The sequence below is a fragment of the Nannobrachium achirus genome (genome assembly GCF_963921795.1).
Source record: "Nannobrachium achirus genome assembly, chromosome: 1".
NCBI lineage: Eukaryota > Metazoa > Chordata > Actinopteri > Myctophiformes > Myctophidae > Nannobrachium > Nannobrachium achirus.
Window position 1 is genome coordinate 20,891,068 of NC_137810.1, and position 70,677 is coordinate 20,961,744.

General features: G+C 41.6%; 5 protein-coding genes across 9 annotated transcripts in view; 4 read left to right on the forward strand and 1 right to left on the reverse strand.

Moving 5' to 3' along the window:
- Positions 1 to 8,315: 8,315 nt before the first annotated feature.
- On the forward strand, positions 8,316 to 14,050 carry LOC308285351 (aldo-keto reductase family 1 member A1-B-like). Of its 3 annotated transcripts, none has more exons than XM_080726078.1 (9): positions 8,316 to 8,469; positions 9,684 to 9,779; positions 10,293 to 10,412; positions 10,765 to 10,916; positions 11,200 to 11,395; positions 11,854 to 12,053; positions 12,743 to 12,815; positions 12,944 to 13,030; positions 13,744 to 14,050. In XM_080726078.1, exons 2-9 carry the CDS (start codon positions 9,699 to 9,701, stop codon positions 13,807 to 13,809), a joined length of 975 nt encoding a protein of 324 aa, XP_080582204.1. In that variant the 5' UTR covers positions 8,316 to 8,469; positions 9,684 to 9,698; the 3' UTR covers positions 13,810 to 14,050. The 3 variants fall into 3 exon arrangements, with proteins under 3 accessions (XP_080582204.1, XP_080582203.1, XP_080582205.1); XM_080726077.1 differs by having other exon boundaries at positions 8,316 to 8,465; XM_080726079.1 differs by lacking the exon at positions 8,316 to 8,469 and adding an exon at positions 9,562 to 9,591.
- A 627-nt stretch (positions 14,051 to 14,677) lies between these two features.
- On the reverse strand, positions 14,678 to 23,740 carry cUnh19orf44 (chromosome Un C19orf44 homolog). The gene is made up of 10 exons (XM_080737156.1): positions 23,371 to 23,740; positions 22,918 to 23,091; positions 21,553 to 21,677; positions 21,329 to 21,395; positions 20,665 to 21,025; positions 19,760 to 19,833; positions 18,586 to 19,072; positions 17,821 to 17,910; positions 15,155 to 15,321; positions 14,678 to 15,059 (listed from the first exon to the last, which is right to left on the reverse strand). The coding sequence occupies exons 1-10, from the start codon at positions 23,488 to 23,490 to the stop codon at positions 14,970 to 14,972; spliced, it is 1,755 nt and encodes a 584-aa protein (XP_080593282.1). The 5' UTR covers positions 23,491 to 23,740; the 3' UTR covers positions 14,678 to 14,969.
- A 5,591-nt stretch (positions 23,741 to 29,331) lies between these two features.
- Positions 29,332 to 36,541, forward strand: LOC308283120 (calreticulin-like). The gene is made up of 9 exons (XM_080723501.1): positions 29,332 to 29,542; positions 30,042 to 30,143; positions 31,159 to 31,362; positions 31,535 to 31,629; positions 31,911 to 32,120; positions 34,222 to 34,335; positions 34,696 to 34,839; positions 35,025 to 35,117; positions 35,225 to 36,541. Exons 1-9 carry the CDS (start codon positions 29,449 to 29,451, stop codon positions 35,432 to 35,434), a joined length of 1,266 nt encoding a protein of 421 aa, XP_080579627.1. The 5' UTR covers positions 29,332 to 29,448; the 3' UTR covers positions 35,435 to 36,541.
- A 523-nt stretch (positions 36,542 to 37,064) lies between these two features.
- LOC308292574 (UV excision repair protein RAD23 homolog B-like) lies at positions 37,065 to 49,327 on the forward strand. Of its 2 annotated transcripts, none has more exons than XM_080734952.1 (10): positions 37,065 to 37,250; positions 38,045 to 38,126; positions 38,570 to 38,649; positions 38,775 to 39,250; positions 40,594 to 40,640; positions 40,933 to 41,060; positions 41,570 to 41,732; positions 43,424 to 43,632; positions 44,970 to 45,128; positions 47,676 to 49,327. In XM_080734952.1, the coding sequence occupies exons 1-10, from the start codon at positions 37,182 to 37,184 to the stop codon at positions 47,787 to 47,789; spliced, it is 1,527 nt and encodes a 508-aa protein (XP_080591078.1). In that variant the 5' UTR covers positions 37,065 to 37,181; the 3' UTR covers positions 47,790 to 49,327. The 2 variants fall into 2 exon arrangements, with proteins under 2 accessions (XP_080591078.1, XP_080591079.1); XM_080734953.1 differs by having other exon boundaries at positions 43,427 to 43,632.
- A 1,877-nt stretch (positions 49,328 to 51,204) lies between these two features.
- LOC308293165 (epidermal growth factor receptor substrate 15-like 1) overlaps positions 51,205 to 70,677 on the forward strand; it is a 55,833-nt gene continuing 36,360 nt past the window's right edge. For both annotated transcript variants that reach the window (XM_080735599.1, XM_080735600.1), the window contains exons 1-16: positions 51,205 to 51,252; positions 53,049 to 53,093; positions 53,704 to 53,793; positions 55,930 to 55,977; positions 57,609 to 57,704; positions 58,099 to 58,167; positions 59,457 to 59,582; positions 59,789 to 59,848; positions 60,270 to 60,521; positions 61,384 to 61,541; positions 62,466 to 62,622; positions 62,787 to 62,849; positions 65,894 to 65,979; positions 68,006 to 68,078; positions 68,491 to 68,652; positions 70,280 to 70,477. In XM_080735599.1, coding sequence (XP_080591725.1) covers positions 51,226 to 51,252; positions 53,049 to 53,093; positions 53,704 to 53,793; positions 55,930 to 55,977; positions 57,609 to 57,704; positions 58,099 to 58,167; positions 59,457 to 59,582; positions 59,789 to 59,848; positions 60,270 to 60,521; positions 61,384 to 61,541; positions 62,466 to 62,622; positions 62,787 to 62,849; positions 65,894 to 65,979; positions 68,006 to 68,078; positions 68,491 to 68,652; positions 70,280 to 70,477 — 1,710 coding nt within the window. In that variant the 5' untranslated portion in view covers positions 51,205 to 51,225. The remainder of the gene's footprint in view (positions 51,253 to 53,048; positions 53,094 to 53,703; positions 53,794 to 55,929; positions 55,978 to 57,608; positions 57,705 to 58,098; positions 58,168 to 59,456; positions 59,583 to 59,788; positions 59,849 to 60,269; positions 60,522 to 61,383; positions 61,542 to 62,465; positions 62,623 to 62,786; positions 62,850 to 65,893; positions 65,980 to 68,005; positions 68,079 to 68,490; positions 68,653 to 70,279; positions 70,478 to 70,677) is intronic.

A 70,677-nucleotide genomic window follows, 5' to 3' on the forward strand; every position in this document is an offset into this window, starting at 1 on the left:
GTCTATGATTGACTTCATGGTGGTTGTATTCCATTGGATGTCCCTTTCCTGTGAATCCTGTCACAATAGTTCATAAATCTTAAGGCTGTGTTTTCACATTGCTGTGCTTCAGCAAGCAGGTAAGGGAGTTTTTGTTATTAATCAAGTTTCCAAGCTCTCTTTGGGTGTTTGTAATCTGTGGGAAGTACGTGTACAGTGTCTCTGATGTCTTGGTACACTTGGCAGGTGGTTAGAAAGTGCAGCTCAGTTTCCACATCATCTTGTGTGCAGCGAGCGCACTCTGTCTTTTCCTGGGAGGTCAGCATTTCTCAGTGGTGTTCAATGAGTCTGATACACAGTCAGGGATGCCCATCGTTTTGGATTTGCCACTGTGTATTCTCTGTTTTAGAGCCAAAGCAGTATTTTTATTTTCTCTGGTTTGGGGTTGATTCTTTCCAATACTCTGTAAACATCCTTATTCTGCTCAAGTACATGACAGGATTGTCAATTGTGGTACTGGAGTGGAAGACAGATACAATTTAAGAGTCAAGACATGGAATTAATAAGCCTACATAGTACAGTACCTATTCATACATATATAGTTGTTCTGTTGCATAATACACTCCATCTGTGTCAACTAGAAAATAAAGATGCTGTTCTCCCCTCAGGCCTTCCTAAGGAAACAAGGAAAAGAGAAGTAGGGCAGCAGTAATTCCCATTTCATTTGGAAGATTTAAGATAAATTACTGTTGCTGATGGTTTCCTAGAGGCTCAGCAGGGTCAGGCATAAATGTCCTGTCAACTCTCAGTTTCTGATTTAGGTTTTACCAAGTTTCAAATAGAATAAAACACTTTCAACTGTGTGTGTGTGTGTGTGTGTGTGTGTGTGTGTGTGTGTGTGTGTGTGTGTGTGTGTGTGTGTGTGTGTGTGTGTGTGTGTGTGTGTGTGTGTGCGTGCGTGCGTGCGTGTGTGTGTTTTACTTTAAACTTGGTAAAAACTAATTCAGAAGTTGAGAGTTGACACAATATGTGTGTAGTGTGGACCTACTGATGTGTTACCACTTATTTGCACATTGTGTTTAACCCCCAGTGCCGTCCAGAGGACCTGGCAGAGCCCACACCATCAGCTGTGGCCTGTGCCCGATACTGGTAGAACGACATCTGAGATTGCTACGGACTCGAAGAAGAAGACCTCATGTTCAACCTGATGTTTTTTTTATGTTTTAATAGGCCTACATATCTTAGATGTTGCTATTTTTTTATGTTTCTTTACCGTTTTAATTTTCTCCTTGCTGAGCTCCCTCTCTCTGTCCCCCCTCCCCCTTTTAAAAACTACAAAATGATGGAGTAGGTAAATACTCCTGCCATTGCACTATTGTATAATTAGGAGTCTGTATAATTAGGAGTTGGGTAAAATTGTGTGGACTGGACACATTTCCCCAAGGGACCTCCTTAACACACACACACACACACACACACACACACACACACACACACACACACACACACACACACACACACACACACACACACACACACACAATATACTGTATACACACTCATTAAAGTGGTTGCAGTAATATTAATAAAATATGTGACAGATTTGACAGGAATATGCATTAAAATTAAGATACTGTAGACTCAATGGAAGAGGGTCCTATATTGCTCATGATATTGAAATGACACAGGCTGATGGGAATGACCAACGGTGAACTATTACATTATGTCTCATCTCTTTTCTCTGGAAAGGTCAGCATTCCAGAGAAATACCATGTGGTGTTCAGTGTTCACCTATAAGGTCAGTGTGTCAGATGCAGTCTTTAACACACACTCATGGATGGACCCCCTGTCACCCCCATACACTCAGCGCCGTCCGGGTTACGCTCCGATAGGGACAGAATCTTAAATCCTCGACCCCTCTACTTGTGCGCGATCCAACTGAACACAGCAGAGCGCTCCCAACCTAGCCTCGGATAGTCAGACGAGTCTGCCGTTGCAAAGAAAAACTACCCACGTAGTGATATTGTCTGGCTATATGCAAGGCTACTCCCATCCCCCTGAGGCCTGTCTCAGCCAGTCACTCCATCTATCCACATTCACAACTTTATTCTTATTTTTGACATGGTGCTGTAAAATCACTTGACAGTTCAGTTTTTCAAAACTGCACATTTGTTTGAAATCCTTGGGGAAATGAAATGCACCCACCAACATCTTATTAATAAATAGAGCTTGACATCATCATCATCATAAGTTATGCAGGAACGCCTACTGAGTGGCAAAAAGCTACTTTCTGGCCTTGCCAGCCCATACATCCAAACAGAAAAGTCCTATCTGATTTAAATGACGTTAAACTCACTTTGCCACTCGATTTGCCATTCACTTTATGCATGCGCATACCCATAAATAAACAAACATTATTTTTGATGGGTGGACCAGAGTTAAGTTGAGGCAGCACACAATATTTACCTACACCTGGATAATGTTAATATTGGATTTTCTTAGCAGGTTATCAAATGAGTCACTTTGTTGCTTGGCAGCCTGAGGACTAGGGTATTTGTATTCAGTCAGTTTCCCCTAGAGAGTGTGTGTGTGTAGTTCCAAGGGCCCAAACATGTGTTCCTCTCTACAACTACTTAACATTCTCACACAGTCAACCAAACACTTAAGTCTTAATGGGCTTGTGAAACTGTCAACACAAATCGCAACCTCTGTTCTTTTCTGTTGTAGTGTTCTTGAATCACACACAACACAACAAAGCTATCTGTTGGGGATCTAATAAAGTAAGCAAGACAGTAGAGATAAGTGTGTGCATTGTGTGCACGCGCACGCACGCACGCACGCACGCACGCACGCACGCACGCACGCACACACACACACACACACACACACAATATACCCACACACACCCACACTCACATACACACGCGCGCACGCACACACACACACACACACACACACACACACACACACACACACACACACACACACACACGCGCACGCGCGCGCACACACGCGCACGCGCGCGCACACACACAGACACACACACACACACACACACACACACACACACACAAACAAACGCACACGCGCACACACACACACACACACACACACAGTAGCTGAGTGTGTTTTTGTGTTGTGTTGTCATGTGTCAGGGCCTTTAGCCAATGAGGGAGCACCATTCTTGGTGACATCACCACCAACAAGTGTGACCTGATATTATAAATAACCAGTAAGATGCCTAAGGGAGAAAAACGACCACGCCCTTGCGCAAGGCGAGGTCGCGCAGGACGGAATTCGCACAGGACGGTATTCATTATTAATATAACGCAGATCGCCCCCCGCTACCCCCTCCTCCCCGTTTCTCGCTCCCAGACCACGTCCACCGACGCGTCTCATTGGATAGACACAAACACGCGCACGCACACACACACACACACACACACACACCAACCGCACACACACACATACAAGTGTGCACACAGGACAGGAGACAACATTCGCTGTCAGGAGGAGAACAATTTGGCCTGTAGAGAGCCTGCCTATAACCTTAAAAAATCTAGCAAAATAGACATCATGCGCAATCAAAATAGCAAAATTGCAAAATCTGATCTATTTATAATTAGTGTGGTTGCCTGACAGGGCAACACATTATAGTTCTAGGGAAACTTTATAGACTTCTAGGGTAACCGTAACCGTTTATAGACTTCTTTTCCGCTGCCATTGGGTAGCCCCTCAAAAATGACGTAACTTTCATCATCAATGACGTAACTTTATTGATTACTAGGGTAGCTTTTCCGCTGCCATTGGAAATTGATGGAATCAATGGGAATGGGAATCAATAGGGAATCAATGGGAAAGGGAATCAATAGGGAATCAATGGGAGTGGGAATCAGTAGGGAATCAATGGGAGTGGGAATCAATAATCAATAGGGAATCAATTGGTCGAGCTTCACATGACAGTTAGCTTATTGCAGAATATAGTCACGTCAGCAACCAGACTTGCAACTTCCAATTGCATCTTTCTAGTTGTTTTCACAGAGGCAAGAAGCGCCCCTGTGAGCGTTGCCTTCATGTGTGCGACGGGTTTGACGTCCACCACAGTCTTGGTTCTGGCTCACAGAGAATGTGGTGTTGACTGGTTCCGGCCTTAACTGGACTTTAAAGTGCCAACTGGGGCAAAAAGGCAAGTTATTGCCCTGTCATCTGACAGCGCCTTCTGTAGGGGCATCCAGACTGAGACGGCACACTGGAAAGACTATGTCTGGTTTCAGGCCCCTACAGCCATCAAGGGCTTCAGCTCATAATGGCTTATATTAATTGTAATACTTATGCACTGTATATATAAGATTGTGAATCCTTTTCTACCTTTTTATAATATGTATATAAGCATAAAACTAAATGCTGAAATTAGTTTGGATTATTTCTAGGGCTGGGATGCGATTAAAAATCTTAATCTAATTAATGACAGGCTCTGTGATTAATTAATCGCAATTAATCGCATTTTAATCGCACATCGATATTTGACCTGAGAAGCTTTTTTTTTTTACAAGTAAAACACATTTTGTTGTACGAGTGAATTTTTAAATCTAAATTTCGCATCCACTGGGCCAAGCAAAGCACTCTGATCGGTTACTTCTCCCTTTGCGTTTGTTGTCTCTTCTTGGTTGGTGCATCGCTATGATCGGTATGCCCGAAACTGAAGGTTCTGTGGTGCAAAAACTAAGTGCGATTAAAATGCGTTAATTTTTTTAATCGCCTTAATTTTCTGTAATTAATTAATCGCAATTAATCAGTTAAAGTCCCAGCCTTAATTATTTCTCTATAACGATGCTTCCCAGTCTAAAATGTATCAACGGATAAATACAAGATTGAACATGAGTCTAGACATCAAACATGGCACACTCTAATTCAAAGGATATTCAGTGACCGCAGTATATTCAAAACAGATGACCAAATACTTAAATAAGCTAACGGTGATAACGTAACCTATAAAACAACAAATAACCATAGTTAAAATACTTTCCAAATGTGTTCCTTCTCTGCATACATCTAGAGAGAACGCTAACAGGTGCAAAGGGGAAAGGTGTAATTTTACAGTGGAACTAATTAGTGAAATCAAGTGGTGGAAGACAGATTTAAGTAGTAGTAATACTATAATGTAATACTATAATAACTGTTACAAGTAAAAGCTGCATTGGACTGAGTTACTAGGGCCCAAGGTGGAGTGGCCTTAATTATTTTACATACTTTAGCTATTGAAAAATAGCAGATATACAAGCTCACAGCGTTGCACCGAGTGCTCCGCTGCAAATTTTGCTTCTGGGGGGGTCCCTGGAAATATATATTTTGAGATGGGGGTCCGTGGCCAAATACATATCATTATGGGGGTCCTTCACATGAAAAGGTTTGAGCACCACTGACATAGAAAAAAAAGTTTTTTCAAAAAACGTAGAAGGATTTGAAACATTCAAAGACTAAACATTCAAATGTTTACGATTTTTCAAAAATAGCAGATCTACAAGCTCGTAGCGCGTCTGCTATTTTTCAAAAGTTAAAGCATAAAATAATGCGTTCCCAGTCTATAGTAAATGGGTTATACCCCCTCCCCCTATGAAGAACATTCATTGGGGGCCCGCAGTGAATCTTTGTACCCAGGGCCCAGAATTTGGTGTGACACCCCTGGTTGCAAAGCGTTAATGGTGTGAGGTGAAACTTTCATGTAAAGTAAGGATTTAGACTTTAGAATTTGTAATAACATCTTGATAGGCAGCACAGTCTGCAAACAAAAACATCACATCAAATAATACCAATAATCCAAATAATCTAATCTGTGTGACTGACAGGTGATGTGATCAGAGGAGCAGAGTTTACCTGAGTTTTGTTTTCCCAAGACAGATACATGGTGAGAATCTGTTCTGTCTTCTTTTACCCCCCCCTAATAACAATGTGGAAAATAATCTTCTCTTTTTCTGTGTTGTTTGGGAGATTCTTATTTATGCCTCCATCATTGATTGATTGATTGAAGACTTTATTAGAAGTTTGCATAGGAAAAGGTACAGTTTCATGACGGTACAGTTCACTGGTACAAGGTCTACTAAAAGGAGATCCATGAAAAGACTAAGCTTATTTCCACAGGAAACCATTTAAGTATCTCATATAACATTGAATGACAGACGAATAGAACACAGTACTATGCAGTAGATATGTAAAGAAAAGAAAAAATGAGAGAACAAAAAAAGAGTCTAAACAGTAAGTAAGTAAGTATATACAAAGAAGGGGCAGGGGAGGGTAGGGTTGGGCTAGGTTCGTTTTTTTACCAGTTGCGAACGGCTGCTGCCTGTAAGTGGTTTTTCAGGGCAATTTTAAAGGATGCTAGTGATCCACACTCCTTTATGACCTTCGGTAAGGCTTTCCACATTTTGGTGGTATAGCAGAAAAAAGAGTTTGACCCTTTGTTGGTTTTGACTCTGGGTTGAAAGTGATCTGTGGCGCTGCCTCTGGTGTTGTAATTATGGACATCCTTAATGTTTATAAAGTATTTTGACAGGTACTTGAGTATCATAGTGGTGTATTGTATCTTGTACACCAGGCCCATTGCAAGTTGCTGTACTCTGTCATCTACTCTGAGCCACCCCACTCTTAACTGGTGAGTAGGTGAGGTGAGTCTGATAGGGAAGGTTAAGCAGGACCCTAATTAGTTTATTTTGGGCTGTTTGGAGTTTAGTTTTCAGGGCTTGTGGGGCGTCACGATACCATACGTGGACTCCGTAGTCAAAGAGGGGCTGGATTATTGCACCAGCTATGGTCTTCAGTGTGTTGAAATTGACCATTGGGGCGATCCTCTGTAGGAAACGAGTTCGTTGGTTGATTTTATTTATTACTTTAGAAGTCATCTTTTCACTGGAAAGATTAGCTTCAAGGATACATCCTAAGTAAGAGATTTCGTTTTTTCGTGTTATGACCTTGTCACCCACTTTGATTGTGAAGTTATCGACTTTTTTGAGGTTATGATTTGATCCAAAGAGGATGGACTCAGTTTTTTCCAGGTGAATTGATAATTTGTTGTCATTAAGCCATGTGCAGATCTTACTTAGTTCAGAGTTAAGTGTCTTTTCAACCTGCAAGTGGTCCTTGCCCGAGACTAGGAGAGCTGAGTCATCCGTGAACAGGAACAGGTTGCAGTCACAAGCAGATGCCATGTCGTTCACGTATATTAGGAACAACAGAGGTCCCAGTATGCTACCTTGAGGAACACCACAGCTTACTGGGAGGGGGGGGGGACGGGACGGACAGGGTACCGTTAATCTCCACCACATGTTCCCTCCCCACCAGGTAAGATTGCATCCATCATCATCAGTCAATTGTTTTCCATCCTCAGACAGGATGAGATCAGATGTGCTCTGGACCTTCAGCTCAGCATCACACAGCTTCTTCATCTCTTGACTTCCTATCTTCTCAAGCTTTGATTTGATTTGATTTGATTTGATTTATTTATTTGCACAATAAGAAAACAAACAATACATGTTAACATTATTAAAAAAAGCATGAAAATATGTGCAGGCGAAAGGAAGCCCATAAAGGGCTTATACAAGGTTCTCACCTGAAGAAATAAACAAGTAAAGTTGAAACACAAGATTCAAACTAGAAAACTAAAAAACAATTGTCCCTCGAAAGTGTGTGTGTGTGTGTGTGTGTGCGTGCGTGCGTGCGCGTGTGCGCGCGTGTGTGCGCGTATGCAGAAGCATGGCCACTTTAAGTGGTAGAATTAAATGTAGAGGCTTGATCTATCAGGCTGGCCTTCAATCTATGTTTAAAATTATTAATTGAAGATGAGGATTTGGCAATAAGTAGCCTATGTGTGTATTCCAGAATGAAGAACCTCTGTCTTTAATGGAGAACTGGCTATGTGTGATGCTCTGATGCGACTAAAGGGAGGATGGAGATTGTCCGATTGTCTAGTATTATAATCATGAAATTGTGAATTGGTCTTAAAATATCCTTTGAAAGGTCTAGGAAGCATATTTGAAAGGTATGTACATTTATAAATGAAAGAACAGGATTGGACTATGTTAATGTCATAGATAGATAATACATTTAATTTTCCAAACAGAGGGGCAGATGGGGCCAAATAGGAAGAAGTAGCTATTCTTACAAATTTCTTTTGTGCAAAGCTGCTGAGCTACTGCTGTCCTCACGTCCCCCTTGTATGAGGAATGATTATGAGCCATCCTTGATCCAAATTACAGCTATTTCCCAGCAGATGGCGCTGAACACCACCTATACTCATCTCACAGAAACCGGAAATGGGTAAAACTACATGGCGGAAAGGGAAAGGAGGAGGTCTGTAAAAAAATGAATTGTTATTTTTGAACATCTGGCTCTGGCTGACAGTCAGAGGAGAAAAAACCTGACAGTGTATTTTCACCTCGCAGGAGCACAGGCACAAGAGGACACTTGGCTTTCCAGATATAAGAACTTAAACTGTACGTGAGTAGACCTACTTTAAACAGCAGCCATGCAGTCATTTAGATTCTCACACATGATGTTTCATCATTTATATGGTCAGAGTGCTTTTAAGCTGGTGAGTACCGTACGTCCATGGCATGTTTCTGAGTTGGTAGATTTTAGGGAGCATGCTATGGTTTTGCCATGGGTGTTGCGAATGAAAAGCACTGCCTACTTACGTACAATTTTGAGGTATTTGTACTTTGAGTATTTCCAATACTTCTTTTCCACTACATCTCGGACAAATATTGTACTTTTACTCCACTACATTTATTTGAAAACGTACTTACTTCTAGACTTTGCAGATATAAATTATAATATAAAACATACAACGTACTGTGTAAGTATATTTTGATGCCAATACTTTGGTACTTTTACTCAAGTAACAATTTGAACACGTACAGGCCTTTTACTTGTATTTTTATATTGTGTTATTGCTACTTTTACGTAAGTAAAACATCTGAGTACTTTTTCCAACACTGCATTTTAGTTGGGTTTGTGAGCTGTTATGCAGCAACTTGAACTTGAAGACCACTTGCCACACGTACAGTCAGTATAGGCCTACTACCATTCCTGACAAAGAACCCTTTGTGTAATTCACTACGGTTATCCAGTCGGGACTGGAGAATGTGGTTTATTGGAGAAACTTGTTGCAAAAAGACGCATAAACATAAACATCAGGTGTGATGGTCAGGTCAGGTCACCATTTGTGGTCACTGAGTGCGCGTGATTCTTTTTGTCAGGAAATCAGCTGACTGCGCGTCACTGACTGGACAAACAACTTTTCCCTCGTCCATCTGTGTTTCCTGCTCAGCTTCACTAACTTTGCACGTCTCACCACTTCTTATTTGGCAACGCATTTGATCTGTTATGTATCAGTTTTACACTTTATAACAACAAGAGAATATGTGCGTGAGGGAATAATGGGTACCATGTAGCTTTACCTTCACATACAGTACCTCTGCACACACTCAATTTCTCAGGGAGGACATTCTATCTTGACAGGATTGATAATTAAGAGGAATTCAAAAAGGCAAAATAACTAAACTAAACTAGAGTGTCTCTGTCATCTAAATGGAATTGTGTTAAAAAGTTGATAATTGTGTAAGGAAGGATATATCAAATCTCTATTTGCATGCAATGCAACCCTGTCTTCAAGTATCAGGTTGACATGTTTTCTCCTTTTCTTTATTAAGGTGGTTCTAAGAGCCATGAATGACTTTGCAGTTCTCAACACGGGGCGGAAAATGCCCCTAATTGGACTTGGAACATGGAAGAGTGAGACAGGAAAGGTAGAGCCTCCTTCACTTTTATGCTCATTATTTGTTAGATTTTTACAGCATCACTCTGCACTGCAGGAGTCTAGTCGTGTGTGTCTGGAGCAAATCTCTCAAACCGCTGCACTGGGCAGTGCCAAATTTCTGTGTTTATCCTTTTAGCTTTAAAGACTTACTGTACCACATGCTGTTTTGTATTTCGGACTAATTAAGTATTCAATCAATCAATCCACATTTGAGCCACCCTGTTCCTGTGTTGATCCTGAGATCCACATATTTCTTTTTTTGTTGTTTCTGCGTGTGCATGTGCACTAACGATACAGACAAGATACATAAGTAAGAATTGATGACTATTAACCATTTAGGCCTGACCTAAGTTTTCTGAAAAACGTCAATTATTCAAAAATTACAAAAACAAATATGTTGCTACATACTGTACATGTACTGTACTACACAAAAATGTGTTCCCGGATGGCATTTTAGAGTAACCCAGAACATTATCTTACACTCCACATTCTTGCATTTCAGGTGAAGCAAGCAGTTACCTGGGCATTGCAAACTGGTTATCGTCATATTGATTGTGCAGCCATCTACGGCAATGAGGTTGAGATTGGAGAAGCGCTAGAGGACATGCTTGGCCCTGGCAAGGTAAACTAACGTGAAACTCAGCAAACAGCATTTCCTTATACATTTATTCATTAACCAAACTGGATCCAAGAGGTGTTTGGTATAGTTTGGTGGTTATATATTGTTTAAACTACATTTCTCGCTTTAGTTAAAATAGAGCTGCTAGCTTACATTGATTTTTACCCTATTGTTTCTTCAGTTTAGCCAACAAATCTGTGTCAAAGCGTTTTGTTCCTTCAGTTCTTCACTGGCAGTCATTGCATTAACCTGTTGTCGTGTTGGTCCACCTCTGTGGAATTAATAAAGGACAAACATAATGTAATATAATATGTTTATTGTGAACCTGGATTGGTGTTCTGTCCATGTGCGTCAGGCCCTGAGACGAGAGGATGTGTTCATCACGTCCAAGCTGTGGAACACCCGACACCATGCAGAAGATGTGGAGCCAGCACTTCTGAAGACCCTGAAGGACCTGAAGCTGGAGTACCTGGACCTGTACCTCATCCACTGGCCCCACGCCTTCCAGTGAGCAAACCGTCCATCACATCCAGGCCCACAACAAAACACATTGTGCTAACTAATGTCTTAACAGTGTCTTCTCTTGTGAGCACAGGTTTGCTTGCTACAGCCGCCCATGCGTACAAATAAACAAGCCTTGGCTTGCTCACACCTAAGGAATTGAGTTAGAAAGTTATTTGGTACCACCCTACTAAGCTGATGTCTATGTTTTTATTCATTGATAGGTATTCTATGTCCAGTATTTTCTTGGTTGTTTTCAATCTATCAACTTTCTCCTTCGTAAACATAGACGTGGAGAGGTCCCTTTCCCCAAAACAGAAGATGGCACAATTCTGTATGATGAAATCGACTACAAGGTGACCTGGGCGGCCATGGAGAAACTGGTGGAGAAGGGTCTTGTCCGAGCCATTGGCCTGTCAAACTTCAACAGTCGGCAGATAGATGATGTTCTCTCTGTTGCCAGCATCAAACCCACTGTCCTACAGGTGGGTGGGTCAAGAAAATGTCACACTATGGTACAAAAGTGGAAGAACTGTATAAGGCAAACAGACAATTATTGTTCTCGTTAAAAAAAAGCGGATAGTGTCCTCATATTTTGCTCTGCTGATATATTTATAAACAGACATACTGTAACCCTACTGTCTGGTTTCATTCAGCAGCATAGGTCACTTTGTTAACCCCAGTCCTTCAAGGAATGTGTGACATTTATATAATATTTCTCTCAAATTTGTGCTTATACGGTACTCACTACAATTATGTCTCCCATCCAGTTGTTTGCCAATTAGGGGAACAAAAACCCCTAGGGGTACTTGAATTGTTTATTTCCTAAATGATAACTTGTTTCTAAAGTGTATGAGACATGCCTTCCGTAAGGCTGTGCTTAGTCTGACTGTGTTTGGTTGTCTCTATCTGTGTACATGGGTGTGCATGTTGTCATCGGCAGGTAGAGTGCCATCCATACTTGGCCCAGGTAGAGCTGCAGGCTCATTGCCGGGACAGGGGCTTGGTAATGACGGCATACAGCCCACTGGGCTCTCCGGATAGAGCATGGAAACATCCAGATGAGCCCGTCCTGCTTGATGAGCCAGTTATAGCCACCTTGGCAAAGAAATACAGCAAGTCACCTGCTCAGATTATCCTGAGGTGACTATAACATATTCTTTCTTCCAGAGCAATTGAATTATTAATAAATGCAACACTAGAATGATGTTAGGCCGATAATGTTATGAAATTAGTTGAAATGAGACACTGACACTGCAAAGATGAAGTAAACTATTGATTGATACCTAAAACAGTTGTGTATCATTATCTTAAAGCAATGTTGAATATATTATGATGTATAGCTACATGGGGAATGGGGATGATACACAAAGATTGTCTATCACTGTTATTTTTTTTTATCGGGGATCCGGAAGAAGCAATTAAAGGGAAAGGATTATTGGAATCACACTTTTAGCACATAAACTAGCACAAACAAATTGGATTCTTCCAATACATAAAATAACACATACAATTTTGTTTTGTGAGAGAACGTCTGTTATACAGCCATTTCACTTTCCACAAATTACTTACCAGGGCTGATTTCTTATATATTGACAGAATATGATGGCAAAAGTGTGATTCTGAGACCCGATTTCTTTGCTCATTGCACACAGAAGCAATGGATAAACATCATTGACAATATTTGGACATGTATATCATTCCAAAGTTCTACCAAAGTTCAACATCGCTTTAATAACGAAGCTGTGAAGAGACATTTTTATTAAAAAAAGAAATTATAACACTTTTGATTTATTTTTTGCCCATGCTAATTGTTTGTCTTCCATTTCTAGGTGGCAGACACAGCGAGGAGTAGTGACAATCCCCAAAAGTGTAACCGAGTCCCGTATCAAAGAGAATATACAGGTAGCTTGTATATCTGTTGATATATTAATGCCGACAGTAAATATTTAAAATAAAGAATTTACAATATTGATCACTTGGATTTCTAAATCACAAGGAAGGCTGAGATGTTGGTATTTGTTTGTTATCAGGTGTTTGACTTCACCCTTGATGTTGAGGAGATGAAAAGTGTAACAGAATTGAATAAAGGCTGGCGTTACATTGTACCAATGATCCAAGTAAGTGATCTCTTAGCGCATGCCACCATACCTTTTTGTTCAGTGTACTGTAGCAATGATTATTCAATATGTTGCATTTAAAAATACAGTACATAACTATATTAACACTTTGCAAGCCACGGGGAGCCCCTTAATATTAAAGCCGGAATATACCGGACATCTGAGCAAGGAGTCTTATACTGTAGATCATGGGTCTTCAAACAGGGAGTCTGGGACCCCTAGGGGGTCCTCAAAGTTACTACAGGGGATCCTCCAAATCTTTGAGTGGTAGAAAGTTTATTTTTCTCCTTTTTATTAACCACTTGAACCCTAGTGACTATATTCTGAGAACCTTAGCCAGAAAATAGCACATCTACAAGCTCAACGCCTCACAGCGTGAGGCGTTGAGCTTGTAGATCGGCTATTTTTAGCAAAGAGCTTTGGTGTAGAGGGGAAAAAGAGCAGACTATGTACAGAGAAAGGTCAAGTTTATTAAGTCTTGATGGTTCAAGTGGTTAAATATCTGAAAACACAAATTGACATGAAACCAAAATACACATGATTGTGCTGTCAAACGATGAAACTATATGGAATCTCTGATAAGGTTGTGGGGGTCCCTGCTTCATCTCTCAACTAAGGGGTCCTTGGCCTGAAAACTTTGAAGACCCGTGCTGTAGATGCATTTCCCAACTATGGAAATATTTACAGCCTTGCATTTGATTTAATCATTTTAGGTGGAAGGAAAGCAGGTACCCAGAGATGCTGGACATCCACACTACCCCTTCAATGACCCTTACTGATGAGTCCCGCTGCGGTCTGCTTCTGTGCCTTGGAACGCCTCCATCGTCACCTTGATCACATCTCCTTATTGTTCACAATGGCCCTGGGCCCAATCGTTTGAAATCGTCTTAATTGGGTTATGTCAAATCCTGCACTTATCGTAAGACATTTCAGTTTACCAATTGTTATGAAACATTGAAAATATGGTATGATTGTACACATACTGTTATTTTTTAATAAACGTTTTTTTGTTATTTCCCATGCAAGTGCTTTATTATTTGACCACTGGACCAATTTGTGAACACCTATAGCACTGTGAATAAAAATGTTAACAATTGTGCAAAAACTGGTTTTCATGCTGTTCAATGAGTAGATCAGTAGAAATCAATGATTTTGTTTCTGATTTCAGAAGATAAGACAAAAAGGGTTGGCACTATAAGCTATGGCTTCAGCCCTTTTCGGTTAAACTACTTTATTTTAAATTGTTTTTTTTTTTAAATGTTTTTAACTTTGTACCGAAATAAACCATCCATTCATTCAAGTGAAATGCCATGGTTTAATCCCCTTGCCTGTCAATATGTTGGAGGACAGGAACACCACCAGCGACAGCTAATTAGGAGCCAAAAAGCTTTCAGAATGGACCAATTTAGAGCAAGTAACTTGATAGCATAAAGAATAATCCATAGTGAATATTTTTCACAATAATATCTTCTGAGGACCTGTATCACATTTTCAAAAATATTTTATTTATAAAATAACATTCTGATATTTTTGAAAAGCAGTGCATGATATAAAACACTATTAGTTCCATTTTAACTTTATAAAGTAGGTAAAGGTGTCAATGAGCTGCAAAAGATTTGTGCTCTTCATATCGATAATAAAACAAAGTCAGGCAGCACAGTGGCCCACACTGGCTCCATAGAAAATGTGTGAAATGATTCTGTGTATGAAAGGATAGATTTTTAGCACCACTTTTACACTTTTGGCCACATTCAATGCTTAATAAAACATGATCACTGTATTCTCATTCATACAAAAATAGTCTCTGATGTATTAAAATTAAAATAAAAAGTCACAACTGGTTGGCACAACATTCCGTAAGGGACTTTTTCCAAATTTGATCCCACGTCATGAACGTCAGTGGTGGTGGTGACTGGCATGGTAAGGTAGAAGGTTATAGTCAGATATAATGGTAATCCCTCATTTCCTGCAATACCTCCTCCAGGGCTTGATCCACTGTTAGTGTGGGAGGTTTGTTTTTGCGGATGAACTGCAAACAGAAATGTAGAATTATCACAAATGATATATTCTTATTCACACATTTGTGTGTAATTTTGACAAAATCCTGTGTGTCAGAAGGCTCACCTCTTTGGTATCCTCCAGTGTAGTGTATGAGAAGTCTGCTGGTCCCAGGCTCTGCACTAAACAGGCGTGCAGATGGCTGCTCGTGTGGATGAACTGTCGGGTCATGGTCAGCTGCTGTCTCAGCATGTCATTCAGGGCAAACACAGCTGGACTGTAGGCACTAAGGGCTGTACGTAGACACACAGAGTGAGTGTGTTATAGAACAACAAAGGTCTCACTTACTGATATGATCATCTATTGGTGGGTGGGTGTGCTGCTGTTGCTTTATATGTCTTTGTGGATACAGGCATATACACTACATAGAAACTTGGCATATACTGTACTGTACAGTACATGTACTTTTTGTGCATGCAAGCACCAAAACATGCTGGAATGTACTGTAAAACAGACCACTGAGACCATAACATTCCACTTAAACACATTGGCCCTCATTTATCAATGGAGTGTAAAAAACGGTCTATTTTTTTCACCAAATTTTGCGTAAGGCAACGTTTGCGTGGCATTTACGAACACGTCCTAAACAGACACACCTGGCGTACATTTGATCCCAGCGTTGATAAATGCGCAGGCTGAAATTTAAATAACACGCCTTTAATTATTCTTGAAACGCCCCGATTTTACGACTAGAACAACCTGAATACGACCTAACAACGAAAGAAAAGCCAATACTCTGCACGCTTCAAGTTCACTCCCATGTCCTCGTCCCACACAGACCACGCACACATGTACGCACGCACGCACACACCCACACACGCAACTAGGCTACTTGGAACAGCAGAATTTTGGTTTACACATCAGTCTTTGACAGTGGGAATGTGGGATTAACCAACGGTACAATCTTTGACGAGGCTATAGCACTGCAGCCGACATGAATGACACAAGTCACTGCCATGAATACTTTTGAATATTAATTTAAACCATAGCCTATACGTGCCGTGCACAGACAGAGCACGTTCATTTGGTTACAAGCATCATTCATTAACTCCAGCATAGTGTACAGTAGCTACTGTATAAATTCTCCCCTTTGCAAATCCCGCCCCATTCTGCCCTGTTACTATGGTGGTACAGATGACCCTGGGCAGATTGTTTTTATAGTGGCAATGAATGGGGGGAGAGGGTATTTTCTTTGCCTCATTATTGCAATTTAAAGTACCAAAGGAAAAACATCTAGGTGATATTAATAAAAAGGGAAGACAAAGGTACAGTAGCTACATTGCAAAACAGGGGGTTTCCCCGAAAATATATGTTTTAATTTGTTTAATCCCAGTGGGACAGAATCACCATTGCAGATTCTTTTATAGTGGAAGTGGATGGGATTTTTCTTTTTTTCATAGCCTCATTACAGCTATATAAAGTACCCAAAAAAACACATCTACATGATATTAATAAAAAGGGAAGAAAAAGGTACAGTAATTACATAGCGAAACAGTAGTTTTTCCCCCGAAAATATATGTTTTAATTAGTTTAATCCTCTGGATCAGAGAGAGAATAGAAATAGAAAGAGAAAGCGCAGTGCATCTTGGGTAGGAAGATGACAGCCAGATTATAGTTCTCCTCACATAATAGGCTGGCTTTCGTAATTCTGCCCATTTAAAATATATGTACCCAATCGTAACTCTTAGTTACATTGATAAGGTCCATGTGAACTAGTTTGTTGAAGCTTATTCATTATATTGAGCGAAATCGCGATCACCTCGCGCGGCCGTACTAGACGCACGCCGTGTCGCGCAGTGCGGACCGTTCTTGAAAGCCTGAAGCAACATTCTCCACTGCACAAACTCCACCCCCGATAGCAAAAAGTGAATGGTTTTTTCTGGTTGGCCAGTCAGGGAGTCTCAGGGACCAATCAGAAGGCTGACAAACGGTGGATTGAGAGACCCCACGGTTACGTTTTGGATATTAATTTAACCCAATTTCGGCGACGAGCGCAATGCGTGTTTGAGTGCTTAAACTAGCAATCATGTACCGTTCCCGCACGGGCTGGTCTTCTCCCCGGTGGGCCGTGGACCCCCAAATATCGGCGCTGGGCTGGGCACAGCCAGGTTTGGACCTTCGGGATTTATCCATATTTAAAAGGACTCACGTCACTGTATAAATTGGAGGCTCACGGCCACGGTCCACGAAAATGTATAAGATCACTGCTCTGGCATGCGTTCGTATATGTGCTTGTTCTGAGCCAGATCTGCAATCTTAAGATTTAGACTGTTAAAGCACTTAACAGTAGATTGCTTCCATATCCCTAGATTTTAATTGCTTGTCATTTTAACTTGGAAATAAAATCGGCATGCATGTCTATGATAGTGAGAGCCGGCTATAAGCTTTTATATAATGTTATGTTTTCACAGGGATTATTTATTAGTGTGTTGAATATACATTTTGGAGTGGATACATGAGTCAACTAGTTAGACATATTGCTGCCCCGCATGTCTACAATGGAATAAGAGGTGTAAGATCAATCCTACACCACCTCAGAACCTGACGTGAGATTTCATCCTACCCTGCACCAACGTCAAAGTCACGTTGAAATGATAAATGTCGAGACTTCCCTAAATTTCGGTGTACGCCCAAATTTTGATCTGCACCACGTTGATAAATGAGGGCCATTGATTTAAAATAAAAGGAAACTGTGTAGGTGATGAGGATGGGGATTGTTGAGGTGGTCTCACCTTCCACAGCCTCTGCACTGACAGTGTGACTGGCCACAGGGGTTGGGTCCACATAGGCCATGCCCACTGCAGGGCCAATTGCAGCCATACCTAAAGAATGACAAAGAGGATGATTAATACAAAATAAACCAAGTAGTCCAACATCTTTCTTTCCTGTAATCTTCCAAGTGTATGAAAATATCTCTGCATGCAGAAGTACAGGCAGTACACCGGCTTAAGGGCTACAGGAAGTTCTGGTAGGCTGGACGTATATCCATCCATGTAATTCCTAAACTTCAGTTTAGACACCTTCTTCTGTATTCTTTTCCAGGTTTTGTCTCCTCGTGAGATGGAGATAAAACTTGGAATCAGTTTCTCTGCATGCTGCATAAATACTGACTAGTTTGCATTTGGCTCAGTGCGCATTGTAAATGCTTTGCATTTAGTACCCTTTCTTTTGTCTGACACAAAGCCAAAAGATTCCAGCGATCAAAACGGAAAACCTGTCGATCTGAACTGTTGGCTTTTGTAATGCTATAAATTGTCAGAATCTGCTTTGTTTGTGTTTGTTTGTATTCTAAAATAGTGACATCAAAACCTGTTTCATTGTGCATATATATATACTTTTTTTAAATAAACTGAGTATCTATTGAAGAAACCTCACCCAATATTTGAAGTTGCCAATGTAACTAACTACACAACCCAAACGTCCACCAAAGTGTAATTGTGCTTTATGCAGAGTTACACTCCCCTTTATATATCATCCCAATGAAATGCAGAGCTCACCTGCCGACCAGGTGTAAGCCAGAACATCAGGCTGGGTCTGTACTGCGGCCTCTCTCACAGCCCTGTGAGGTGGTGACGTCACTGTGTCAGATGAGGACCAGTCAGAATGTGATCTGGTGCATGAATCTCTGCTTCGCGTAAGCGATTTCGACGCTCTGCTGCGACCCGAGGTAGGAGTGACACTGGACCGACTTGTGTCGGAGAAACTGCTAGAATAATCATCTTCTCTCCTCCCGGGGGATCTGTCTGATTCAGACATCTCCTCTCTCACCTCCGACACTTCCTCCTCCTCTCCGTCTCCTCCCAGGCGCTCTGTCTCAGTCCCGCTGTCACTCTCAAAGTCACTCTGATAGTCCAGACCCTCTTCTTCTCCCACCTCCTCCTCCTGATGTTCTTTTTTAAGTTCATCCTCATCTACTGTCAGCTGCTGATCTGCAGTAGATTTTCCAGGACCGCGTCGAGATGTTTTGGTTTCCGTCTGTTTAGGCTGAACAACAAGCAAATACATCAGTCTAATGTCATGCAATGTTTAAAGGACAACTTTGTTTTTTTACAACATGGGTTCATATTTTATATTGTAATTAGAGAAAAGTATAGGTGAGTGTTAAAATGTTTTCATTTGCTGCGTTGTACCGTTTTAGTGGCTAAAATATGTATTTTTTAGACACAATAATCCCATTCCCAAGATGCACAGGAATCTTTCATGGGCAGATGTGACTTATGGGGGCTAGTAGTGTTAGTGTAAATAGAAGAGTAATAATGAAATTGGTGGTTTATTGTGTCTAAAAATACATATTTAGCTACTTGTACACATGCCCCCACCCACTGAAATCAAAATCACAAAACGTACTAAAACGATAGAAAGCTGTAAATGAAGATATTTTAACATTCGTCTTTTCCTTTCTCTTCTCTAATTACAATCTAAAATATGAACCCTTGTTTGTAAAAAAAAAGAGAAAAAAAGTCCTTTAAGTACCAGAGTTATTACTCACTGCATAATTTTAAACACTTATGGGTCAATTTCCGAGGTAGTGCTATGCTATGTTCTGTACAGTATATCTACTAATGTATATTACTAAAACTCTATAGTACTATAATTCATATTTTCATCATGTTATATACATTATTTTATTACAATTTCATTATTGTTAGATTTGTATGCCATCGTTCCTACCTGTTTTTTAATTTCCTTCGTAACTAGGCTAAGAGGTCCAAGGTCATCTAATGTCATGATGTTTATCTTGAAGTCTGCAATAAAAATAGATATCAGTGTCACAATTCTGCACAATGCTAACTAGTCAGTGGAATTTGTCAATTGTAACTGTTATTAACACTTGACATGGTGCTCTCAGAAAAAGAACCAATAGCTAATAATGATACTGAGTTGGTTTACAGTTAAATGTCTGAATTAGTAACAGCAGTGAAACACATGCCACAACATTTCAAAGGACCAAAACATCATTGTCTATTCACAGCTTTGGGACATGCTTTCATTTTCATATGAAATTCATACATTTGTTTACATTTCGTCCAAAGTCATTAAAATGCCATGACATACCTGAGTAATTGAGTAGCGTAATAAAAGCTTAGATTAGATTAACAAGAGCATTTTAACTTTTCTCCAGAGAATGTTTGGTTAGACTTTTCAAATTAATATGCATCTTAAAATAAATGAAAACACGTCAATTTATCCTTCAAAAAATTAAAAGTGTAAATGGAAAATGCTGGCTTCCTCAAAGACCAAACAAACCACTATGCTTGGGAAAACGATTGGCAGTAATTCCAAGAATACTGAGAGTCGTAGTCAATAAGGTAAATGTGCCAGACCACTGGTATGGTGAAAGAGGCAATTGTGAAAACACAAGGCGCTGTGAGCTTGTAGATCTGCTATTTTCAAAATATTATATAACTTAATGTAATGCCTCAACTCCTACAATTCCAAGTACTTGTCAGGGTGGGGGGTCGGGTCCCCAGTTCAAATATGATTATTTTGGGGGGCTCGTGGCCTAAAAAGGTTGAGAACCACTGACATCCCAGTGTACAGTACATGCTTTCTACCACAGACCTAAATGCAATCACCTTCAGAGGAAACACTGCTCCTCTCACTCTGAGTATCATCTGAACCAGGAGCCACGAGGAAGAGCTCTTCCAGAGATTGCACCTCGCTGTGTGAGAGGGAGAGTGGAAGATGCCTCGACCGGGACAGGGAGCCTCGCATGCTTGGAGATGGAGAGGGGGAGCCATAGGGCGGAGGAGAAGGAGATGCACTGCTGGCTGATGCAGACAGGCTTGGCTGGGTCCAGGCCTGACTGGAGAAGCGATCAGGGGAACCACGTTGAGAAGAAGAGGCAGGAGAGTGGGATGCGCTTCTATTGAAGGAGACTGTGGGATGGACAGCCAGAGGAGTGGAGGAGGCCTTCTCAATACGTTTGCTGAATGACTATGCAGAAGAAAGAAATTGTTATACACTGAGACTTTAAAATCCTTGTCGGCCATCCCTCCTAAGACACAAAATTCCATTATAAAACAAAATGCAAGATGCCAGAGGATTAAAGGGGAATTACATCCTAGCCAATTATGTGAGCTTTCTGCCATCTAGTACCATTTTGTACTAGTACTAGTGGTGACTGGTGAGGCGTGGGTTTGGCCATCTTGGTAATATACACTGCAACACAGATATCTCGAATAAATAAAATGCACAATGTGTAGGTAAAATTTACATCAGTAAACCCATCTACCTTACCTTTCCAGTTCTTTGCATGGAGGAATTTCCCCTCGGTCTTAGCAGCTTGTCCTCTGTTGAATCCAGACTAGTCAGGGCAGGACGGGATAAGAGAAAAACAAAAGATATTAATAATGGATAAGTCAGTGGTTCTCACTACTTTTAGGGGGGTCCAGGCTTGTTGTGAGCTTGTAGCTATTTTCACAATATCTATCTGTGGCACAGAGTCACACTAATACTTGTACCTGTGTTGAGAAATCTGCTCTGTCTGGTTCTTTACAGCTGTAGAGTGGCTTCTGGTTGAAACAGGAGGAGCAGTCTTCTTCAGAAACCTGCTCCCTCCTCCAAGAGAGGTTTCAGGTCTTTGATCCTTGGAACAGAAATTAAGAGGTCAGACACAGTGGTAGAGTGTGCCTTTCTGCCATATGGTTACAAGCTAGAAATCATATACCCAACCATGATATAGTCTAGGTAAATATTATAAGCACAGTGATATTACAATAAAGGGAGCCCTTGACCTGTGAGTCCACCGAGCATCATGTAAGACTAGCAGTGTAAACACGGTAATAAACATTAATGGTTGTTTAGCCAATAAAGCTACCGTAGCCAGGGCTGCACCAGTGCACCTGTTGAGTGTGACTTAGATTTGCATTCAGTGTGGATTTAGATTGTTGACAGACAACTTTCCTACAGAATAATTAAAGCTGCCTCCCCACTGTTTGTCCAAATGGAAGCACTACAGTCTCAAAGCAGCATTGTGGATTCAGAGTGGCAAGGCCTGAACTAATAGTAGTTAATGCCTTTGGTAAAGTGAGTGTGTAGACCTAAACAATTGAATTGAAAAGTGAATGTTATAAACTGCACAAATTTGGTAGAAATGAGAGATTGCTTTACAATAGGCTATAGGCAGAAGGGCTGGGTCCTTAATTCACAACACAACACATAATATTTTTGTCCAACTGTATGTGTCACCCTGGTGTACTCTGATGTTACAATTAAGACTACTGACATAAAGCCACTTAAATTAGCATTATATCCATCCTTGAGTTGCCTGATTGGCAGTTTGCTGTTGCACCACATTTAGCCTCTTTTTAGGGTTGCTGAAGCACACTGGGCACAAATGGTGTCCTGTGTGAAGTCAACTCAGCAGTGTTTCCTGCCTGTCACAGTCACAGTAAGAGTTCAGACTAATAGAGAAACCTGTGAACATTCACAGCTCAGAAGATCACACTTCTTTAGAGAGCTTGACCTTTCTTCCTTCCTGTGATATGTGCTCCTGTTCACTTATCTCTGGTGATGGCAGGTCATTTTTCAATGAAATAGAGATGTCTTCCTGGCACTGACTAGACACTCCCACTACAGACAAAAAACAGATGGAACTGGCCCATACATTGGACATCAAACTCTGTGATGATGTGGTCAAGAAGATGAGAAAGAAAGGCCAAGCTCCCGGGCAATCAATATGCATTTTTGTCAATAAAACGTCAGTCACTCAAACAAATGTGAATTATCTTATGTCAGGCTCATTCAGAGATACCAGATTCTGTTTGGAATAAAATAAGACATGTGCAATTACAAGCAACATGCTCTGACAGAGCCTTCTTAATTACCTTGGCTGGACCCCCCTCTCTCTCCCACTTATTTTCAGCAGCAGCAGAGCCCTTTGGGTTGTGTCGATGTTCACTGACTGATGATCTGACCCAAGGCAGGTCACTCAGGTTCAGTGAAGGAGTCTGTATATGCGGGGGAGCTGTTCGTTTTGTGTCAGACACATCTATGGAAACCTGGAGTAATAAGCACAAGAAACAGATTACAATGTATTGATGATTTTATGATAAAACAAGAGCAAGGCCTCCAATTCATATGTGTATGTGTCCTTCGTTACTTGCTCCATACATACATTGCAATATAATATAGAACAGTGGCCATTCTATAGAGCAAGGGGTGGGGTTTGTTACTCTGCAAATACTCCATGAGCACAAAACATCAAGCTTAATGCAAGGAGTTTCTTTTTTAACTATAACGCTGAACAGAAGAATGGAAATGTCATGTTTTAGACTTACTGCTTCCCAGTCCCTTTGAGTTTTGGCTACATGTCCATTAACGCGCTGGGGGTTTGTTTTCCCAGAGAGCAGAGCCTCTGCTCTGTCTAAAGCTGCACTTCGACCACCGCGGTTCCACATTTTTATACACAATCTCACACAACTCAAATGATTCTTGATCTACATTCGATCGACGCTTCAATAGAGCCTGTAGTTTGAAATCGCATTATCACACCCTGACTTGACCCATATAAAATACACACGCACAGATGAGACGGTGCTGCGAGCAATATCAATGTTGTCCGTTTGGATTAAATTGAGCTTCACGTTAAGGATTTGTAATTATTAAATTAATCTCCACTCATTGCATTGATTGTTGTTAACGTGAAAAGAGTTGCTGAGAGTTGTAGCAGCTCGCCAGCGTCTGTCGTATCCATGGAAGGAGGAGCTACTGTTGTTTATGAATGACATCATTTACATGCGTCCACTACGGGCAGCAATAGAGGACAATAGGGATGATTAGGGAATCAACTTTGTGGATAAGTAAGGTTGTTATGGAACTGAACGTGTAATAAATGTAACTATTCAACTATCAGTTGAAAGCACAAACACGGTAGCGGGGTCTCTACAATATTATCATCTTTGTAGCGAACTGTCATCCATATAAAAATTGCCGCGACCCGGATTCGAACCGAGGTATCTGCGATCACAACGCAGCGTACTAACCACTGTACGATCACGGCATGGTACCTGCCTCGGTGCACCATAGAGTATATATATACCAGTAAGACTCCCTAATCGGGAGATAAGCGACCGTTGGTCGCTTATCTCCACAAATATCACAACCTCCACCTCTCACGTCATACGGGTAGCCATAGTTACACCTGGAATGTTGAATCTCCATATATGGAGATAACCTACGCATCACACAAAGTCTGACCTCACCAGCCCATACTTGGGCATGGACGACTTATATCTCCATATACGGAGATGGCCATATATGGAGATACGATGACATCACAGAGTCCACAGCTGATGATGTGGCGTGATGTCATACAATAAACAAACAAGCCCTATATACTGATGCGGAGATATGAGCAGGGCAAAGGTGTGACGTGTGACGTGTGACCGACCGACCGACGGACGGCCGGTGGAGGTTTTCATAGTAAACTGCTCCCTGACGGTCGCAATAATAGAGAACGGATAGCCCCGTCCCAGCTATTCATTTCAATGCAAGTTGCTCAGTGGCGTTTTGGAAGCATGCGGAAGTAGGCCTATCTTACGTCGACGAACGTCTTACGTCACGACCGTCACGAACGTCACTCGTGCATGTATTTATCACCCCGCCTGCAGTTCCAGCTTTGGCCAGTAGGGTAGTAGTACCTTCAATATTTAAGCCGTTCTGGGGCTTGGGGTGCACTCACTGTCACCTCGTACCAATGAACTTTGTACATGTTTGTCACTGACTCACTGTACATATTCGTCCTTATCTCGACTCTGTCTTCGAATATGGTGCTTGCTTGGGGTCTGTCGAATTTATTCTGGGGTCTTTTAAACGTCTACTAGGGTTTTTGTGTAAACCTAAACCCCCAGACAGCTTTTAAGTTGCTTGATTTAATATTTACATATTTGATCAGAGATGCCCACGAGTCTCATGATCACGAGTCGAGTCGAGTCAAGAGTCTTTGGGGGAGGAGTCCGAGTCGAGTGTCGAGTCTCTGGGGGACGTGGGGGACGAGTCGAGTCGAGTCTCAAGTCTTTACGTGGCGAGTCCGAGTCGAGTTACGAGTCTTTATATACATATATATCTTTTTTTATTATTTTTTATAATGATCTAGCCTCCAGCTGAAAAAGTTAGATGGCGCATCATGATCACCCGGTACTCACAGATACAGCTACAGCAGCAGCCAGAAGCCATGGCAGGCTAAATTAGGAAAGACACATGCATGTATGTACTCACAATCACGCTACGGAGGCTGTTAAATGTTCCACGATTAATAATAATGGATCCATTTCCCCCAGAAAACAGCTCTGAAGTAGACCTCCTGCCTCTCCTTCCTCGGTGAAAGTTCATTGGAAGCAACGCAGTTATGTCCAATAGTAGCAGGGTCCCCGGCCGTCCGATCATCATCCAATGAATAAAATAATCCCAAAACTAGCCACACTTCAGTTGCTTGCTTGACACTTAAATCCTTTTTGTAGACCTTTGTAGCTATCTGTACTGACATTTTCCTAAGACAGCTTGAGCTAGACAAGTAGGCCTACTCAAATGTTGTTTTTAATAGGAATTGCGAAGCAATCACAATTTTTCTATCTAGCCGCCAGAGCTGGACAGTAAGCAACATAACACTTTACTGCAGTTACTGCCGTAAAACGTATCGCTACTGGTTACCATAGCGACGTGTACTCTCAGTGGGGATTGGACCTGGGAATACATTTTACATCACTGTCGTAAACGTTTGTTGCCGGCGTATAATTAATATACTATATTAATTAAATTGTACTGGCAAGTGCATGATTGTATTCATGATCACTCCTTTACTGTATTAATATAAACAGACAGTATGTCAGGATTGATACATTACTTAGTCATTGATACAGCATCATTTTCAATAGCAGTTTTAGTTAAGATATAAATTAAAAAAAATAAACGTGGTTCAACATAATCTTTATTCCAAAATAAAGCTTTTCTTTTACTTCTTTAGCATAAAGTTTTCTTCCCTTTCATTTCCACTCCCCTCCTGCTTTTTTAAAAGCTATTTTTCTTTTTTAAAGTTACTGCAGTGCTGTGAAGAATCCTGACAGCACAACTGTAACATTACGGGCATATTTGGCATAACTTCACGTTAATGCTTTGAACAATAATTACGTGGGGTTAATTAGTAGATGCAGCTGGTGGAATTGACATCATGAAGAGAAGAGCCCACCGGAGAAAAAAGTGAAAACCCGACGCTAGAAAAGCACTGTCTCACGGAAAATCCTATTATCTTATCAAATTATTAAACAAATGCCACGTTAACTGAAGTAGAATAGCTGATGATGAGCTAAACATAGGCCTATGTGTTTTATTTCGCCGTTTTAATATTTAAATCTTATTCTGAAAGGCTGCATGCAGCAGCTGTCCTGCCTACTGCTGCTACTGAACTAACAGCCTAGGCCTAGGCTACTGTAGGTTTATTGTTCAGCCTATAAACCTCTCAAAATCAACTATGGCTTATATTGTTTAGCCTATAAGGCTCCCAAAAAATCAGAGTTGCAAGCTATTAATCCACCTTGTCATGGCGCGTCGGCGTCTAGATATCATGGAAAGACGCACTATAGCCTATACGTGCGAGCGCAACAGATACAAAAAACAATTTAATAATCCTCTAGCAGTGTAACAGTAGGGCTACTGGGCATGGTAACCTCACGTTACTGCTTTAAACAATAAGTTAACTTACGAGGGGTTAATGAGCTCAGCTATTAGACCTAGGCCTATATAGCTGCAGCTGGTGGTAGTGGAACATTATTAATATTATTACGAGAGGAGGCTGCGCTCTGGAGAGAAACCCGACGTTAGATAAGCAGGTTCTCACAGATAATCCTATCATTTTATACAATTATTGAACAAATGCCAGGTTAGCTGAAGTAAAATAGCTGATGATGAGCTAAACATATATGTTTTATTTCGCCGTTTTAATATTTAAATCTTAGGATGAAAGGTCCATGCAGACGGCTGTGTCTGCCACGCTTTGTGAGACAGACTGCGGTTTTCCCAACGGCCCTGAGCTGCGCGCGGTCCAAGTGAACACAGCGAAGCGCTCCTGGGCTGGCCCCCACCGTTGCGCTTAAGTACGTTGGGAAAAACAACGCGGTCGCCGCTGTCTCCGTGCGCAACACTCAGCAGCACAGCGGCGCGCAGCCGCGCAACAGAGAAGAAAGAAAGAAGAAAGGAGAAGGAAAGGCAATATTTGTCGTGCTTGTCATGCATTATAGTGCTTAATATTTTAAGCACCGCTCATAAGATTCGTGAACTTAACGAGTCTTATGAGCACGAGTCGAGTCAAGTCACGAGTTTTTGAGGGGCGAGTCCGAGTCGAGTGACGAGTCTCCAAAATTTTGAGGGGCGAGTCCGAGTCGAGTGACGAGTCTCCAAAATCGTCACTCGAGTGACCGGAAGTCGCGAGTCTTTAACTCGAGTCCCCATCTCTGTATTTGATCAAACATCCCCTTAGCCTATATAAACCACTTTAACCGCTGTAACTTCAAACTTTTTTTTTTTTTTACCAGATTCACTGAAACATCCTTTTCCTTGGTTCTGGTGACTTTATCCTTACGTGTGAGCAGTGACAGGCCGTGTTTTTGAGCGGTGGATAACCGCTCCATAGAGTGGCTGTGCGTGTGTCTGTAACCTTTTTCCTCAGTGTTTTGCCATATAGTCAGGGACCCACAAGCCTAAAAGCTCAAGGAATAGGGGTGATACCTGTGATGTCTTGCCGTACTTTTTATTTCTGTTTTATCTGTTAGTTTGGTCATTAAGGTCCACAGAATGAGAGGCCTGCTCTGCCGGAAACATCGCAAAAAAAAGTTATGGCCATTTGTAGATTCACTGTCCCATCGACTTCAGTATACAGGAAAATAAAAATATTAAAAAAAGAAAATAAACGTGCTTTAAGTAGAATGTGAGGGGTCAAACTAGGGGTTCTTCATGATTCTGAATCCATTGTAAGCATTTGTTTTGCATGAAAAACATTCCTAGGGCAAAATATCGGCCCCCAAAACTGTGAAAAGTGAAGATTTTTTGATGACTCATCACTTTTTACAATTTTGGCGGGGCCAAAATTTTGCCCAAGGAATGTTTTTCATGCAAAACAAATGCTTGCAATGGATTCAGAATCATGAAGAACCCCTAGTTTGACCCCTCACATGTTACTTAAAGTACATTTATTTTTTGTATTCTTTTCCTGTATAGTGAAGTCGTTGGGACAGTGAATATACAAATGGCCATTTTCGCGATGTTTCCGGCAGAGCAGGCCTCTCATTCTGTGGACCTTAATGACCAAACTAATAGATTAAACAGAAATAAAAAGTACGGCAGGACATCACAGGTCCTCTCCCATTATCAGGGACTGGGTCCCTGACTAATAGCAAAACGTGTGTGTGTAGCATAGCCTGTACATCCTAGACTCAAATCCTAGTCTGAAGACGTTATGCAAGCACGACCACCGCTCACTTCACATTGGGTGTGATTTTTGAGCGGTGGCAAACCGCTCCATAGAGTGGCTGTGCGTGTGTCTGTAGTCACTTTTCCTCAGCGTTTTGCCATAGCAATGTGTTTTCCTCAGCGTTTTGCTATAGCAATATGTGTGTGTGTAGCCATATTCCACCAATTACCAATTGAAGACGTTATGCAAGCACGACCACTGCTCACTTCACATTGGGTGTGATTTTTATTTTTTAAGTGTAAGGGCAGTATCTGATCAAATGGGCCAAACAACTTATTGAATCAAGCAACTTTAAAATAGTCTGGGTCTTGTACTGGGACGGACTGGGGGAGGAGGAAACATCCGTGCGCGTCTGGGACTGGGGTCAGTGGGGTGCACGGTGCACACAAAAGCCTGAGTAGATCAAATGACCCCAGAGAATGAGAGAAATGCCCCTTTATTTTTAACTCACACAGACAGACAGACATCAGGCAGACTCCTCTTCGTAGTTCGTAGTACTCCATGCTGCCAAAGTCATATCACTGGAATTTGACCATTTGACCCTTCATTCAATCATCATGTTTACTTTGAGGGCCGGCTTATTCATGTTTTGTCCTATCTGTGCTGGAGTTCCCGTCAAAGAGATATTACTATAAAGCTGACCTCAGATCTGTTTTGTCACCGCGGTTCCAGTCCCGCCCATCTCCGATCTGCACTCGATGTAACCCGAGTAGTTCCGAACAGTAACTCGTGGTCTCATATCATTGGCGAGCCTCTCGTCCAATGAGCCGCGGCCATCTGTGCAGCACTAGAGAGGAAAGAATTCCCCACATTACGTTTCCTTCTGGGCTTAAAACTAGATTTCAGAAGGAATCTGTTCACTTTACCTGGACAGTTATCCAGAGAAGGTCTCAGGATGAAGGTCGGAGTGGCAATCCTCGCAGTCTTTGCATCGATAGCTGTCACCATTGACGCTGCTGTGTTCTTCAAGGAACAATTTCTGGATGGAGGTGCAGTATTCATTAAATGTTGTCCTGGCTGAGATGATTACTTGAAAAAGTGGTTGCTTGCATTGGCTTTCTCATTTGAATAGGCCTACTTGTCATTTATGTTTACGATTTCGAATGAAGAGGAATTGATTTACGATATTAAGTTGTTGTACCTTCACCCTATTGTATAATGTAGCCTATCAATTCAATAGGCCACGTAAGCTCAAATAGCCTACTACTGTAAGGAAAATGAGAACAAGAATCAAGACCCTGTCACTTACTGTATATAGGCCTATCTAATATAATTGTGATCCTAACATGTCAGGTTTTAATGGGATTGTTAAATCATAAGACTACAATAAAGAAAAGAGCAGTTCCAGTTTACCTTATGGTGAATAAATGTATGACTGTAGTGTACACATTTTATTACGATGTAATAACATTGCATTAGCTCCTAATGGAAGTGGTTTTGTATTGAAATGTTTCCAGCTGACATGAACATGAATCCCCTGTGTTTCAGATGCATGGAAGAGTCGGTGGGCCATATCCAAGCACAAGTCAGACTATGGCGAGTGGAAACTAAGTGCCGGAAAATTCTATGGGGATGCTGAGGCTGATAAAGGTAGGTTATGGTCATGTTATTAATACATTTCCACTCAATGTTTTATTTTTTGTGGTTTTGTTGTACCATTAGGACCCAATGGCTTGATTTGCATATGGCCAAATACTTGCTTTGTAGCTTGGCAATGCAAATACAGGTAGAACACTTGTTTGTGTCTATGTGCTTGAGTTACCATCCTTACTGTATATCCTCAACATGTTGAGAGCATACGGTTAATAAAAAAAGGAGAATGCCATGTAAAAAATCGCACCTGTGCGAAGTGAGCGGTGCAAACTAATTCCTGCGCAAATCAGTGTTGATAGGCATGCATGGCAATATTCTTTTTGTTGTGTATGATGTCAGTCTAGAGGTCTGCTCAGACTATATAAGTCTTTATTGTCATTTCTCATCAGTTAGTTGACCAAGCTACGGATTGTAGCTTGTAAGAGTGTCATAGTGACCTTATTTACCTCCAGAGAGGCGAGAAGAGGCCAAAAGATGAATATTTTAGTTTTTCAAAGTCTGTTCATTTGTATTTTAAACTTGTATTAGCTGCCTATCATTTATAACCTGTAAGACTTTCCACAGTCTAAAAGTGTGGTTATTTTATCGCTTATAAGTGATATTCATCTAATATAATTTTGAAATTCAAGGTTAGCACCACTCAATAATTTTTTATGACGCATTTTACGCGGCCTAAACGCGTTATGACGTATTTTACGCGGCCTAAACGCGTTATGACGTATTTTACGCGGCCTAAACGCGTTCTAAATCAGGGTGAACCAATCGAGTGCCTCTGTGACTATGACATCATGGACAGATCAACAGAATCGAAGTGTTTCATTGGTCTAGCGAACTCATGTCATCATCATTTGTGACATCATAGTTTTGGTAAAAAAGCGGTCTATAGGAGCGGTTAGCACCGCTCAAAAAAGTATAATCACAAGAAACAACACCCTAACAACACATTCACATAATGCATGTACAGTACATCTATAGATTCCAGTTCTAAACTGTCTTCATTCCCCATATACAGGTCTTCAAACCAGTGAGGATGCTCGTTTTTATGCAATGTCCGCACGCTTTGAGCCCTTTAGCAACGAGGGCAAGACTCTTGTCATCCAGTTTACTGTAAAGCACGAGCAGAAGATCGACTGTGGAGGTGGTTACGTCAAAATCTTCCCCTCTGATCTTGATCAGGCGGAAATGCATGGAGACTCGCAGTATTACATCATGTTTGGTGAGTGAATGGGGGGATACTTGTTAGAAGGACACTTGTTGACCGAGTTCAGTTGAGCACTTGACTCTTTTCTCAAGTGATGTTTTGGTAGATTCATTATGATTTTACATTTAATTGCTGTCCTACGTAGTTGTGACTGCCACGCTTATATATATATATAATGTTTCAACAGGCCCTGACATCTGTGGCTACAGCACCAAGAAGGTTCATGTGATCTTCAACTACAAAGGGCAGAACTACCTCATCAATAAAGATATCAAATGCAAGGTACTAGTGATTGCATTAAGCTTGTGTGACGCTTTAATTTGTGATGTTTACTTTGTCACCTTCAGCAGTGTCAATTTAAAGGACAATACCAGTGTTGTTTAGCCTATTAACCTCAAGTCATCTACTGTATACTTTACATTATCTTATTACCCATATTTTCAAGACTTACTGTACTTTGCTATTTGCATGACTAGTAGCTAAATATGCAAAACAAGAACATGGTCCTCACTGAATCTTTCTCTCCCAGTCTTTCTTAAATTCTCCCCATTCTTTATCTCCAGGATGACGAGTTGACCCACCTGTACACCCTTATCCTGAACCCAGACCAGACGTACGAGGTGAGGATAAACAATGAGAAGGTGGAGTCGGGGAGCATGGAGGAGGACTGGGACATGCTGCCTCCGAAGAAGATCAAGGACCCCGAGGCCAAGAAGCCCAGCGACTGGGACGATCGGGCCAAGATTGATGACCCTGCAGCCACCAAGCCTGAGGTACAGACTACAGTAGTACAGTGTTTCTCAAACTTTTAAATTTCAAGCTCTCTCTACCGGTCCAGGTGCATAACACATAGGCACAGCCTGACAGTGTGTCGCTGGTTCGAGTCCCGATCCTGACTACCTTTGCTGTGTGTCACTCCCCATCTCTCTCCCCATTTCCTGTCAGTACTGTCCTATCAATAAAGGCATAAAAGCCCCAAAACATATCTTAAAAAAGAAAAAAAACTCTGACAGTATACAAATTGAAACAAATGGACCCGTTGTATACTGTTAGAGTTACAGACTTGTATGGGTCAATTTAGACCCCCATAAAGAAAACCACAAGTCCCTGGAATCCACTTTGAGAACCACTGCCGTAGTAGATTGACAACAACATACATGATGCACTATACACAACATACATGACCTGTATGTCGTGTATGTTCAGTACGCGTGAATACTAAAAGCACCCCGGTTTAGTCTGGTTCTTGTAAAGGAGCGCTGTCTCAGGCGACCTTGATCCACGTGAGATAACGCCGAGCGAGCGGTAGCGAGCGAGTCGCTGTGTCGAGCTTTGCGAATGTCGCATGAGCCGACTCAGCGCCGTTGGAAGTTGTAAACCAGGGGGCCAGAATAGTAAATCTTCGCCCCCCCAAATTTAGGCACCTCCGTGCAGTCCAAGTGAACACAGCGGAGCGCTCCCTACCTTCGGTTCAGCCAATCACAAGCTTCCGCGGGCGAGTCTTAGCTGTACCTGGGTGCCTTTTGGATACACACGTTCAGTACATGTGTATAGTACTGTACATATGGTCGCTGTGGAAACCTTGTATGTCCAAAACCGTTAGTTTCCAGGAAGAATGTGTGTCACAAGCTCTACTTCTCATTGGTTCAATATTTATTAAATCCCCACATTAATCCCCACTTTCACTTTGAAACATTTTTGGAAATGGCTCTACAAACTCACAACATGTTGCATCGTGAGGCGTTGTGAACTTTAAGATTGGCTATTTTCATTACTTTTGCATGACACTCTTGCATGATGTCGGGCATTCATTTACTAATAAATGTAAAAAGTTTAAATATGGAGAGGAGATGGATGGTTTCTACTTGACAGTGACTATATACACAATACATGCAGGTTGTATGATGTACTGTGAAACATAACCTGCTGTACCTATACACAACATGCATGCATTGTACATACATTACGCAACATATTGTACAATTTACTGTACATACACAATACAGCATGTACTGTACATACACACGCAAATAAAGTGCATAGACCTAGTTTAGACATTGTTACACAAGTATCCAACAATGTTACATTCACAACCCTCACTCAAAAAGTAAATTATTATGGCACTTGTACCTAAAGGACTTGGTCCTTGATAAATGCCACTGTCCTTGTTGTAGAAAGGTTGAGTCACTAAATTGTCATTGAGTCCGTGGTCTTTATTAGTATCAAGAATGTCACTGGTCGTTTTGAGTGAATATGTGAATTAATGTCATCGTCCATGAATCAATTAATTTGCATGAATTTTTCAGCAGTGAAAAATTGCTAATATGTCTTTATGACATCCATCAAACCTACAGTAGTAATTATCGATCCTAATATCTCCAGCCTAAATTTGTGAAAGCACTGTAGGTTTCTGTTGTGTCTTTTGCAGGTACTCAGGTTCTATGCACTGCCAAAGGCAAGCCTGCTTTACATAATAGCTAAAAACGAGGAGTAGGCAGGGCGGGAGGTGTCCAGTTTCCCTTTTATAGAGCCATTTTGTGTGACGATTTACACAGACACCCTTGACCCTGCACCTGGCAATATTGAAATTGAGATCCTTGAAATGTTCGTTTTTGACAGAGATTTTCCTGTTCAGCTTACCATAAACGGAACACTTTATTCACTGCATTATACTTTCTATAAGGGGCCTAACAGTACCATTTTTAAATAAATCCAGCTTCAGTGTGTTTGTGTTTGGTGGCCTATATGCAAAGTTGGAGGTGGAATTTTCCTGATCTCCCAGCCAATATTTGTTTTTGCTGTTATAATTCCTGTCTTTTGTCTTGTACATTAGTATTTTATGATGTGATTGATGTTACAACTGTTTTCTCATAGGACTGGGACAAACCAGAGACCATCCCTGACCCTGATGCCAAGAAGCCTGATGACTGGGATGAGGACATGGATGGAGAGTGGGAACCTCCCATGATCACCAACCCAGAATACCAGGTACAGTCAGTGGATGAAGGATTCCTCACAATTCATTATTATTACGATAATTGAAGCGTATTCTTTAACCACTTAAACCCTATACACTTCAGTGACCGAGTCTCCTTGGGGTCAGCTTTCCTTTCCCCCTCTACAGTACACAAAACCTTTTCGCTGAAAACGGCCAATCTGAATGTTCACCTATTACGACATTCTCAGAATGAGGTTAAAATACTTGTTACTAGCACTTAAAACATGTACAATGTAAACCACAAAATGACATCTATTGGTCAGTCTGGATTTAAAATAGTGAGTAAACAGGAGTTATCGCTACCATCACTGATGCATCCCTATTCACACCATATCCTTGTCTTCATTCAGGGCGAGTGGAAACCCAAGCAGATAGACAACCCTGACTACAAGGGAGCCTGGGTCCACCCTGAGACCGACAACCCAGAGTACTCTGCTGATGCCACCATGTACAAGTTTGACAACATTGGAGTTCTGGGCTTGGACCTATGGCAGGTACAGAGGAACATGGGCCTTTTCCTAGACCTGAATTGTTATAATTGCATTATATGGCCATAACTTGTTGGATAACTGAATTAACATTGTGACTCAAGGTGAATATTAATGATTATTCTATATAGTTACAGTCAGATGGTTGTAGCATATGAGTAAGATTGTACTATGTGTATCGCTCTCTCCAGGTGAAGTCTGGAACCATCTTTGACAACTTCATCATCACTGACGACGTCAAAGAAGCAGAGGAGTTTGGGAAGCAGACTTGGGGAGTTACCAAGGTAGGTCTAAGAACAAATACGCTTGAAAAGACCACTCAGCCTCAGCTCTTAGGAAAGCGGTAACATGGTGTTTTGTGAGAGTAAAACGTTCTTATTTTTTTCACCAGGGACCAGAAAAGAAGATGAAAGAGGAGCTGGAGGATGTAGACAGGAAACTGAGGGAAGAGGAGGAGAAGAGCAAGAAAGAGACGGACGGTGGTGCTGATGATGAAGAAGAGGATGAGGAAGATGGTGAGGAGGAGGAAGAAGAAGAAGAAGATGAAGATGGCCCAACAGAAGAGGAGGAGGACGATTTAGCACCGAGAGATGAGTTGTAGAGGACCACATCTCTGTTCTCTGGTTGGCCCAGGAGGGAATGCTGTGCATGTCGCCTCCTAGTTAAAACAAACAAACAAACAGAAGGAAAAGGGAAAAAAAAAACCTATGGACTTTGGCCTTCCATATGGCAGCCTTTTATTCAGGTGTAGGGGTGGGGAAGGGGTGGAGGGGGCAGTTCTGGTTTGTTTATTGTTTTATTCTAATTTGCCCATGTTCATTATTTTTTTGTTGTCATTTTAGGTTCTTGAATTAAGAGAAGGGTTTACATTTTTCTTTGTGTGTCCACCTCAGAAATGATTTTATAATTTAATGAGACTTACAGAATGTGGTCAGTCCAAGTGTGTGTGTGTGTGCCCGTGTGTGTGCGTGCGTGTGTGTGTGTGTGTGTGTGTGTGTGTGTGTGTGTGTGTGTGTGTGTGTCCTACAGTTGCTCAGAGTGCTGCTTGTTTTTCTTTTCACTTTTTTTTTTGTTTTGTTCAATCAAACGTTCAGCTGTGACATGTACATCTAACCCTCAGTTTGAAAGATGCCCTTCTGTTCTGTCACCTCTGCCTAGCTGGTCATCGCCTCATAACTCATGTTGCCTGTTTGGGGATGTACAGTTAACCAAGAGCTAATCTCTCAAGACAGATTCAGAGCTGTGCAGCAGAGGTCGCTGTTTCCCCCCCCCCCTTTTTTTTTTTTGGCCGATGGGTTCCCATTGATCAAGAGCAGACTATTTGTGGTTTCTTGCACTTTTTTCTACATTACTTTTCTTACTCTTTCTCTTTTTAGTTATATGCAGTACCGTTCCTTTTTGTAATTTATCTCTACATAATTTATTCAGTCATTTGCTTGAAAACAATATGGATCTGTACCCAGAGGTCTCCACTGTTGACATTATGCTCTCATTGTGTGAGTGTGTAAGAGAGACTGTGTTTGTGAGAGAGAGACTGTATTAGACAAACTGTGATTCACAATCTTCAATTGTTGTGGTTGGTCTAAAATGTAGATGAAGTCAATGATTTAGACTCTAAATCATCAATGATTTAGACTCTAAATCATTGACTTTATCCCACGGCACACACTTTTTCAGTTTAAATAAATAAAATGAAGCTTTTCTCTCAGTAAGCATGGCTCTTCACTTATTTCAGGACCATGGAAAGTTGATAGACTGTGATGTTTGTGGTTCAGGGTCAGGTAATCCATTTAAGGCAAGTATGGGGTTACTTGAGGACACTGAAGATAAATACTTTGAATATGGCTCTGATTCAAACTCATGCTGAGAGCCTAATTAATTGGGGATTGGGGACAGAGGAAATGAGCCCAAGAAAATCATAGGCTATATTTACATATTTTTTAAGGCTTGTGGATAAATAGAAAAATAACAGAATAATAAAAGGTCAATTACGAATTGATTTGCAGATGTTGCACCACCAACACAATAATAATAATAATTATTATTATTATTACATAATTTATCATCAATCATAACGGGATACTGGATTATTATTTATTCTTCACGTGATAACGCGTTCAGCTAAGGTTATTCTTGCTCTCAGGCTAAAGCTCAGCGGTCTGTCTGTCTTGTCTCAAACAGCAAGTAGATGGCGTCTGAGCCCACTTCAAACTGTACAGTGAGACAGCTGAGTCACACACGCACGCATAGTGATACACTCTCACTGTGTGGGGGGAAAAAGGCAACACAGTAAAGAAATTGCCGTTCAGTCGTTCGTGTGTGACAGTGCATTGAAATCGGCTTCAAAGATGCTGACAATAACGCTGAAGACCCTCCAGCAGCAGACGTTTAAGATAGACATAGATCCACAATGGACGGTGAGTAGAAGTTACGGGCTGAAGTAAACACGACCGGCAGGCTACAGTCTGCCTACAGCTGCCAGTGCCACTATGTGGGAATGGGACTGAAACAGGGCCTGGCTAGAGTCGGTTTTAATCCCGAATATGGTTATGTTGTTTGCATTGTGTGCGGTTTCTTTTTTTTTAAAACAACGTTGGACGTTGTAGCAGTTGTTGTTGTTGTGTCCCGAATGTGAATTAACGGTTTTGGTGGCGCTTCACTGACTCACCATGAATGACGGTGCAATATTTTTCAGCCCCCCTGTCTGTGCATGTACCGTAGTAGCCTAATAGTAATCATTATAGTAGCCTAATTAGTAATGTGCTTGTAGTAATGTAATGTTTATGTAGCATTTTAGTATGGAGACTCGTTGGTTTGAGCCCATTTGAGGTTGCCTACTGATATTTGGTATTAAGAACTGTTTACATTAGGTTTATTTTTTATTTATTTTTTACTGAAAGTGATTTGGTAAAGTTTATTATATAGGCTAGTCCAAATCAAATTTAATATGGTGGTCATCATATAATTGTCTAGCAAAGCAGACTAGGCCTTACTTAGACCTTCCTTGTGTGGTCTAGTGCACTTGAAGAATAAAGGGCCATAAACATTAGTTCTTTTATGTGTTATTATATTGTTAAGGTAGGCTAAATGTGTGCTACGTGTGCTAGCCTATAGGCTACATTTGGAGTCTCATGATTAATTTGACCTCATTCATTTGTTATTGTAATTAGAAAGATTAATAAACCCACATACCAACTGTGATGTTTCACAGGTCAAAACCCTCAAGCAGAAAATAGAAGAGGAAAGAGGCAAAGATGTCTTTCCAGCCGTGGGACAAAAACTCATCTATGCAGGTGAGTCATAAGGTTCTTGTTGGTTTTAGTCAGGTTTTGTTGATCAGATTAACCTCAGTATTCAACTATAAGTCAAAGAGTGTCTTGGTAAAAGAGAGTTCAAGTAATTTTCTTTTTATTCAAAAATCATTTAGGTCTATGTTAGGGAAATGGGTTGGTTTAAATGACTATATTGTGTAAACAAACAGCATTGCACTGGCTATTTAATTCTGCTCTCTTGTTATGGAGTTTGATTCCAAAAATAGTAACAGCACTGTTATGACACCAGATTATTACAAGTCTGCCATTTTATTCAGACACCATCCAAACTAATGATATTTTTGAACAGCAGAAGACTATACTGTTCTTTGTACCAAATTAGCATGAATTGCTGTTATTCCATGTAATGTTTGCTTTGCTTAAAAGCACAAATATTTTTACTTGCTGTTACTTTTGCGTCACAGGAAAGATCTTGAACGATGACAGCCCTTTGGGGGACTACAACATTGATGAGAAAAACTTTGTAGTAGTCATGGTTACAAAGGTAAGAACAAATCCGTTACAATTTGTGTTAACTTTGAGAATGTAAAAATGGAAGTCTCCTCAGACTGTCTTGCTGTTATTATTGTTGAAGCTAGGATTTAGTTATTTTTCTTTCTGTCCTTGTAGCCTAAACCAGCCGCTCCTGCACAAGTAGCTCCCCAGTCAGCCCCTCAAACAGTCCCAGCCCCAGCTCCAGTCCCATCTTCGACCACTGCCCCTACACAAGTCTCCTCCGCATCCCCGCATATAGCGCCCGTGTCCACATCCACCCAGGTCTCCCCACAGTCAGTGCATCTCACAGAAGCCCCTGCTGCAGCCTCGCAAAATGAGCAGGCAGTTACTCCAGACGAGGGCCCAACCTCTGCCACAGATGTGACTCCAGCCCCGATTTCAGCCCCTACCCAAGCCCCAAAACCATCTCCAGTCCTAGATGCTGCTCCAACCCAAACCCTAGGACCATCCCAGACCCCGACCCAGACCCTGACCCCGGCCTCTACCCCAACAGAATGTCCGGATTCTGCCAGCCAACCAGAGGAGAAACCCAGGGAAGAACAGCAGGCTGGACCAGAAGCTGCTCCACCAATCCACTCTTCCGTAGCCAGGTTGGGGGGAATCACTGCCACTCATCTACAGTATATTTTAATTAATGTGGTTGCCCATAGTAGTGATTTTACCTATTTATTATAGACAAAACGTTTGCCATGCAAGTGAATTCAGGAATTGGCATAATTACTAAATTGACTAACAGTTGAAACAAACCAGAAGCCACCACACTTGGTAGTAGGTTGGTTCAAAGTAAACTAGAAGCACAAATTGGTATAGTGCCACCATGAGGCTGATGTGAAGAATTTGAAGTGGCATTTCTTCTTCTGCCTATAGTGGGAACATGTGTGCCCAGTTTCACCAGCATGTGAAGCATTTTGTTCAAAACTGACCAATCCTGCAAACCTTGGAAGCCAGTTTTGGCGTGATCTTTGGACAAAATACTAGGAGTACTGTTAAAAAAATAGTTTTGCATGAATCGGCCTCATGGCACTAGAACAGGGCCATGTGAAAAGGGTACCATGTCTTCATCGCCGATCCTAGGCCTTTCAGGGCAATCGGATGCTGCATGCATGATTTGAGGCATTGTGTTCCAAAAATTTGTTTTGCAAGTCTACCTGCTAGTGGTGCTATAACAGGCCAATGTGAAAAGGGTGGCATTTGTTACCTAATGGAAATATGTGTGCCAAATCTCACGGAAATCGCAAGCTGTGTTCATGATTTGAGGCATTTTGTTGGAAGCCAATATTAGCCAATTAGGATGGAATATGAAATATCGGACACATCGGTCTTGAGCTTATGACTATAGTGATAGTGATACTGTGTACTACTGATTTGCATGATGTTTGGATAAAATCTGATGGAGTAATACCAAAGAATGTGTTTTACATAAGTTAGCCTGCTGGTGGCGCTATAAAAGGCAAATGTGAAAAATGCAGAGCAAAACATACTCTCGCCATTCCTTTCGGCCTGACCAGACAATAAAAAAAGTACTACTATAGAATCTAAATACTATAGAATCAAAATGTTTTTTCTGTGGATTCCGTGAGTCATGCAATGACTAGATTTTCCACCATTTTGAATTTCCTTCAGAATGTATAAAAACAGTTTTTTTTTTTTTTTTTTGTAGAACTGACTTCCAAAATGTGTGGGATGGGGCCTATTTTACAAAAACACTTGAGGGATCTTGATAGAGCACACTGACAGGCACACATTAACTTTCAAAATCTAACCTTTAAACCTTATGTCGGAGAAATGTGTCCCCGCTAATTCCTTGGGTCACAATGGCTGCAACTCATGACTTGCGGGTGCAACCACAATTTGCAATTTCCTGAAATTGTCTAGTTGTGTATAATATTTGTTTGCGTGTAGTTTTATAATTTATTGTTCATTTCTTTCTAAGCCTTATCGAAGAAATGGGTCTCCTTGAGGAAGCAGCATCGATACTGGGTAATACACGTTTAAATCTTCACACCTTTAATAATCATTGAAAAGATACCAGCCTAGTCTATTGGTTGAACTGTGTTTATTCCCCTCACCAATCAGCCACCTTTCTCTCTTTAGCTAGTTCTCTCCATTTCCTTGCTCGATCATTTCTAATGTCTTTTCTCCTCTCTTCCTCGTCTTTGTTCCTACAATTTACAATTTAGGCATTTAGCAGACGCTTTTAATCCAAAGCGACTTTACAACAATTCCTCTTCTTGTCCCTTCATCCATCTGTTATCTCTATTCTGGTCGCCAGTGACAGGGCAGGCCTATGAGAACCTGGTGTCAGAGATCATGTCTATGGGATATGAACGGGAACAGGTGATCGCTGCACTGAGAGCCAGTTACAACAACCCAGACAGAGCAGTGGAGTATCTACTCATGGTAAGGTTGAGCCATGCAGGAACCAGCACATTGCCAGCTGCTTTGGTTCAGTTAATATGTAGCCTTCAACAGTCTGATGTTTGATGCAGATCTAACAACCGTCACGTATCGAGCGTGAGATGTACTCAAATGACCCTGCTCACAAGCCTCACATGAAAGCTAACTATAGCTAATAAAAAACACATATTGAAATTGCATTCTTTTTTTACCCAGCAGTCAAAAATATAACATTTCAGTTTATGATAGAGCAAAGACAATTCTCATATTATAAATGTGTACATTATTAAACCGATTTAATTCTTGATTATTTATTTTCATCGCCTGCAGTCAAGAAGGCATATGGATGGTATTCTTACCCATAAGCATAATGACAAGCCAACAGAAGCACAGTTATGGTTTACTTTAGAGATATGTCTATGACAAAGGCATGAGAGTGTATCTGACTTGCATGTTTTTGCCATTTTTTGCCTATTTCACTGTATTCTCCATCAAATGCTTCTGTGTTCCAGGGTATTCCAATCGATCAAAGTGATCTCCCACCTCAGGAAACAGTTGGGCAAACTATTACATCTGTCCCTACCATGCCCACTGTCCCGGCTGTCCCCACTGTCCCTACCGTTACATCTGTCCCTACTACAGAAAGACCTCACCAGCCTCCTCCAGCTTCCACCAGTAAGATAACATGCACACACACACACGCACGCACGCACACACACACACACACACACACACACACACACACACACACACACACACACACACACACACACACACACCTTAAAAACCATACCAATGGTCTGGCTCACTGACTGGGGAAGGGGAACTATACATTATTGCTGACAATTCATTTCAGTGTGGCATGAAATCTACAAAACTAACTTGAGGTATTACTAGTAAGACACCTCAGGGTGACTTGCGACCTCAGGGTGACATGCGTCGTGGCAATTCTTGGCCATCTGGCCAGTGTGAGATGTAATATGTAATATGGGACCAGTTACTCATATATGGAGACCCCGTCATGATAGTTATGTTATGTCAAAACATGCCCATATATGGACATTACCAAATATGGGCATTCCCATATATGTCCTTAATATTGACACTATAGGCATAAAACGTACGTTAATTAGTAATGCCAAGCAGGGCCTTGGTGAGTTAGGGCCTTGGTTTGATGCCTGTGGATCTCCATATATGGGCATAAGGGGATACCCTAACATTCTCATTTTCGGCCTGGGATTTATCAGAAATCTCCATGTATGGGCATAAAAGTTTTTTTTCTTTTTCTGGGAATGACCATATATGGACTTTTAGAGAGAAATCTCGTAGCTTGTCTGACTGCCAGTACAGGAAGTGATGTCACATGACATCCTTTTTATGCCCATATATGAGTCATTCTGTACCACATCACGGTGACTCACTGACATCACGTGACATCACTTCCTGTACTGACAGTCAGACAATACTGACAGTCAGACAAGCTATGAGATTTCTCAGGGTATAATGCGACCTTCGGTCACAACAAATCAACTTGAACAGTTACTGGTATTTTCAGTTGAATTTTACTGTGGATTGTGGATTGATTTGAAAAGTCTATCAGGAAATACTATTCCTACAGCAGATTGATTTAAGAACAGAATTTACAGTAAACGTATGCGACTTATTAACCTTACAGTGATTGTTTAGCTGACAATGACTCATGTGTGATGGGTACGTTTCTTATAGATTTTGGAGAAATTGTAAACAAATGCAATATCTGACTAAAAATAAACCTGTTAACAGGAAAATGGTCTATGTTTATGTACATAGTATATGACCTGGCTGTGACCTGTACGACCCATATATAAAGCTGTGAAGGAGGTCAAGGCAGATGGCTGCCCAACCTGGAGCCTGGTTCCGGTCAAGATTTATGTTCGAGATGTTAATACTCAGCTTAGAAATACTACTGGAATCGAAAAAAAAACTTTTTTTTTCTTTTTTTTTGTGAAAGTCAAACAATTTCATTATGGTGCAACTGGCTTGGCCAATCGTACCGACAAACAGAAGTCAGTCAGTTCAGCTGACATGAGACTGTCAGCATGAGACTGACACATTATGTCCATATATGGGCTTTCCAAGATATGGGCTTAATATTGATGACCAGGGATCAGGGTTCTCCATATATGGTCATAAAAGGGAACAAGGACTGACACAGAGATCTCCATACAGTATATGGCCATTCATTTGTTAGCAAATTAATTTTCCCCATTGACTTGAATGGGGAAAATTCAAATGGCAAGACGAAATTCGCGTCACGGAGCCACACTTGCAATTTCCACTTGCATCTTTCTAGTTTGAACTAGTAGCACTGTGTATTTGTTCCCCAGCAGGGGCAGTGCCTGCCACCCAGCCCCCTCCCTCTACCACTAGGAACCCTGCCCCTAGTGGTGGAGGTGGAGCGCCCACTGCCAACCCTCTGGAGTTCTTGAGGAACCAGCCTCAGTTCCAACAGATGAGACAAATCATCCAACAGAACCCTGCTCTCCTGCCAGCTCTGCTGCAACAGCTGGGCAGAGACAACCCACAGCTGCTGCAGGTACGTACTGTATGACACTGCCTCTCAACCTGTGGGTTCGGGACAAATTATTTTTGGGGTTTACTCAACAGTAAACAAACCAACATAACGTTTAAGTGAATAGAGTGTTTCTGCACATTTCTATAGTGACAATTTAAGGACTTTTTAAACTAATTTACTGTCTTTTAAAACATCGCTGAACTCATCAACTGCCGCGTCGTCCTTACCTTTTAACGTGGGCACGTGCGCGCATGATCTGTGCACGGATCATGTACCAGGCGTGTGTGCGCCCGATCACAGCTTTGAAATAAAAAAATCAGATCGAAAAAAGACGTATCAATCGCTGAGCAGCTTCTTCTAATGTTTACATGAAAGCTAACGGAAGCTCCGGTCCCGCCAGAAACCAGAACCCGGAAATGTGACTGGAAACAGTTCTCCGAGGGTGATAAACAGTCCGGATCGGCGATAAACAGTGATTATACTTTTAAATGTTTTATAGCAATTAAAGCATATTAAAGTCTCGGGATTATCGGGCCGGCGGAGAAGAACATAGGGATTTTATAGGGACTATCGGGGGAGGCGGTAAATGAGTTAATACCTCTAAAATGACAAATGAAATGACAAATTGTCAAATATTAGAGGAGAGCAGAAATTTTTAAAATAGCCGATCTACATGCTCACAACGCCTCGCAGCGCGAGGCGTTGTGAAGAAATGCCACTTTATTTTTAATCAGCCTCATGGTGGCGCTATAACAGGCCGATTCGTGGTTTTTCCTATAACTCCACTGATCAGTTTCAAACTTTGTAAGCACACTCCCTAGAAGCCAAGGAAAAACCCTTTCCTTGCATTTTTCACATCAGCCTTTTATAGCGCCACAAGGAGGCCGACTTATGTAAGACACATGTTTGGACTTTACTCCTTCAGATTTTACCCAAAATTAACACAAATCAGTACACAGTATCTCTACAGTCATATGATCAAGACGGATCTGTCCCATATTAAATATTCCATCCTGATTGGCTAAGATTGGCCTCCAAACTTTACAGGATTGACCCGTTTCGAACAAAATGCCTCAAATCAAACACAGCGTGCAATTGTAATGAAATTGTGCACGCACATTCGCAAAAGGCCAAGGAAGAAATTACACTGGAAAATCTTCAAATCAGCCTCATGATGGCGCCATGAAAGGTCTAAGATTGGTGAAGAACACATGCCACCCTTTTTACATTGGCCTATTATAGCACCACCAGGACGCCTGGCCTGGTGGAGACCTGTGCTCGGAAGAGCACTGCTTCTAGTTGTTTCTTATTTGTGTTTGGATAAAAGAAGAACATGCCTCCTCTTATTTGTTTTGCAGCAAATCACAGAGCACCAGGAGCGTTTTGTCCAGATGCTGAATGAGCCTCGTGCTGGAGACACTGGAGGAGACACTGGAGGAGAGGGTGCTGAAGCCCAGGGGTCACCACACACCAACTACATCCAGGTCACCCCGCAGGAGAAGGAGGCCATCGAGAGGGTAGGAAATATAGTGATCAATAAGGAGCATAAATGTCATTTTGTCATGATTGGCCTTGGCCCAATGAAATGTTTTTACAAAGTGAACATTTCAGATTTTATTTTGTTTGACACAATTGTTGATTTAAAATAAGAAGACAAGGAGTTTAAGTATCTCGGGGTCTTGTTCACGAATGAGAGAAAGGGGAAGACGGAGAAGGGGATCAGCCGGAGAATCGCAGCAGCAGGAGCGGTTTTGCAGTCGCTAAATCGCACTGTGGTGAAGAAAAAAGAGTTGAGCCGGAAGGCAAAGCTCTCTGTCTACCGAGCAATCTTCGTTCCTACTCTCACCTATGGTCATGAAGTGTGGGTCATGACCGAAAGTATAAGGTTGCGGGTGCAAGCGGCCGAAATGGGTTTCCTCAGACGGGTGGCTGGTATCTCCCTTAGAGATAGGGTGAGAAGTTAAGTCACCTGAGAGAGACTTGGAGTAGAACCGCTGCTCCTACACTTGGAAAGGAGTCAGCTTAGGTGGTTCGGGCATCTAGTACGGATGCCTCCCGAGTCCCGAGCGCCTTCCTAGGAAGGTCCTCGATGCACGTCCCACTGGGAGGAGACCCCGTGGCAGACCAAAGACCAGATGGAGGGATTATATCTCCAAACTGGCTTGGGAACGCCTCGATATACTCCCTGAGGGAGTGGAGGAAGTTGCTCGGGATAAGGAAATCTGGAGGTCTCAGTTGGAACTGTTACCCCCGTGACCCGATTCCGGATAAGCGGTTGTAGATGGATGGATGGAGACTGCACAGTGAAAATACATGATAATTTACGCTCAGCAATTTTATATCTCATTCATTACTGCCAAAAACGTCTTGGCGTCAGTTGCCAAAAACGCCTTTTACGCCTTTTTATTGGTGTGGTTATAAAATAAATCCAAAAAAACGATCGCGATCGCCGTTTCACGGGCCCAGCAGTGCCCAGTTTGTTTGTACTTGGACGAACACAGAACCAGAAATGCCGGAACCGGAAACCGTTTCTCCATAGCTCTGTTTCTTACTATTGAAATGATTTCCATTGTAAACACTGATGGGCTTAACTCCAGTGTGTGTGTGTGTGTGTGTGTGTGTGTGTGTGTGTGTGTGTGTGTGTGTGTGTGTGTGTGTGTGTGTGTGTGTGTGTGTGTGTGTGTGTGTGTGTGTGTGTGTGCGTGCGTGCGTGCGTGCGTGCGTGCGTGCGTGCGTGCGTGCGTGCGTGCGTGCGTGCGTGCGTGCGTGCGTGCGTGCGTGCGTGCGTGCGTGCGTGCGTGCGTGCGTGCGTGCGTGCGTGCGTGCGTGCGTGCGTGCGTGCGTGCGTGCGTGCGTGCGTGCGTGCGTGCGTGCGTGCGTGCGTGCGTGCGTGCGTGCGTGCGTGCGTGCGTGCGTGCGTGCGTGCGTGCGTGCGTGCGTGCGTATAGCTCATGCACACACACCTGACAAAAAGCCTACATGCATTTTTGCCTGTATATAATTATATAATGATATTTATACATGCATGTTTTGGCCGATAACTAAAGAATGGAACATGCATGAACTTTTGTTGGAAAGTAGAGGAGTAGATCTTTCATTTGAGCTATTGTGTGACACATGTACGGTAGGTTTACAGTTTACAGTTTAGGCATTTAGCAGACGCTTTTAATCCAAAGCGACTTACAATAAGCAGGTGAAGTACAACATATTATTTGGGTCTCTAAGGAAAGAGAATGTTGAAAATGGCTGGCAGAGCCTAAACACAGCTTGAAAAAATGTAAATGAGTTGAGTCGCCCACCTCTCTAAATATTGATATAGGCATCAGCCATAAAAACATTAGAGTAATAAGACAATAACTTCACCATTCACCATGGGGCAGGGTCCTAGATGAACAGGTATAATAGCATGTTGTTGCTCCCTCTACCCTCACCTTCCTCTCTAGTCTCTACAACACTTTCTATGAATCCCATGTTGGTAATGCATTATTAACAAAAAGGCTGCAAAACAGCCAAAAGGCCATATAGGCTGGGTGCCGGACTAAAGAACAAATAAATAGGAAAATAAGAGTCTGTACACCAATTAATCCTCCCAAAGGGTATGTTTACTTGTGGTAACATTTCGAGCCAAAGGTCTGAGGAAAAGCTGGTTTAGCTCTTCCTAGAGTAAACATACTCCATGGGAGCATTAATTGGTGTGCGGACTCTTATTTTCCTATTGGTAATGCATTATTAACACATACTTATAATTTATTATAATCTGGTCAAGTATATAATAACTACACTAGTCACTATAATTAAGTGTCATTGGGTGCTGTGGAAAATAAATAACGTTAAATCGATGCAAGAACAACACAAAATGTTTCTGCCTACACCAATACTCATACCTATACTTATAGTACCCATTGACCACTTAATTCATTATAAAAGTGATTATAATACATTAACATTATTATAATGTATGTATCTATGTATTACGACAATGTTTGTGATGCATAAGAAACATGGGCTTCATAGAAAGTGTTACCACATTATTTTTTTAACTGAACGTGTGTTCTGTGTTTCAGTTAAAAGCGTTGGGCTTTCCTGAAGGACTGGTCATTCAGGCTTACTTTGCCTGCGAGAAGAACGAGAACCTCGCCGCTAACTTCCTGCTTCAGCAGACATGGGACGACGAGTGAATCACTGTTTCGGGTGATACGTCACCACTGAAAGAGGGCTGGAGAATTCGCAACAGTGCTACTCAAGATCTATTGCAAAGACAAGAAGATGAATGAAGGCAATGTACGGTATATTTGGCTTCAAACAAAGGTTATGATGGTGATGATGACGGTGACGAAGATGCGTGTTCGAAAAATGACACAGTAAAATCCTCAGTGTTAATTTATCTATTTGTAACTCTGAACGTGTACAAACGTACCGAATGGATTTGGTTACATTTGTAAACTGTCAGAGTTGTGGGTTTTTTACTGTGTAGTGATGAGATTTAAGAGAATGATGATGCTGGTGATGATGATGATGATGATGATTGTTGTGATAGTAATAGGATAAAAGTGATGATGAAGTTTAAAATGATGATGATGATGATGATGATATGCTGTGCTGTCTACTGTTCATACTGCTGTGATGATGAGCCAGGTCTCATGCTGCTGTGTCTCTAATGCTACTGCTGCTTATCCCGTGTGCAGTCACACTCAAAGAAATGATTGAAGGAAAGATATATGCTGGGATAAAAAGGCAACAAGTTGCATCACATTGCACATTTATTTTGTGGACACCCAAATGTTATTCAATGAATGGATGAGAGATTCAATATTGTTTAGTCCTTGAATTAAAGGACCATACCAGTCTTTTTTTTCTTCTTCTCCTCCTTACGTCTAGCCATTAACAGAGATTGCCCCTTTCAAAAAAGAATGTCTGTACACATAAATGAATGCAATGCATACTTTAGCAGATCTCAACATGTTTTTTAATGTCATTAACTGCCATTCACTTTGAAATGGTGTGGGGGAAACTGCCATTCATTTAATCTAAACTTACCAAATTACTCTGATACAAGCATTCAAATTCACGCACTGTATCAGATTCACATACTGTATCAGCATAGCCGTATGCCTGGAAGAATATTTCCCCACAAGTGCTGCATTTTGAACTCCAGTTTTACCACTACAGGTACATTTTGTAAGGTTTAGTGAACAAGACCAAAATATAAACAAACATGATGTCTCATGATGTCTTAATTAATTTGCAGGAAAATGGTTGGGATTGATGTCACTTATATGGCTGATGTTGACAATGGACAATGACAGTAATAACACTGGTATGGTCCTTTGGGCCAAATAACACAATTTCCTGTAGATTGTTCTGTGAATTTAGAGCATATTCAGTACTCCTGAGCAAGGGAAACACTCTGATATGTTCATATTAAGCACATTATGATGTGATACAAAGGTACTGTATCACGCCAAAATCACGTCTGGGATTGCCCTTAAAATATGATGCAAATTGTTGACTTACGAGAGCCAGCATTATTTTATAACAGTGCTGTAACCTTGACCATTTCATTATGTACAAAATTGGCTTCTCTGATCTCTTTTAGCCCTGGAAAGAGGAAATCCCAAACAAGCAAGGTGTCAAGGTATAACACTAAAACCATAACTTACATGTCATATGGCTTCTGGTTTCAGAACATGCAGATGCCAGATGATATACATGGAGGATGATATACAAGGAGGAGAAAAGACTTTCAGTAAATCTGTTAGCAAACCAGTTGCTAACAGATTTACTGAAAGTCTTTTTTCCTCCTTTCTTTGTTATTATTATAACGATTTCTTCAGCTAAAAACTTTCAGACAATCTCAGTTCACTTTGTCTTATTGTCCCAGGCCCTCTATGCATTTTGACACTTAAGAGTGAACCTTTCTATTATGCCTTAAATACTTAAGCCCTATTCTTCTTCTTTTATATATTTTTGGGGGCTTTTCTGCCTTTATTGATAGTATTACAGTGACAACAGGAAACAGTGAGAGAGAGAGATGGGGAGTGACACGAAGCAAAGGTCGCGGGGAACGGGATTCGAACCCGCGACACACTGTCAGGCTGCATTAGAGCCGAAATGCGCCTGTATCTGCCTGGACCGCTAGGCCAGCGTGCACCCCCTTCTTTTTTTTTTACATTTTCAATATAACTGATTGTCATTGCGATGTGTCATGCTGTGAGCTTCTAAACCTGCTATTTCTGAGAAAGAATTGAGCCGTTTTGAAGATGTGTGCATATAATGACATCCAAAACAGGGCCACCAGGGTGAAAGTGCTATGCTTTGTTACACAACTGTGTCATTAGCCTAAAATAAGTGAATAATTGATCAAAGGGATTAAAAAAAAGAAATCTCTTGGAAATCTGTTATTTTCAGCAAGTAACATTGTCATGCGACAAAGCATAAACGTGTTATGGGATGTTACACAACATGAAAAGGTTTCATTTTAAAAGAAGAGTAATATTTTACAATGTGTTCTATATTGTAATTGTGCATATAGAGGAGTGCCATTGCCGATCATATTCATTAGACCTTTGCATACGTTAATCATAGGTTGTTAATACAGTTGAAAGCTGTTAAAGGGAAGTGCTTAAAAGCCAAAAAAGAAATGTCAGCACTCATGCTTTCTTCTATTTCAACTGGAGATGACTGGAAATGTTGTATTATATACTGTACATGGGTGATCTTGCTTTCGGAAAACTAGGCTGTTTATTGTGTGAAGATGCCATTTTTGATCTGTAAGGGTCTGTTGGTTGCATGAGTTTGTCTTCTTGGGTTATCTGTAGCATGGCTGTGGGAACGGAATGCTAAAACCACAGTTGTGGTGTTACTTTATTTTAATTTATTATTGGTTGTTACTACTTTTGTTGATATTTTTGGTTTCTTCTTGTTTTTCGTTTACATGACGAGTAAAATATGAAGCATAGCTGTTTTGCTGAATATAGTTGTGAGAAGATCTTGTTTCAGCATTGTATAAAATAAATGGCTTGTCACAGTCTTTATTTTATCAGATCACATTGTTGCATTCTTTAATAATGGAAGTAAATAGCCTGATCTGTTTATTACTGCGGTGAGATAGACAAGATGAGCAGTGATGGAAGAACGTTTGACATGTTTTATATAAGTAAAAGTATCAATACTGCAATGTAGATATATAAGTAAAGTCCTGTAAATGTACTTGAGTAGCCTGATTTCAGACTTCCTGAGGCAGTCCACTAAGTGAGGGGGCGGGTCTATGAGCTGGAGCAAGGCTAGTACTTGGGTAAAGTACAAAAGTATCGTCATCAAAATAACAATAATAATATACGTCTTAAAGTACCAAAAGTACATGTACTCATTGTTGTGCAGAATGTCCTTTTTCACAAATTCTAAAATAAGGGACCCATAGAAATGTGTCTGCGACCCACAAATGGGTCCCAAGTTCCCAACCCACAGTTTGGGAAACAGTGGCTACACTACAGCAGCACTAGCTGACCCAATGGTGTAGTGAGCCGCTCTGTCCACTAGAGGGGCGTTGTGTCGGTGAGAGGGTGTGTGTGTGTATGTGTGTGTGCTATGGTTGTTCCCGCAGCAACAGGGAAGATGGCAGCTCTCACATCTTTCTCCCAGGTAAAGATAGATGGGACATTTTCAATACAACAGCCAAGTTTCTGCAAAAAGGGAGGGCATGGGGGCTGACGAACTGCGTATTGACCGTGGCATTAGCCTTTAATTCAGCTGTAGACAAACGGTTGGTGTGATAAGAAATGCATGCCCGAAATCAGGCAAGGCAGACGGTCGGATCATAGAGATATAAGGGCCTTATTGCATTACCGTTAGATCATAGCGGGATGGTTAGCTTTAGCTGTAGCTAGCTGCTTATCTATCTGGAACTGCATCATGTTGTCTCTTTTTACCCTAAACAAAATCACACCGGGTTGGTTCCACAGACAGTGCACATCTTGCACTTGTTATATAACAGTTGGTACACTGTTGTTTAGCCTCTTGTTTTCACCCATCCTGCAGGCAGCCACTGAGTGAATGTGTAATACGACGTGCTGGATGGGAACTATAGCTAACGTTAGCTGCTGGAGGCAGGATGGAGATGAGTGTTTACTGTTTATGAGGCTATAATAACAATAATAATAGTGTTATTATTGTACATTCGTCAGGCAGTGCCAGTCAGTCAGCCTACCGCCCCTAAACTAGTGTATGCTTGGATCTCGGATGAATGATGCTGTTTTGATTTGACTGAATGGCTTGTCCCATTCAGCAGACTGCACATACAGTATGACTGGCAAACATCAATACACGTGATAGTAACGCTATATAGTCACTGGCTTCATCATAACTACTGTATAACATGGCATCATCTGGTATGGACCTTTTTCTAAGGTTACCCTCCTATTGACGAGGCTATTCTTAGTTTGGAGAGCATGTTATGCAGCGCAGCCCGTGTTGATTTCATTGCACCAAGGTGGCATGTAAGAAGATAGCCCTTAGGAAGGATGGATTCTATTTTTATTATGCATCCATATAAACGTATCTATTTGTCTGCCTAAATCTTGAATGTCTGCCTGTGCTTCCAGTTGCATTATTGGAAATACAAGCTGAATGGGTGACAAGCTGACATTTGACTTGATGCATGGGGATTGTTTCAGGCACTGGAGCTTTTGAGTAGCCAGCCTATATATTCTGCCTCTCTCTAGCTGGGAAATTGGACACTTAAAAAAGGTGGACAACATGTGTTATACCAAATCAACCTGTTCCATCTTCATGAAGGTTCATAGGGTTGACAGGTAATCAGAAGTATCTGTACTAGGGGAGTTGTGGGTCAAGAAAGATGTATCTGTGGGTTACAGGAATCCAAATTGACCCATAAGTCTGTATAAATGGAACCAAATGAACCCTAAAGAGTCCATTTGGTTACATTTATTTTGTACACTGTCAGAGTTAAGGGGATACCTTGAAATGTGAAAGTTTGAGAAACACTGATGTATGGCTGTCACGATTATGACATTTTACATGACGATTGATTGTCACTCAAATAATTGCGATTAACGATTTAATTGTGTTTTTGTCGTTGATAATTACATTTCTGTTTGACTTTTAGGCTTTGAAGTTGCACATGGCAGATATGACACATAACCTCAATATACAAAGAAATTACTGACATATTTGACAACTTTCTACTTAAAAAATTACATTGATCGCGACGCGTTGTAAGCTTGTAGATATGCTATTTTCACTATTTCTGAAAATGTTTGTCAATGTATGAACATTTTTCAACATTCACGATTATGACGATTATGACAAAATATTCGCGATTATGTCAAATCATTGCGATTAGACGATTAGGTAATAATTGTGACAGCCCTACACTGATGTATGGCATAAACTCTTATAACACCCCGTCTCTCCCCTAGTTGTTGTCAAGTGGGAACCCTGTATATGAACACCTTTACAGACAGGTAAGATAACTATGGCTATGGTTTAGGCTGTAGTGTTTCAAAAGTAAGCATTTCCAAATTAGGTATATTAACCTTACCTTATGCCATATAGGGCTGTCACGATATTACATTTTACATGACGATTAATTGTCACTCAAATAATTGGCGATTAACGATTTAATTGTGTTTTTGTCGTTGATACCGTAATTACATTTCTGTTTGGCTTTTAGGCTTTGAAGTTGCATATGGCAGATATGACACATAACCTAAACACACAAATAAATTACTGACATATTTGACAACTTACTACTTAAAAATTAACATTGATAGTGGACATAGCCGATCTACAAGCTCACAACGCGTCGCATCTGACGCGTTGTGAGCTTGTAGATCTGCTATTTCCACTATTTCTGACATTTTTCAACATTCACGATTATGACGATTATGACAAAATAATTGCGATAATGTCAAATAATCACGATTAGACGATTATGTAATAATTGTGACAGCCCTAATGCCATAACTTGTTTTACGAGGAGAGTTCAGATCATGAAAAATAATCAGTTGATATCACACAGTATAGTTTGGACTGTGATTGTGTGTGTTGTGTCTGTGTGCGTGTCCTCCCAAGGTGGATCCTGGGAACACAGGGAGAGTAGGGCCGACAGAAGCTGCCTTGTTTTTAAAGAAATCTGGTCTCCCTGACATCACATTGGGAAAGGTGAGTAGTAGTACTCTCTGTATAGATCCATTTAAGGTAACACTTGCTATGCATCCCATGTCTATAACGTGTTACTTAGCGTTTCTTGTATGTCCAAAAAGTTTTGTAGGCCTATTTATCATTTAAAAAATAGTGCCTATCAAAACTAGTGAAAATATCTGCTTTGCGAGGCGTTGTGAAGAATTTATTAGAAGTTTGCAATAGAAAAAAGTACAGTTTCATGACAGTACAAATCACTGGTACAAGGTCAACTAAAAGGAGATCCTAGAAAGCGGAGGCTTATTTCCACAGGAACCACACGTATCTCATATAACATTGAAAGACAGACGTATAGAACAGTACTTTATCTAGGATAATATCAGTTTCAAAAGCATAACATCAAATACAAATGCAGAAAAGAAAAAAAAAAGGGGGGGGGCATGGGTAGCCTCGTAAACCAGTCTCCCTTCCTGCCTTCATTCGAATGCGAGCAGATTCGAACTGAAGATGGGAGGAGTCAGTTTACTAGGCTAGGGCATGGGGGGCTTAGTCTATTTACAAGTCACGGGTAGCAGCTGTCTGAAGGTGACTTTTCATACCAATTTTGAAGGAGGCTAGGGATTTGCTCTCCTTTAAGGCTTGTGGAAGGGCGTTCCACATGTATGATCAGCTATTTGCTTGTAGACCAGCTATTTTCACTAGTTTTGTGCGACAGTCTTGCATGATGGCTTCACTTTACAAAAAAACATACAAATTTGAAACTTGGAGATACAAGGGTTCTGCCCGACAATGACGTTATAAATACATTATAATCTACTTATAACACTGTATAATTATAGTTATAAAAACTCAAATACTCATATTGATTTATAACAATAATCACAACACATTATATAGCATTTCGTAATGACTTATGTGGCTTATAAGCAGATTATAATGCATTTTAAGTATGATTATAACACATCATAGACATGGGATGTATAGCAAGTGTTTATTCTGTGCTGAATGAGGCCTGCCTAACTAGTTCTACTAATCAGGAGATCACATAGAATCCAGAAGCGAGATGCTACCCACACACTTCAGTCAGTCACAATATTACATTTAATGTTCTTAGCTTTCAGTAATGGTCAGTGATGGTAATGGTCTGTTGATGGGCTTATGAAGTCCATGTACAGTAAATGAATGAATATTGACCAAATGGGAAATGGTGCACTAAGTAGGTCCAGTACCAAAGGAGTAATATCAATTCCCATTCAGACACACACACACGCACGCACGCACGCACGCACGCACGCACGCACGCACGCACACACACACACACACACACACACACACACACACACACACACACACACACACACACACACACACACACGCGCGCACACAGGATCACAATCTCTTACCATGTCTGCCTGGAAAAGATGACATCATGAATGCTTTGCTTGCCTCTGTATTATTAATGTAAAGTAAACTAGTCCATAATCCATATATCCAGGGATGTACGCACTCAAACAAATGTGCAGACTTGAGACTTGGGGTTGCAACTGAACTGGCTCTACAAATCCCATAGCCTGTGCCAAAAATGCTAATAAAAGAATTGCTTCAATCATTAAATGATATTGACAAGAATTCAGATCAATAAACCAACCCACTGGAGAGGAATGCATGAGAATAGCCACATAACCATATAAAAGTCCCTGTTTGGTCATTATGCCAGTGTAGCACACTGAGTGCACCTGTGGGTTGTTGCTGACACAATGCTCTTTCACTTAGTGCACTGATATTCTTTTTAGGTTGGTTCTTAAAGATACATAGGGTTAGGGTTCCTTCCGCCATCACTAGTTGCAGTGGAGTTTATGTGGCATGGTTTGAAGTTGTTTGAGTCCAACATTAGTATAATTTAGACAAAGTCAAATATTATCATATTCGAATTTCGAAATAAACATGACTAAACTGAAAAGTAAACATCAGGTTTCATTTTCTCGTTAACATGAGATTTAAATTGGCAGGCAATCCCTGGATTCCACCTATGCACTGTTTCTTTGTTTATTCACAGAATCACCAGGTAGCCAGTCATGTTTTGACTTGGTACGTTTAGTTGCCTTGAGACTGACATTGTCAGCTGCTACTGATGTCATTGCATTTGTGTCTTTTCAGATCTGGGATTTGGCCGACCCAGATGGCAAAGGCTACTTGGACAAACAGGTAGAGATCAGAATGTTGACAATCCATATACCTTTTGATAACTTTGGGAAGATGCACTCCATAGTAGTCATAAGGCTGTAGTTATTTCGTTTTAAATCACTTTTTGGTTAGGTTTATTTGCATCAGTATTGTTCTGCTATATCAGTGTGGTAGTTAACATCAAACCTAGCATCTGCAGTGCTCGGGTGGTGAAGTCCCTGTCCACCACCACGGAGGTTGTGTGTTGGAATCAGAGCACACGAGCGGAGTGGAGCGATGACAAAAGCCGCTCCGCGCTCCAGAGGGCTCTTGTCCCACTCGCTCGTCGCTCTGGTCGGCCACCGGGCCGCTCCGCTCCCCGCCGCTCAACTTGATTTTCGCATCTCTCGCTCCGCGCTCGCTCCATGCTCCGCTCAGGGCCGCCAATCAGAGTCAAAAAATAAGTTTGCTACCATGTCCGAAACACTTTCTCCTTTGCCAGTGTGTTCCCAACACAAATAGCTGTGCTAACGTGAGCCTCGGCTTTGATGGAGACTTGGAGAGCTTTCCACTCGACACTGTTTTGTTGGAAACATGCGGTGCGCGGCCCCAACAGGATCGGCTCGGAGCGGAGGAGGGTCGGCGCTCAGACCCATTATAAAAGTCGCTCGCTCACGCTCAACTAAAAAACGGCTCGCTCCGCTCCCCGCACCGCTCGCGTTCCACTCCGCTCGTATGCTCTGGTTGGAATCCACCGTGGTGCATCTATGCAAACACAATTTGCCCGTGGGCGGGCACCTGTCAGCGGGGAGTGTTGGACTTCAGTTCCTCCCTCCCATTCCATCCATGAATCCATACATTTGGTGTAACACTGACCTGGCTTCCCACGGTCATGAAATTCCTGGAAATATTTTGAAATTAGAAAAATATTTTTCCAGTACTGGAAAAGTTTTGGAATTTATTAAGGGTCCTGGAAGGTCCTGGAAAAATAGCTATGCATTGTCTTTGGTTATTGATTTTGTTAATACCTCTGAAATGACAAATTAAACATGGGCCAAATTGTCAAATATTAGAGGCAGAAATTTGCGAGGCGTTGTGAGCATGTAGATCTGCTATTTTCACAATAGAACCGTGTTATACAAAATGTAATGCCTCAACTCTTGTTAGGGTGGGGGGGTTCCCAGTTAAAATATGATTATTTCGCGGGTCACGGCCTGAAAAGGTTGAGAACCACTCGCATACACTACCTGCTTTTGGGCATTGCGCATAGGAGTAAGCGACCTGTTATTGAGCTGAATTATTGTTGTATAGTCCTGGAAATTGGGTTAAATATTCTGGAAAAGTTTTGGAAATGAATTGGTAAAACTGTGTGGGAACCCTGCACTGACTCACATGGGTCTGTGGCGCGTCGCTGATTGGCTGTGGCTTTCACAGGCTTTTCACAGGCTTTTTCAGTCAGCTGCTTTTCAGCGCGACCTGACAGTCGCTTCTCGGCCTTAGGGCGTCTACCTTGTAATATGTGCAAGCACGACACGAGTTTCAGTGAGGGCGAACATTGTTGTGTTGACTCTGTGCTCTGGATTAGAGCGTTTGCCAAATGCCTAAATTGTAAATTATTGTGTGCACGAAACAATTGTTTTGAGTGAGAGGGAATGTGTTTACTGTGTTCCTAGGGTTTTTATGTAGCTCTGAGGCTGGTGGCGTGTGCTCAGAGTGGACAAGAAGTCAGTCTATCCAGTATCAACCTCGCTGTACCTCCGCCCAAGTTTGTGAGTATAATCTATCCTGCGGGACCAATCCAGAATATTACTGTACTGTACATTTGGAAATGTCTACAATGTGAAATGTCTGTAATATATTTACACAGAATATTCCCGTGTTTGACATATGCATGGGGAAGAAGGAAATACTGACTTTTACTTAAAAGACCTATAGTCAACTTTTTCTTGAAAAACGGAGGCTAAAATAAAAATAATGTTTCGAAATTTTTAAGCTTCATATGTGTTTCTATTAAAAAATTATCACAAAAGTGTAAAATAATGATAAAATAATCGGCCAGTCACCTGGGGAGGGAGACGAATCCCTTGTCCTTCATGCATTGAACTGACAGCCATATTGTAGTCGATTGACCGACTTACTGGTTTGGATTGTTTTGTTTTGTAGAAGGACACCAGCAGCCCTACTCTAAGCAGTAAAGCTTCTGCCCCCACTGAGCCCCACTGGGCTGTTAGGGTGAGTCACTCTGTACACTCAAGTAGGATACCACTCAATTTAAAGATGCATGTGTTCTGGGAATGTCCAGTTAATGTGTGTCAGCAAATCCATTATATCTTGATCATGTCACCGGTGGAGGTTAGACTTAGAGTTTGCCATCTTTTCTTTTCTGTTTTCTTCACAATTATTGATTAGAATGCATTTTGGTTTTCCACTTGATCTTGGAACTTGATACGCACTTGAATAAACTCCCAATTACTCTGATGTATTAATAAATCGTATTCATATTTGGTTGCCAATATATTTGAAGCCTTTTTACTTCCATAACCGCAATATTCAGACTTGTTCCATTTCAGGCCAGTCCTGAACTAATTAGGGATTTCAAAACTTTGATCCCGTTTTCCTGCACAAGTGCTGACATTTTCAGGGGATACATTGAATCTTGACCATCAGGTCAAAATTCATGTCAAATCCTGACACTATCTAAATGTCTCAATAGAACAGGGAGATCAAATCTATTTGATCTTGGGGTTAACTTGGGGTAAAACACGCCAAGTTATACTGTATTTTCATACCCTACCATACAGATTGCACAACATTACATTTTATTCATAGTAGTGCTGATTTTATGTTTTTGTTTGCACATCTCAAGCTGGCAATTTGACATAAAATCTAAAGATAAGCAAGGCCACTCTAGGCTGATGATAATTCATGTTCAGTTAGGAGCCTCATTGTCACAATTACAGATTAGCGCTTAAAGTAGGGTTGTAACGATACATTTTAACAGCGATACGCATCACGATACATGGTTAACGATACGATACATGGACGATATTGGTTCATTCATGACGATACGATTTGATTCAATTATTTAAAATTGATATAGTAACTATTTTAGCAAAGAAATAACATCTGTGTGAAACGTGTAAAAAATCTATTATTATGGAAGTAAACACTGTGATTATCTAGCAAACACATGGACATTATATTTCAACACATATGGACAAACCCTCCTTGACATGAACCCAGAGATTACACACATTTATCGATAGACCAAGAGTAGCTATATGGAATGGAAAGGTAATTAGACCCCTCTTTTTCATTTTCCCTCTTAAAATTGCCAAATACAAGGCACAAATACTTAGTTTCCATACAATCAATTATTTGCATTGCAACGATTTGATACCGTTTACTGCATTTTAAAACGATATGATACTATACAAACAATTAAAATCGATTTTTCAATTCAGTTACTATATCGTTACACCCCTAGCTTAAAGGTTACTTTTTGTTGTTGTTCATCATAGCCTGAAGAGAAGAGTAAATTTGATGGGATATTTGAAAGCCTGGTCCCTGTCAACGGACTGCTATCAGGAGACAAGGTCAAGCCAGTGCTGATCAACTCCAAGCTACCTCTAGACGTCCTTGGAAAGGTATGGTTTCAATGCATAAAATGTGGGTCACTGTTTTGTCCTAGAGTCTCACTATAACCCAAAGGTGTGCAAGAAATCATTATTATTATTATTTCTCCATTGACTAGTGCCGTTACACGAGGAGCATATTTAAAATGATCAATTTCTATTGTGACTTTTTACATGATTTTATCCACATAGAAATATGTTAATTTTGCCTCTTGAAGGTCTGGGACCTCAGTGACATAGATAAAGATGGCCATCTGGACAGAGATGAGTTTGCAGTGGTGAGTTTAATTAAAAGATTCCTTGACATTTATAGCTTAAAATTTATTTTCACAATAGTTTTCTAAATGTATTTTCACAATAGTTTAGTCCCGCTAAACTATTGCCCTGCCGGCATAGTGATTTAATACTAGGCTTCTGTGGGCTTATGTCTATGAGCTAGCTTCACTATATTGCAATGGCATTGCAATATAGCAGGAGTTCTCATTAGCATGTGTCAGAATGTCAATGCGAGATTTGGATATATATAATCTGAACCTCTTAAGGGTACAATCTGAAGAGCTGTGGGTTTTTAAATAGGCTGCGTCAGTTTGATTTAAAGTCACTCATTATTTTCTCCACATTATCATGTATGAGATGTATACGAGCCTTTTTAGGTATGCAGAGTAAATGTTAGCTCTAAGTGGAGACTCTTCCCCTCAGGCCATGCACCTGGTCTACCGGGCTCTGGAAAAGGAACCCGTTCCTGCCCTCCTCCCCTCCTCCCTCATCCCTCCATCCAAGAGGAAGAAGAGTCTGGGGTCAGTGGCGCCGGGCACGGCGCCTGGCCTCCCCGCTAGCCCCCCACCACCCAAAGACTCCCTGCGCTCCACGCCCTCTCACGGCTCCATGAACTCCCTCAACAGCACGGGCAGCCTGTCACCAAAACACACACTGTCACACAAGTCTGCACAGGTATACACACACACATGAACAACAAACAGCACAACAGTTGTGTGGTCTTTTTTGTGTGGTCTTTTTTTTTTCTCAGAGGAGGGCTGTGGGCAGGTCAGAAACCCATCATCTTGTGACATCATCGATTGCCAATCCAGCTTATAGAAACTGCAGGATTTCTATTCCATTGTTCTCGCGATAATAAAAATCTAAATATTTTTTAAAAAAAATATTGATTACATTTTTTTTTTTGGAAAATGATGATGTCACAAGACGATGGATTCTGAACTTCCCACAGCTCTCCAAGGAGACTTAGAAAAAAATTGATATTTTAGTGATATTTTATCATGAACATTAGTGAGGACCTATTATATGAAGACAGGTTGAAAAGTGGTGAACTACTCCTTTAAGCTATTGATTTTTTTTTTTTTAAGTTGTGAAAATGTCGTGCAGATCTTTGAATTATGTATGTTTTAAGCAAACATTTGTAACTAAAATGTTGCTTCTGGGGGGGTCCCTGGAACTAAATATTTTGAGATGGGGGTCCGTGGACAAATACAAGTCATTTTGGGGAGCAACACTGACATAGAAGGATTTGAAATGTTCGATTCGATTTTAAAAGAAATAGCAGATCTACAAGCTCGCACCGCGCTGTGACCTTGTATATCTGCTATTTTTCAATAGTTAAAGCACAAGATAATGCATAATAATGCGTTCCCAGTCTAAATGGGTTAAACCCCCTCCTCCCCCTATGAAGAACATTCATGGGGGGCCCGCAGTGAATCCTTGTACCCAGGGCTCAGAATTTGGAGCGACACCCCTGGGTCTTTCTCCCATACAACAACTCTTCTCTTTCTTTTTCTCTCTATGTCTCTTCTCTTAGCATTCAGTCAACTGGGTGGTCCCAGTGTCAGAACGCGGGCGATACGATGACATATTCTTGAAGACGGACGCCGACCTGGATGGCTTTGTCAGCGGACAGGAAGTGAAGGACATCTTCTTGCACTCTGGACTTCCACAGAACCTCCTTGCACACATATGGTATGGATTCCTCTCCGTAGACTCTTATCCCTTGATTCTGACATCCAAATAGGCATACTGTAATCATCATGGCTTATTGTTTTGTTCCTTCTCATAAATCACCATGTGAGATGTTGACAATCCACTATAAGCTGTGACCAGCACTTGGTTTGCACTAACAGATTTTGGACAGACAGACCAACTGACAGAGGGGCTAAAGGCCAATCCCTGCTCCTTACGACATCTGGGGGAAAAAGTCTGGTTTGGACAGGCTTGCCGAGCTAGTTTGGACAGTCGGGATATCTCAGGGTGCATGACTTCTGAGGAAACTGCCCATCAGAAGTTCTGAATGACATCGATTTTATGTAACTGTCGGAAGGAACATATATTGTGCTTTAGTACTGTGTCATAATGTCACAGCTACAAAAGCATAGGAAAATACAAATATTATAATATTAATATTTTCTTCTGCAACAAAGTATCTTTCTGTACATCCGCTGTTGTGGATTTAGAGCCTCCTCCTTGGCATTTGAGGACATTTCTGTGTAATCACCTGTTGTCGCTGACCATTACCCCCGTTGTTTGTGCAAAAATATTACAGCATGATAGCACACACATAGCCTCAAATGCCAAACGCCTTATTATTCAACGAGGCAAACTGTTATCAGGAGGTCTAATTAATTGGCTGATGTGCAATGTCATATTCGACAAAATGGCACTGGCTAGAAGGCAGGTTTATTAATATCAATATCATCCCATACGATAGACTGCCTGGCTAGTGGAACATTATTAGTATTATGAAACGTGACATGAGTGCATCTGTTTTGTGCATGAGTGGTCATAATTAGAAGCCATTGCCACAAGCTGAACGAAACCACAGGCCACGTGCACACATTACCTGTCAGTGCTATGACTGTCACTATGTGTGTCTCTGTCAACCCCCAGGGCGCTGGCAGACACCAGGCAGATAGGGAAGCTCACACGGGAGCAGTTTGCCCTGGCCATGCACTTCATCCAGCAGAAAGTCAGTAAAGGCATCGACCCTCCACAGACCCTCACTGCTGACATGATCCCCCCTTCAGAGAGAGGCACTCCTGTGCCGGTGGGTCACACGCACGCACGCGCACACACGCACACACACACACACACACACACACAATATACACTCCATTGACTTGTATGCATAAAAACGAATGCTTACGCATGCAGATCATATTTGTTTTATATGTATCTTATAACTGTATGTGCGTGTGCTTGCATTTTCAGTGTTTGTCTGGCTATATGACTCCCGTGGGATCAGAAATGGCTGCTCTGTCTGAGATGAGACGGGTAAGCGAACACATCCTCCACATTTTGCTTCTTTACTTCTTCCAGCTTTTTATCAGATTTGAATATGTGTAAGCAGTAAATGAGCTCCTCCAGCTGCAAACCAAATGATGCTCAATTCTGCAGCTGACTCGACCTGCCACACACGCAGTTAGTCAGTCTACTCCAGGGGCGTCACAAGGGGGGGGGGGGGTGGGACTGAGTTACTAGGGCCCAAGGTGGAGGGACCCTAATTATATTATACTTTAGCTATTGAAAAATAGCAGATATACAAGTTCACAGCGCGGCAACGAGTGCCATGCTGCAAGCTTGTAGATCTGCTATTTTTGAAAAGTCGTGAATATGTGTGCAAGTCTTTGAATATATGTATTTTTTAAGCGAGCATTTGTAACTAAAATTTTGCTTCTGGGGGGTCCCTGGAAATAAATATTTTGAGATGGGGGTCCGTTGCCAAATACATATCATTTTGGGGGTCCGACTCCTTCACATGAAAAGGTTTCAGCAAAAAACCTTAGAAGGATTTGAAATATTCAAAGACAAATTTTCACAATTTTTCAAAAATAGCAGATCTACAAGCTCGCAGTGAGCTTGTATATCTGCTATTTTTCAATAGTTAACCCATTCAGGCCGGGTACACATTTTAGTGTATGGGAGGGGCTTACAGTACATGTACAGTATGTAGCAAAATATTTGTTTTTGTAGGCTAATTTCTGATTTAGGCCTAACTATAGGTTAGGCCTAAATGGGTTAAAGCACAAAATAATGCGTTCCCAGTCTAAATGGGTTAAACCCCCTCCCCCTATGAAGAACATTCATGGGGGGCCCGCAATGAATCCTTGTACACAGGGCCCAAAATTTGGTGTGACACCCCTGGTCTACTCTACTACAGTATATGAATAATGTTTTATAATGAATTGTGGGAGAGGGTGGCAACCGTGGCATGAATACTCAGGAGAGGGTGGCAACCGTGGCATGAATACTCAATGCTTTGTGACTGGCTGTAAAGTGTCACATATTATTTGAAGGTCTCTAAACCTATAAAAGGCCTAAATGCTTTCCACGGCTTTGGGACATTGAGTTTACATTCACTGCACACTGTTTTTCCTCTCTTATCCGAACTCTTGCTGCTGCTGATGTGTCTGCCCCACAACCCAACTCTCTCTGTCTCTGCTTTCTCAGGCTATAATGTTCAAGCTGTGGGTAGGTAACCTCGCCTACCAGGCTTTCTGGGAGAAAGCCTGGTGTTCGTTCACAACAGACCGTTTGGTTTCCGCCTAAATCGCGGAAACCACTAGAAGAAGCGGCGTTGCTTTGATTTGTTTCCCCCCGTTTGTTTCCCCAATCCCTTTTAAAATGCTGGAGTAGCCTAGTATAGTCTTGCCAGTCGCTACCAGTTGGATTAAAAGATGCACATACCAAACGATTTTTTCGAAAGCAAAACTACACCTCATCAAGGTGTTTATTAGGTCGGCCCTAAAAGTATGTCCTTGGGTGCAGGGGAATATTTTGGGTTAAAACTGAATCCGGTTGATAGTTCCGGCCAAAGTGTAGTCCGTCTAGGACTAGGCCTACAACATGACGTAAAGTGGTTTCCTCTCCCGACCGGATCAAACCTCGAAAAGTGAAGTGATCCCAGACTAGTGGGTAGGTAACATGGAGCCAAGTTAACTTAAGGCACAAATGCTTTCAGTGGCTGGTTAGGCAGGCAGATGAGTAGAAAGCATTTGTGAGAGTTTCTCTCTTTTTGGCCCAGTGCAGTGCAGTGGTCTGTTCTCGGTAATATCACTTTGTAACCTTGTTTTGAAGAGTGTGGTACGAATAAAGTTTGTTATGGTTACTATAGCATAACCTCCACCTCTTCACTTCTACTAAAGGGAATGTTCTATTGATGAGCAGAAAATAGCAGATACTGCATAGAAGCTCACAACGCCTCGCGTCATGACGTGTTGTGAGCTTCTATATCTGTTATTTTATTTGTCAAATACTTTTCATTCACAAATCATTTAACATTCATTGAATATTTTCGGCTGCCCAAAATAGGGATGCCAGGTTGAAAGTGGTTGACAAATGTAGTGGTCACACATACATCACTTACTGTATGTATACTGCCTTGACCAAATTAACAAGTAAACATGATAAAAACAAACAAACAAAAAATCTTGCTTGTGCGTGGTGTGAAAGCACCTTTAGAGGGCTAGTTAATAATCAATAGGACAGGCCTCTAAAACCCCTGAAGCGCTGCCTTTCCTGATGATGTCAGTGATGGTGACTGACCCAGCCCTCAGTCCTATGTGGTGCTCCTCTTTTTGACTGCTGGTTTCTCTCCTCTCCGTCCTTCACATTCTCTCCTCCTCCTCCTCCTCCTCCTCCTCCTCCTCCTCCTCCTCCTCCTCCTCCTCCTCCTCCTCCTCCTCCTCCTCCTCCTCCTCCTCCTCCTCCTCCTCCTCCTCCTCCTCCTCTCTCTCTAAATCAGGCCAAGCTTTGCTTGATTTAGTTTGGCTTTGGTAGTGTGATTCTTGTTCCTAATGACTTAATCAAATCAGATTCACTCTGCTCTCTCTCTCTCTCTCTCCCCGCCTCTACCTGTTGCTTTCCATCCGTCCTGTTACTCTTGCTTTGTCTCCCTGCCCCTCTCTCTTTTATCTCTTTCTCTCTCTCCCTTTACCTCCTTCCTTTCTTTTTCACCCTTTTATATCTTTATCCCTTCCACTCCGTCCTTTCTTCTCTCTTTCACCCTTTTATATCTTTCTCAACCTCCCTTTTCTCCCTATTCTCTCTTTTTCTCTATCCCTTTCCTTCCTTCCTTCCTTCCTTCCTTCCTTCCTTCCTTCCTTCCTTCCTTCCGTCCTTTCTTCCTTCTTCCTTCCTTCTGTCCTTCCTTCCTTCCTTCCTTCCTTCCTTCCTCCCCCACCCCCCTCTCTCTCTCTCTCTCTCTCTCTCTCTCTCTCTCTCTCTCTCTCTCTCTCTCTCTCTCTCTCTCTCTCTCTATGTCTCTCTCTCTCTCTCTCTCTCTCTCTCTCTCTCTCTCTCTACGTCTCTCTCTACAGGACAGCTCCAGTTCCGTGGGGTCAGGGGAGTTTACAGGCATCAAGGAGCTGGAGGACATCAGCCAGGAGATTGCTCAGCTCCAGAGGTAAGGGACTCCATCGCTCACACTGACGACGTCCCGGTAGCGACGCCGCCGCAGTGACACGACAGCACTCATTTTTCACAGCTGTAGTCCTGAATGTTTTCAATTAGTTCTGTCAGACAGATAGAGAAAGAGAAGCATGTACAGCAAGGATCTTAAAGTCAAGGTCTCATCCTTCTTATTCAGGGCGTCTCCTTCCGTGCACAACGTAATTGTTGATGGTCGGATGTCAAAGCTTCTTGGGTAAAACTTGCGCTTCCACATGACCATTGAAAGGAAAAGTTTGAACCCCAAGCTGTCATGCAAAGTTCTTTCATTTCTTTGTGTGTGGCTTCTGAATGACTTCCAATAGTGTGCTTTCCTTTGCCCTCGAGATTTACGTATTTTAATTATTCATCGAGAATCTCACCATGAAAGCTGTTCATGACCATGTAATAATAGAAGGCAAGAAAATCAACAAGCACTGCAATAATGTGAGGCATGGAGGAGTTTTGATCATGATTACATCAGGTGTACTAGGCCCCCTTCTTTTTCCCTCTGCACCAAATATATTGTTTTGCTGAATGTTTTTGCCTATTATGACATGCCTAGAATAGGGACCCTAGGGTTCAAGTTGTAGGCTGAGGGTCCATGAGAGCGTTTTAGAATGACTGCTGCATAGATCAATGTACATTGTATGTACAATATAGCATAACACCTCAGTCTTCACGATTGAGGTTGATTTTAACCACTTGAAACCTAGCTCTCTTGAAACCTGTTACCTCTTGGGGTAACATTCGCTAACAATAGCCAAGCTACAAGCTCACAACGTGTCGCGATGCGTTGTGAGCTTGTAGACAGACTATTTTCAGCCAGGAGATTTGGTGTAGAGGGAGAAAAGAGCATATCAAGAGTCAATTCAGGTCACATTTAGTATGTACAGTATAGAGGGTTTAAGTTCTTTAATAGTGGAAGCAAGAAGGTCTTACTGCTGTTACGTAAACCCACCTGACCTGTCATAGCAAGAGCAAGTGTCAGTGTACAACGCAGTAGTTCTATCCTCAGCTGTACCCTCAATCCTAACCCCAAGCTAACCAGCACCCTACCGTACTGTATGGCTATGTGGCTAGCCTTGGTTAGATCTTCCTTAGATATCCTTGTGTCTAGAGCTTAGATTGTTGGTTTAGAAGAATATAAGCAAGTGATAAAATGCACACTTACAATGGGAAATGTAAAACAAAACAAAAAACAGATGTTATTACATTGATCTCAGCTTTATTTTATTTGGCTTTTTCCTTTATTTTACCCCATCTATACATCCATTCATCTGTCTATCTATTTCTTTATTCATCCATCCATCCAGTCTTCCTTTAATGTGTGTATTTTATCAATTTTTTGTTTGTTCACCACTTACTCTCCATGCTGCGACAGCACTCTTGCATTTACCCAGTGGAATACTCTCAGGTAACCAGACCAGCTGCTGAAGGCGTCTGGGCTGGCACTCTGTCAAACATACACTCATACAGCCATGTGTCCAGTTCACTTCACACTAGTTCACAGTACAGTCACACAGTTGCTTTAGGCCATTGGGTCTCAGATTCTTTCATTTCAAGGACTGTAAGGGTCCATTTGGGTCCCTGGATCCCACTTATAGAACACCGGGGCAGTCAGTGCCAAGCAGCCATTAATCCTGCCAAAATGCGTCTTAGCCAGAATGCAATCAGGCACTTGCAATATACCATTATATTGCAAAAGACAGCAGCAATATAATATTGACAAATTATATTGTCATCGAAGGTTTGATGGAGTTCCAGTCCAGTGATTTGTTGTTCGGCTGTGTTGATGTGCGTGCAACCTCTCTGTGTATGTGTTAGTGTTAATGGCCTTGTGTGTTACCACGTGTGTGCGCGTGCGTGTGTGTGCGCGTGCATGCGTGTGTGTGCGTGTGTGTGTGTGTGCGTGTGTGTGTGTGTGCGTGTGTGCGTGTGTGCGTGTGTGTGTGTGTGTGTGTGTGTGTGTGTGTGTGTGCATGCATGTGCGTTTGTTATAGGGAGAAGTATACCTTGGAGCAGGACATCAGAGAGACTGAAGAGGCCATCAGAAGTAAGACTGTAGAGGTTCAGGTGAGAGCAGCTTTTATTTGTATATATAAAAAATAATTATTCAAAAACTCTGAAAATGTCATTCTTTCATAATTTCCCAGTATATACTGTATGTGTGTATGTATATATAGTGTATATCGTCACTGTCAGGCAGAAACCTTGTATCTCCAAGTTTCAAATTGTGTATGTTTTTTGGTAAATTAAAGCCCTATTTCATCATACAAAAGGGTAGCACAAAAGTAGTGAAAATTGCAGATCTACAACGGCTCGCATCCCGAGGCGTTGTATTTTAAATCGTTTTTAAAATAATAATAAAAAAGGAAGGTTTTGGACATACAAGGTTTCCACCCGACAACAATGATATATTCCTGTGTGTGTGTGTGTGTGTGTGTGTGTGTGTGTGTGTGTGTGTGTGTGCGTGTGTGCGCGCTAGGAGATGCAGAACGACCTGGACAGAGAGACAGCCAGCCTGCAGGAACTGGAGGCCCAGAAACAAGACGCCCAGGACCGCCTGGAAGAAATGGACCAGCAGAAACACAAGCTAGAGGACATGCTGAACGAAGTCAGGATAAAGTGTCAGGAGGAGTCTCAAATGGTGAGAGAGAGAGAGAGGAAGGTGGAAACAGAGGTATAGGGAGGAGATAAGGAGAAGAGCATTGGAGGTTGGGGAGGTAGGGAGAAAGGGACGGATGAGAAGGATTTAGACAGCGGGAGATTTGGACATGGAAGAGCAGGAGGCAAGTGGAGGGATTGCTCGAGGGAGACGCGTGACATTTTTAAATTATTAGAGGGGTGGAAGAACGGAGGAAAGCAGGAAGAAATGGTGGGTGGATGGGAGAGGTGGAACATTGGAGAAAGTGGGAATCAAATGTCAAGAGGCGTCTCAAATGTTGGTGAGGGAGAAAGAGAGAGGGAACCTAAGTAAGGAAAGAACAATGAAATGAGAGGAGGGAATGTAAAAGGCGAACCAGCGGGGAAAAGAAAGAAGTAACCGAATGTCGGATGAAGTGTTGATTAAATAATTATCAGAGACGAGTGTCAGGTGGAAGGATGGGAGAAAGAGGGGAAGTAAGTCACAAGTCAGGGTGTCGAGGTATGCGGTTGATGTCATTGGTGTCAATTCACCCTTTGTTAGCCTTCTGGTTGGTCCCTGACTGACCAACCAGTAGGCTATATCTGCCTTGTCCCGCCCTGGAAATTAGAGTTGAACACACAGAATAACAATACGAACAACTGAATTAAAATGGTAGTGGATGGAGTGTCCCACCGAGTGTCCCACCAAGACACAGCAACCAATGAGTGTGAAGAGGGGTGGGACAACGGGCGGGACTTGACAAAGGGTCAATTCTGAGGGTCCTTTTTTTTTTTTTTTTAACAATATGTTTATTTTTATTTTACATTCAAAACAATATATACATCACAATAAAAGCAAAAAATAAACAAACAAAAAAACCCCACAAAAACAAAACCCCAAAGAATACAAAATAATCATAACACAAAGAGCACGTACATCACATCAACATCTAGCAGGCCAGACAAATGAATGAACGTAGAGGGAAAACAAAACAAAGAAAGAAACAGTCACCCCACTTCTGGTTCCTCCATCAGATAGGAAAGGTAATTTCCCTTGACATACTGGATAAAACTTCCCCATATTTTCTCAAATAGCTCTTGTTTGTTTTTGAGAGTGTAAGTAATTCTTTCTAAAGGAAGGCATAAAGACAGTTCCTTAAACCACTGAGCGATGCTAGGTTTCCCTGTCTTTTTCCATGAAAGGGCGATAACCCTTTTGGCTTGTAGGAACCCAAGGTCCAAAAGTTTTATCTCGCAATTTTTTATCTTATGGCCAATCGGGTAAAGGCCTAATAAGAAGAGTTTTGGGTCTAGCTCAATATTAATAAGTAGTATCCGTTGTAACTCCTTTCTAACCTCCTCCCAAAACTCCTTTATTTTGGGACATGTCCACAAACAATGGAACAGAGTGCCTTTATCATCGTTACATCTGATACAGGTGTCTGGGGTATTAGGATCAAATTTGTTTATTTTTTCTAATTCTGAGGGTCCTTGACATGAAAATGTTTGAGAACCACTGATATTTAGTAACATAGGTTTTTTTTCCAGAAGACATTCATAGAATCGGCCTCGGGTCTTAATGAGTCAAATGATGCATCTCTGACTCGCTCTCCCTTCTTCTCTGTCTTCTCCTGTCTCCGTCCGTCCAGATCTCGTCCCTGCAGAGCCAGATCCACTCCCAGGAGACGGACCTGCTGAGCCAGGAGGAGGAGCTGTGCCGGGCCAAGGCTGACCTGGGCCGCCTGCAGCAGGAGGAGAACCAGCTGGAGCAGAGCCTGGCCGCCGGCAAGATCCAACTGGAGACCATCATCAAGTCCCTGAAGGCCACGCAGGACGAGATCAACCAGGTACCAACACTCAGCTGGCCTCAACGTTAGGGATGGGACCATATGAAAATGTCATATCACCATTATTGTGACAAAAGAAATCGCGGTTTATAATATTATCGCAATAATCAAAATCCATCATCCTGGGGCTGAACATTTGCCAAAATCTACAAGCTCAAAATCTACAAGCTCATAACGCGTCGTGAGCCAGTGGTGGAAAA

Coding starts and splice junctions, on each gene's coding strand:
- LOC308292574 (XM_080734952.1), top strand. CDS start 37,182: ATGCTGACAATAACGCTGAAGACCCTCCAGCAGCAGACGTTTAAGATA. Junction 39,251..40,593: donor ATCCACTCTTCCGTAGCCAG/GTTGGGGGGAAT, acceptor TTTCTTTCTAAG/CCTTATCGAAGAAATGGGTC. Junction 45,129..47,675: donor AGAAGGAGGCCATCGAGAGG/GTAGGAAATATA, acceptor TCTGTGTTTCAG/TTAAAAGCGTTGGGCTTTCC.
- LOC308285351 (XM_080726078.1), top strand. CDS start 9,699: ATGAATGACTTTGCAGTTCTCAACACGGGGCGGAAAATGCCCCTAATT. Junction 10,917..11,199: donor CACTGGCCCCACGCCTTCCA/GTGAGCAAACCG, acceptor TCGTAAACATAG/ACGTGGAGAGGTCCCTTTCC. Junction 12,054..12,742: donor CCTGCTCAGATTATCCTGAG/GTGACTATAACA, acceptor TTCCATTTCTAG/GTGGCAGACACAGCGAGGAG.
- LOC308283120 (XM_080723501.1), top strand. CDS start 29,449: ATGAAGGTCGGAGTGGCAATCCTCGCAGTCTTTGCATCGATAGCTGTC. Junction 32,121..34,221: donor CTGCAGCCACCAAGCCTGAG/GTACAGACTACA, acceptor GTTTTCTCATAG/GACTGGGACAAACCAGAGAC. Junction 34,840..35,024: donor TGGGCTTGGACCTATGGCAG/GTACAGAGGAAC, acceptor CGCTCTCTCCAG/GTGAAGTCTGGAACCATCTT.
- cUnh19orf44 (XM_080737156.1), bottom strand. CDS start 23,490: ATGTGGAACCGCGGTGGTCGAAGTGCAGCTTTAGACAGAGCAGAGGCT. Junction 15,322..17,820: donor CAGTGCAGAGGCTGTGGAAG/GTGAGACCACCT, acceptor GTCTACGTACAG/CCCTTAGTGCCTACAGTCCA. Junction 15,060..15,154: donor CACTGGAGGATACCAAAGAG/GTGAGCCTTCTG, acceptor TTCTGTTTGCAG/TTCATCCGCAAAAACAAACC.